Source organism: Nelumbo lutea, chromosome 7, assembly GCF_056320005.1.
Source record: "Nelumbo lutea isolate HS-2025 chromosome 7, American lotus-T2T, whole genome shotgun sequence".
NCBI lineage: Eukaryota > Viridiplantae > Streptophyta > Magnoliopsida > Proteales > Nelumbonaceae > Nelumbo > Nelumbo lutea.
The window spans coordinates 20,232,362-20,293,309 of NC_142690.1; the positions used below are offsets into that span (position 1 = coordinate 20,232,362).

The window sequence follows — 60,948 nt, forward strand, 5'->3', positions numbered from 1 at the left end:
GCCCAATTTTCTTAATTTTTTCTTTTGCCACCAGGGTTGCACTGTTTTAGTGTGATACAGTTCACTTTATTTTGGGATCCGTTTACTTTTGCTCTTGTTTCACCTTGGCATTTCATTGCCTTGGCTAATTTAACCATCGGAATCCTCACCTTTGAGATCACACCTCGAGATTCTGACGTCTTTTTTTCGTTACAAGTGAGACCCTCGGCCTAATCACCTTTGAAGTTCCCAAATCACTCATGCTACAATCCCAGGTAGTATCTTGTGTAACCAATTGGGTTCTGTTTGGGAAGTGCGCAAATACAAATATGTATACTAACTCCTTCCATAAGGCTCAGTAAAAATTTGTATGCAAATTGGGTTCCGTTTGGAAGGAGTAAAACTGTACATGTACAAATAACTATACAATGCACAAACTTGTACTTTGCATGCATTTTTACTATATATATTTATATTTGTGTTCTTTTCAAGCTAATAGGGCCAAATTTGGAAGATCACAAAAAATCACATATATACAATGCAAATGCAGGTTTAGAAATATAAAATACAAGGTTTTGCTAGATATTTGTATATATATATATTTCCAAACTGAGCCTAAAGAACTCAAAATATTGAGTATCGGTGTATATTGATCAACATCAATGCTGCAAATAATGGGAGTTGGGAGATTTTAACTGTTTTGATGGAGTTCCGCTTTAGTCAGTGCAAAGTCCATTCAAACAACCTTTACATTTTTGTATTAAAAATATCTCCATACTTATGTGCTTTATTTTATGGAGAGATATTTCTAATGTAAGATTTCAAAAGGCTGTTTGGACAGTGTGAGCACGGGCTTACACTAACTGAAGCCGATCTCGTTTTGATGTGACAAATAGCTACCTTTGATTGGATTTGAATGTTTAAGGGATGTAGACCCACATTAATATAAATTGTTGAAAGCTTTTGTGTTGATATTTTTAGTTGAGTTTTGAATTTATTGTTTTAAATTTATTTTGATGTAAATAGCTTTAAAAGATAATTTATAACCACTTCAATTAATTTTTTATTTATATCTTCACTTTTTTTTTTATTTGAACGAGTTGAACAGGAAATAATTTCCATATCATTGGGATTGGTTAATTTGGTTTCATCCTTGAAACCATTTCCTATCAATCCTCAAATCGTTTTCGTTTCCTTCACCATGTAGTCCTTTTCTGGCGTTGTCATGGCTGCTTTTGAACAACTAATTTGGCTTTCGCATTTTCTTACCAAACATTGCTTATAAACCTTCTGTATTTTCTTGCCAAACATTGTTTATATGCTTTCTACATGTTCCGATCTCGGCGTGTCGAAGTGACCATTTGAAAGGGTTTATGCACACATCCCGATTTGCCATCCACAATGACACTATCCGTACCTACCCACATAACACTATAGCTGACATTGGGAATATCTCCTCATGAACTACAACATACAAGTATGGGAGAGATGGTCCCAATGTATGGTTCTGTGGTGTCTTGTGGGTAGGCGTAGGCATGGATGGTGTTCTTGGGGGTAGCAGATCTGAGTACAAGGTGGGGTTCTATTAGGATTGGCAAGAGGGCGGGGACCAAACTTCCCATCCTCAATTTGATTGGACTGGGGAGGTCAGGTACCCAATGGGGAGTTGGAGACTGGGAAAATTGTCATCCTTAGGGCATACTCAAAAAGCCTATAAGCAATGATTGGTAAAAAAAAAAAGGAAAGCCAAATCTTGGTCATCAACAAAACAATGCTAAGCATATAACAGTTTGACACCAGCTCTAATTTAACATTTTAACAGCACATCCCCATTACATGAGATATTTTTTATGCCATACTGTGTTCTTAGAGTTTTTGCTTTCAGGAGATCCAGGCTCTTCTAAGAGATTGGCATGGTAAAATTGAGCCTTTGCCATGTTAGTCAAAACTCGAAACTATCCTTACCCGACTGAGCTCACTAGAAACATAGGCCTCTTACCATCTAAGTGAGAGTCAAGGTGGGTTCTTTACCATGTTGGGTATTTTAAGTTTTTATTGCAGTCTGGTAGCATAATGTCTTCGCCATGAAAGGAAGGACCACCTAAACTAGGGGTGCAATTCGGGTTCTCAAGTTGAACATTTTACAGTATTGCACTGGGGACCATTCATAATTTAACAAAACCTCAACTTGGGTCTGTATAAGTTGCACCCTTAAATGAGTCAAATTTGAATGATATTTTATATGTATATATATGTATGTATGTATTTAAATGCCACAATATCAATAATTGGATTGTCACGGATTCATATCAACTTGAAACCCATTTGAAACTGACATGACCCTAACCCAATAGGGACGGTTGGATCAGTGTGGGTTGTTTAGCACTTAACCCAACCCACTGACATCCCTAAAGTCATAAAAAACCATTAACAAAATTTCTTTACACCCAAACACACACATATACACACTACAAGAGTTGACGCTTTGAGAGGGATAGTGGTTTGGTGGTTGAGGAGGTTTGGGTCTCTTCAATTTTCATTCTCTCCACATTAATTAGAAAAAGCAACCATTTGTATACAAAGTAGATAGGTTTGGACAAGAACAGGTCATACTATTGAGCCCATGATAAGGTCAATTCATTAAGGTTCATCAGAAGACATGGGCCTTGAGCTCTTGGCTTGAATGCTTGTCTGATGCAATCACATCTCAAGGTGGGGCCCATAGCAAATGAATGGCTGTGGCCGAACAGTAAATGATGTTGCATCAACATTACACCTAGAAAGCACTTGGAGTAAAAAAGAGAAAAAGAGGGGCTACAAATCCATATGGGCTTTTCAAAAGTGAACATGGGGTCTTCATTTGCTCAGAGCATTTGCTCAATGCCAAGGTCGGCCAAGCAAATAATGGCAAGAAAACTAAAAAGATGGGCATTGCTGTCCATGCCTTGCTAGGTCCTCAAAATATTTAGTCTGAATAATAAATTATTCAGATGTACCTTTTTTTATTTGGCATTCCTTATTTTAAAGATTTTATCTCCTTTTTTTAGTTAAAAATTCAGGCATTTTAAGAGAGAAATCTTTAAAATAAGGAATGCCAAATGCAGCCTTAAAAACTTAGAAGATGTTTAGCATTGATGATTCCTGTGAATTTTGAAAAAATAACAAAAAAATATTGTTTTTTGAATATTGATGTTTTAGTTAGGAGATGACTAAATTAAATTTTATAATGTTTTTTCGAAGGCACGCTGATTCATTCATCATCATTCATACATAGATTAACAATAAAAGGAGGAGGAGCAGACCAGGTACAAGGAAGATTACATGATAGAGCATATTTGGTTAAATAATGAGCTGCTTTGGGGGTGTTCTACAAGATGGTTGGTTTTGCTTTTGAAAATAAAAACAGTTTTGCTGATGTGACAATTATTTTTGTTTTCAAAAACAAAACCAACAATATTGTGGAACACCCCTTTATTTGTTCCATTTTTAACATGAGTAACAGTGTGAGATGAAGGGCTAAGTAAAATACTCTGCAAGTATTATCTATATATGATGTATTTGGATTTTAACTTTTATGACTTATAATCAATTCAAGGCAAATATTCACTATACATGAGTAATGATATGAGATGAAAGGCTACGTAGAGTACTCCCATAATCTGCAATGAGTGTAGAAATACATCGTGGTGGAACAATGTTGTTCAACAAGAGTGAGATCATAGTTAGAGAATCGCCTTCAATGACAATAGGAGAGAGACCAAGGTTTGATACAAACTGCTGACCTTCCCACAAAGAGCTAGCTTCCTCTTAGGGCTGTCAATGGACCGAATATTTGTCCAAACCAATCCGATCCAATATGCGTCCATTATACATGGACTAGGTCCAATCCAATCCATTGAATATTTTGGATTTTCAATTCAATGTCTTATTGGACCATTCAACTTGTTCAAATTGGTTTTAGTTCAGATTGCATCCAACCCAAACTTGGTCCATTGACACCCCTACTCTTAAGAGGTGTGTCAATGAAATGGCTATTGACTCAATCTGATACTAGTAAAATTTCAATATGGATGGACTAGATCCAATCCAATCTAATAGATACTTTCGCTCATTAAGTTTGAGCTAGTTTAATTCAATATGCCTTATTGGTCCACCCAACTGGTTCAAAAAGGGTTCAATCCAAACCCAGTCCATTAACACCCCTACTTCTGCCTCAATGGCCTCCCCTTTATCAAGAGGAGCGGCACAACTAAAAGAGAGAGACCCAACACGATCCATAATCATAAAACCAGCACCATGTCACGACTTGGCTGCTCCCGTTGGCTAAGTCGTGTGGCACTCACTTGACCCTCCAAGCAAGTCAGCCAAACTGCACGTCCAAGACCCTTCTTTCTAGGTTGTTTAAGTGCTAAGGACACTCACCAAGGCACATAAGAGCACACCAAGTAATGTAAGAGGAAGATATTGTATTGTACTAGAATAAAACTTACAACTTTGGTGTCTTCTACAACTTGGAAGCCTTTTGCAAATGAAGGAGGGGATCCCTATTTATACACTAATCCCCTCCAAGAATCTTCTAGAACTATGTACAATTGGCATCATCTAGAAGCACCTCTAGAACATTCTACCTTCTACATTCTTCTAGGGGATGCCTTCTTCATATGATACAAGAACACTCTAGAGGAAGTTTAGATTACTCCTAACCCCTCTAGGTTGTTTCACACAAACCTAGATTGTTCCACAAGGTTCTAGAGAATTTCACCAACATCTAGACCCTTCTAGACACATGAAGAACACTCCATAACACCCCAGAATGCTCCATAACAGCCCACAAACCCATAGAATTGGCTAGAAGCCTCAACAACATCTAGAAAACCTCTAGCCAAGTACCCCATTCAGCCACTTCTTGACATTCTCCCCCACCTGATTGTACAACACCCTCATTGCACTCAGTTGGCTTGTGCCTCCCATTGCCTGATCAAGTCTTCGTGGTCGGCTACAATCAACTTGTCCGTTCGTACCCACGATGCTTCCAATGCTGACAACCCCTTCCACTTGACTTCATACTTCATCCATGGAGTTATCCTAGGAAAAGTAGTCATGGTCTTGATTGTAATCTCCTCAGGTTCCCTACCCTTTAGATACATGGCCTTCATAGCTACTATAGTTGCCCATTTGTTCCAATCTTGATCAGTTGTTAGGCCCTTGCCTTGGCTTGTTCCTGCATACACGACTTTGTCCTCGCCTTGGACCTTCTTGTCGTGTTGTGCCTCCCTTGGTTGTTTGTCCACCCCTAGACTAGATTGGCCCCCATGGCCTTGCCCCACACCTAGTTGTAGGGCTGATAACTTCTTCATTGTTGCGCATGTCCCATCCACAAAAGGGGCAATGCATGAGGCCCCTGCCTCTATGATGCACAACACCCGTGCATAAGGTATGAGCATAGCCCACAGAAGTCCATACCTAATATCATTTGGTAGTCATCCATTGGCACCACAGTCACATCTATGGTACCTTGCCAGCTCCCTGGCTGGATGCTCACCCCTTGAGCAGCGTCCTTGATCTCACGTGCTTGGGAGTTAACTACCTTGATCATGCTCATGCCCTTTGTGACCTTTAAGTCCAAGCGCTTTGCCTCCCCAGTTGAGACAAAGTTGTGAATCACCCCTACGTCGATCATGGCCTGGGTCTTCTCACCATTGATCAACGTTTCAACATACATCAACCTTGACCCGGCCGTGCTCTTGGCTGCCCTCTTAGCTGGCCCCTCCAACTTCTTAACACTACAAAGTGCCATCTTCCTGCTGCCCCATCTGTGCCACTAGTGCACTAAGTGCCCTTCGCTGTGGATAGTCACAAGCATAGTGGTCCCCTTCACAAATGAAGCAACTCAGCTTTGCCTTGCCTTTGTCCCCTGACTTTGGCGGATTGGTCTTGCCGTCCCGAATTTTGGTCCGGGCCCCCTTGCCTTGGTAAATACTCTACATGCCTCGATCGTCCCTGTGGCTGTGGTGATCTCCCCCACCTACGCTGTGGCCACCCCTTGCAGACTTGGGTTCCATTGAGCTACCCATGTTGCACTCCCCCAACTTCTCTACCTCGGCCATGGCAGTGGCTAGATCTTGCATGCCCCTGCATTGCAGCTCCATTTCCGCCCACGGCTGGAGTCTATCCATGAAGTTGAACAACAACTCCTTATCAGCCTTGTCGGGTATCTCAAGTATGAGTGTGGAGAACTCCTGTACATAGTCCTTAATCGACCCAGTAAACTTCAACTTCCTCAAGTTGTGCTGCACCAAGTACTTTATATTCTCCGGATAGAATTGGCGCTTGATGTCCCGCTTAAACTCATCCCAAGTGTCAATGTGGCACTACCCCTTCTCCATGTCTGCATAGTGCCGCCTCCACCATAAGACAACTGTGTTGGTCAAGTACCTAGTGGTAACACGTACCTTGTCCTACTCATCCCTTATGTACATGGATTCAAAGTACTACTCCATGTGCCATAGGAAGTTGTCCATTGCTCGTGCATCCTTGGTACCACTGAATCGAGGTGGCTCAGGTGCCTTTACCTTTGGCACATCCCATAGAGTCCCCACCTCTTCCCTTGTTAACAGCTTCTTGCAGAGCACCATGTTTGCCTTCAGCTCATCCACATTAGCATGGACCTTGGCTAGTCTTCCCATAAGCTTGGCTTCTAGCCCTTCCCGTTCTTTGTCTTCCCCATGCCAGGCAAGATCCACGACCTCTCCCATGGTTTCCTTGAGCTCCACTAGCCTGCCCTCCAGGCCATCAACTCGGCTGCCCATGTCTGTGAACTTGTCTTGCATGTCTTCCATGGCAAACTCCAACCTCACCATCTTGGCCTCGAAGGCAGCAATGACGTCCCTTGACGCTTCCCGTGTTTTCTTGGAGTGGCCCTTCTCCCGTTCATGTGTCTTGCTATTGTCGAGTTCATTCGACATCATGTCCAAGCACAAGCTCCCACACGCTCATAGCAAAGTTGCTCTGATACCATTTGTCATGACCCGACTGATCCCGTTGGCTAAGTCGTGTGGCACTCACTTGGCCATCCAAGCAAGTCCGCCAAACTGCATGCCCAAGACCCTTCTTGCTAGGTTGCTTAAGTGGTAAGGACACTCACCAAGGCACACAAGAGCACACCAAGTAATGTAAGAGGAAGAGATTGTATTGCACTAGAATAAAGCTTACAACTTTGATGTCTTCTACAAATTGGAAGCCTTTTGCAAATGAAGGAGGGGACCCCTATTTATACACTAACCCCTCCAGGAATCCTCTAGAACTATGTACAATTGGCATCATCTAGAAGCACCTCTAGAATATTCTACCTTCTACATTCTTCTAGGGGATGCCTTCTCCATATGATACAAGAACAATCTGGAGGAAGTCTAGATTACTCGTAACCCCTCTAGGTTGTTCCACACAAACCCGGATTGTTCCACAGGTTCTAGAGAGTTTCACCAACATCTAGACCCTTCTAGACACATGGAGAACACTCCATAACACCCTAGAGTGTTCCATAACAGCCTAGAAACCCATAGAATTGGCTAGAAGCCTCAAGTACATCTAGAAAACCTCTAGCCAAGTACCCCATTCTGTCACTTTGTGACAACCAACTTTACATTGCCCATTGCACCATCAACCTTTAGGGCTTGTTCTTTTGCTCTGAAGTCTAACATCTGAAAGTGCAATAATTACATTAAGATGTATATTTGATGTAACCGTTTTCGGCCATGTATCAATGTTTTGTGATGTAAATTTTTTTGGCAAAGTACCTCGTTATTCGAACCGGTGGTGGCATGCCTTAGTGACGAGCTACTTGGTGGCGAACTCCCTGGGGGAGAACTGCTTGGTAACTAACTGCTTGGTGGCGAACTGCCTTGGTGGCGAACTGCCTGGTGGCGAACTGCCTTGGTGGCGAACTCCCTGGTGGCGAACTGCCTGGGTGAACTGCCTTGGTGGTGAACTGCCTGGGGGTGAACTGCCTTGGTGGCGAACTGCCTGGGGGCGAACTGCCTGGTGGCCAACTCCCTGGGGGCGAACTGCCTTGGTGGCGAACTGCCTGGGGGCGAACTACCTTGGTGGCGAACTGCCTGGGGGTGAACTGCCTTGGTGGCGAACTGCCTAGGGGTGAACTGCCTTGGTGGCGAACTGCCTGGGGGTGAACTGCCTTGGTGGCGAACTGCCTGGGGGCGAACTACCTTGGTGGCGAACTGCCTTGGTCGCGAACTTCCTTGGTGGCGAACTGCCTTGGTGGCGAACTGCCTGGTGGCGAACTGCCTTGGTGGCGAACTGCCTTGGTGGCGAACTGCCTAGGGGCGAACTGCCTTGGTGGCGAACTGCCTAGATGGCGAACTGCCTGGGGGCGAACTGCTTAGATGGCGAACTGCCTGGGGGCGAACTGCCTAGGTGGCGAACTGCCTGGGGGCGAACTGCCTTGGTGGCGAACTGCCTGGGGGCGAACTGCCTTGGTGGCGAACTGCCTGGGGAGAACTGCCTTGGTGGCAAACTGCCTGGGGGTGAACTGCCTTGGTGGCGAACTGCCTGGTGGCGAACTCCCGGTGGCGAACTGCCTGGGGGCGAATTGCCTTGGTGGCGAACTGCCTGGGGGCGAATTGCCTGAGGGTGAACCGCCTTAGTGGCGAACTGCCTTGGGGGCGAACTACCTGGGGGCGAATTGCCTGGCGAACTCCCTACTAGGCGGTCGATGACTTAGAGAATGTTGGAGCTCCTTGGTGCGGCGCAATCCGACTGCCCTCAACATGAGGTGCTCTTGTTTCCTTTGTAGGATGCGAGAGATGAGGGACCTGCGAGAACTTCATCTTTTCCTCCTCTTTGTAGGTGGCGGGAGCTGAGAGACCTGCGAGAACTCCATCTTTTCCTCCTCTTTGTAGGTGGCGGGAGCTAAGGGACCTCCGAGAACTCCATCTCTTCCTCCTCCTTGTAGGTGGCGGGAGTTGTGGGACCTCCGAGAACTCCATCTCTTCCTCCTTGTAGGTGGGGGGAGCTGAGGGACATCCGAGAACTGCATCTTTTCCTCCTCTTCGTAGGCAGCGGGAGCTGAAGGACCTATGAGAACTGAATCAGAGGTCCCGGGGGTACTTTCCCGGTGGGGGCTCCCTGATGCTTAAGTTAGCACTCTTATTGTAGAGAGCTTTGAAGATAATATGAGAGAGCTAGAGAGCAGGGTTACTTCCCTTTCTTTTCCATCCCCTTCCCCTTTGGGGGGTGAGGTCTTTATATACCAGAGTCTTCGCGAGTTAGGTGGGTGAAAAGCCTCCAAACGGTAAGACTCGTCGCATCCGGTCAGAACCGGGGTACGGTGGTGAACTCCTCGAGGTCGTCAGGCTGGCGCTTGTGTCAGGCGGCCAGGTTGGCGCCTGGGCCGGGTTGTCAGAGGGGTGTCTGCGTTAGTTGGCGGGTCGGTGTTTTGGCCAGGTCGTCAGGTCGGCGCCTGTGTCAGTCGGCGGGACAGTGCCTAGATCAGGTCGTCAAGCTGGCGCCTGTGTCAGTCGGTGGGACAGTGCCTAGATCAGGTCGTCAAGTTGGCGCCTGTGTCAGTCGGCGGGTCAGTGTCTAGATCAGGTCGTCAAGCTGGCGCCTTGGCCGGATCATGCGCTAGGCTGGTCCAGGTCGTGCAGGCCGTGCACAGTTCACGCTAGGCCGCGCGCGCGCCGTGCAGTTCGTGCGCGCCGCGCAGGCACGCGCCAGGCCGGCCAGACAGGTGCCCGGGTGGGTCACCAACTTTGTAAGTTTGTTGGCTGGGTGTTTTCCTAGTTGTCACGAGGTGCCATGTGTCACAATTTTACTGGAGGGCCAAATCTGCCCTCATCAATAGCCCCCCACTCCCGAGCTGATAGTAACTCAGCGAAGGGAGTAGATTTCTTTTGGCCCGTAAGTCGATGAGCTAGTAAGTGCTGATCCAATTACTAGTATGGCCCATAGGCTTTGGGAGCGACTCGTAGTCTATTCTTTTTTGACTTTGCCCGTGCCGGAGAGGCGACCGGGTCTTGAGCAGTAATGTGGCCTGTAGGCTTTTGGGAGCGACTCGTAGTCTACTCTCTTTTTTTGACTTTTGCCCGTGCCGGTGAGGCGACCGGGTCTTAAGCAGTAATGTGACCCGTAGGCTTTTGGAAGCGACTCGTAGTCTACTCTTTCTTGACTTTTGCCCGTACCGGAGAGGCGACCGGGTCTTAAGCAGTAATGTGGCTCGTAGGCTTTTGGGAGTGACTCGTAGTCTACTCTTTTTTGACTTTTGCCTGTGCCGGAGAGGCGACCGAGTCTTAAGCAGTAATGTGGCCCATAGGCTTTTGGGAGCGACTCGTAGTCTACTCTTTTTTGACTTTTGCCCGTGCCAGAGAGGCAACCGGGTCTTAAGTAGTGAGGTGGCCCGTAGGCTTGGCCTGCATCAGCTTCGTAATGCCGGTCACCTACTCCTACAAGAAGCTACTAGGGGCTCGACCTTCGGGGGCAACACCACTAACTTTAGGTTGCCAGCTCACACGGGAGCCTTGGAAGGCTCGACCAGTAAGGGCGCCTATGTAGTCAGTTGGCCGCCAACTCCCGCGGAAGCCACGAAGAGCTCATCTTTGTAGGGGGGACCTTGCGGAGAGGACTGATGTGACATTATCTGAATTGAAAGTAAGGTTGGTAGAGCTACTTAGTCCGTTAGCTCCCTGCATAGTCTCTAAGTTCATAAAAAATGTAAACTATAAAGCGATAGCTTCAATTTCTAAAAAGTGAGGACTTAGTTTTGGCAAGATGAGAACTTAGCTTTGGTAGGATGAGAACTTAGCTTTTTGTAGCGGGTTCCCACAGACGGCGCCAATTGATGTAACCGTTTTCGGCCACGTACCAATGTTTTGTGATGTAAATTTTTTTGGCAAAGTACCTCGTTATTCGACCCGGTGGTGGCATGCCTTAGTGACGAGCTACTTGGTGGCGAACTCCCTGGGGGAGAACTGCTTGGTGGCGAACTGTCTTGGTGGCGAACTGCCTGGTGGCGAACTACCTGGTGGTGAACTCCCTGGTGGCGAACTGCCTGGTGGTGAACTGCCTTGTTGGCGAACTGCCTGACGGTGAACTGCCTTGGTGGCGAACTGCCTGGTGGCGAACTCCCTGGGGGCGAACTGCCTTGGTGGCGAACTGCCTGGGGGCGAACTGCCTTGGGGTCGAACTGCCTGGGGGCGAACTGCCTGGGGGCGAACTGCCTTGGTGGTGAACTGCCTGGGGGCGAACTGCCTTGGTGGCGAACTGCCTTGGGGAGAACTGCCTTGGTGATGAACTGCCTTGGTGGCGAACTGCCTAGGGGCGAACTGCCTGGGGGCGAACTGCCTTGGGGGCGAATTGCCTTGGTGGCGAACTGCCTGGGGGCGAACTGCCTTGGTGGCGAACTGCCTGGGGGCGAACTGCCTTGGTGGCGAACTGCCTGGTGGCGAACTCCTTGGTGGCAAACTGCCTGGGGGCGAATTGCCTTGGTGGCGAACTGCCTGGGGGCGAACTGCCTTAGTGGCGAACTGCCTGGGGGCGAACTACCTGGGGGCGAACTGCCTGGCGAACTCCCTACTAGGCGGTCGATGCCTTAGAGAATGTTGGAGCTCCCTGGTGCAGCGCAATCCGACTGCCCTCAGCATGAGGTGCTCTTGTTTCCTTTGTAGGCTGCGGGAGATGAGGGACCTGCGAGAACTTCATCTTTTCCTCCTCTTTGTAGGTGGCGGGAGCTGAGAGACCTGCGAGAACTCCATCTTTTCCTCCTCTTTGTAGGTGGCGGGAGCTAAGGGACCTCCGAGAACTCCATCTCTTCCTCCTCCTTGTAGGTGGCGGGAGTTGAGGGACCTCCTAGAACTCCATCTCTTCCTCCTTGTAGGTGGGGGGAGCTGAGGGACTTCCGAGAACTGCATCTTTTCCTCCTCTTCGTAGGCGGCGGGAGCTGAAGGACCTGCGAGAACTGAATCAGAGGTCCCGGGGGTACTTTCCCGGTGGGGGCTCTCCGATGCTTAAGTTAGCACTCTTATTGTAGAGAGCTTTGAAGATAATATGAGAGAGCTAGAGAGCAGGGTTACTTCCCTTTCTTTTCCATCCCCTTCCCCTTTGGGGGGTGAGGTCTTTATATACCGGAGTCTTCGTGAGTTAGGTGGGTGAAAAGCCTCCAAACGGTCAGACTCGTCGCATCCGGTCAGAACCGGGGTACGGTGGTGAATTCCTCGAGGTCGTCAGGATGGCGCTTGTGTCAGGCGGCTAGGTCGGTGCCTGGGCCGGGTTGTTAGAGGGGTGCTTGCGTCAGTCGGCGGGTCGGTGTTTAGACCAGGTCGTCAGGTTGGCGCCTGTGTTAGTCGGCGGGACAGTGCCTAGATCAGGTCGTCAAGCTGGCGCTTGTGTCAGTCGGCGGGACAGTGCCTAGATTAGGTCGTCAAGCTGGCGCCTGTGTCAGTCGGCGGGTCAGTGTCTAGATCAGGTCGTCAAGCTGGCGCCTGTGTCAGTTGGCGGGTCAGTGTCTAGATCAGGTCGTCAAGCTGGCGCCTTGGCCGGATCATGCGCTAGGCTGGTCCAGGTCGGCCAGGTCGCGAGGCCGTGCACAATTTGCGCTAGGCCGGCCAGATAGGTGCCCAGGTAGGTCACCAACTTTGTAAGTTTATTGGCTGGGTGTTTTCCTAGTTGTCACGTGGTGCCACGTGTCACAATTTTACTGGAGGGCCAAATATGCCCTTATCAATATTGGTATTGGTGAACTTTTCTTTCCTTTGAACTTTGAATGTAGAGCATTTTGTTCTGAATTCTGAAAATGATCAAATATCTATTTTGACCTCAAATATGAGAGTTTTGTTTGTCTTTTTGGGGGTATCATTGGAAAACAAAAAGTTGTATAATTGCACAAGAGGAAATGAATAACCAATTTTCTCTTAAATTTATAAGATTCCTCTTAAGAAATAAGAGTTAAGAGGAAATGAACATGCCCTTAGTTTCACCATCCCTGATCACAAACCCAGCATGATCCCTAAAATTTCCCCTTGTTTCACTCATAATATCTGTCTACCCTACCGGCCAAAAAGAGAAAGGGTAAATTGTTGAAACCTCCCATTCTGACAGTTGCAGTTTAGTACTCTACTTTATGGTAATAGCATTGTCATTCCTTGAACTTTCTGACATTGTTGCATTTACACCCTTTCATTATTTGAGCTGACATAGGCGGACAAAATTACTAAAATATCTAACTTTGACCGTTTAAATGGTAAATTGGCTTCTAAATTTGCCCTTTGCTATTACATTGACTATAAAATTTGTGTTTTTTTTTTCCTACAATTTCTATATAGTTTGTTGAATTTTTATCCCTACATTGTTTTTGAGTTTTGAAAAAAATATTCAGTGTGGTGGATATACGGATCAAAGTAGGTGGGTTGAGGTGGGTTCGGGTCAAGGTGGGTTCTAACACTATTCAAGCATGGTATAGATAACTCTTTTTAGGGTATTTTGGTCAGTGTAAAACCACATGTTTTCATATAAGGGCAATCTTGACATTTAAAATGTTGAGATGAAGATAACAGTAATTTTGGTTTAACATTCTTACATTGAGTTAATGGAGGGGATGCAGATGCAACAATGTCAAAAAGTTAAGGGAAGGATAGTGCTATTAGCATAAAATAAGGTACTAAATCACAACTGCTAGAAATTACATGGGAGGTTTCAGCAATTTACCCAACAAGGAAAAAAAAAATAGAAAATCTGGTTACCTCTAATCTCATGATAAAGTAGTGTACTTGGTCTAGAAATGATTTTCAAATGACAAAAATGGCTTTGACCCACTTGACATTGAAATCGGATTCAGTTTTCAGAAAATAGTTCTTACACCATGCTCACAACCACTTGCAGCTATGCATTGGAAATATATCCTCATGAATAAAAGTATACAAATATGGAGATGTTCTTGATACAAGGCTGCAAAAGGCTGTGAGCATGGTGTGAAGATGGTTTTGTGAGGACTGAATCCGGTCTTTTTGACATCATTTCATCTAGTAACAAAAAAAAAAAAAAGAAAATAAAAGAAAAAGAAGAAAACCCTAACCATGCTCACCAATCTTTCTCTCTCCTGAAAAAATGGTTCTGTAAGTAGGATTGTCGACCCTCATTTTGTAGGGTCATGCAATTGGAACCATTGGGTCTAAGTTTTGATGCTTAGTTGATCCAATGCCATAAATAATTGGGAGAATGACGATTCAGCCCAGGGTCAGAATTTGTAGATTCAAAGCACTGTTGGGGTAGGTGTCATCTTGGAATTGATGCCAATTCATGGGCGGGCATTGATGCATAGAGTGTGAGTTGTTGCCATTTTAAATGTTTATATCTCCACAGTGGAAATCAGAAATCTACATTGGGCCTGTCCGCACTTTTCCATAAATAATTATACAATAAAAGAGCAAGGAAGCACATTCATCCAGCTATGCTAAAGTTAGAATCTAAACATTGAATATAGTCAATTATGTGGTTGCAAATATCATGAGGAACGCCCATTTAATGCACCAAGACCTGGCAATGATTTGCCCTCATTCTCATACATTTTGCTAGGTTTAGTAAGTAATTCATTTGGTTGATGGTATTTTGGTCATTTACATTTTTCATTTAACATTTTTCTGAGTCTCTCTAACAGGGATGTTGGGGTTATATTTCATTTTCTTTAGGAGCAGGGTTGCAACTTGAATGGGCATCCAAGCCCATTCCTGTGTCATTACCCAATGTTGGTCTCAATTAACTACCTAAGGTTTTGGGAGGGGTAAATTGGATATGGTCTTAACCTTTTTGGCATTTTTGTTAATATAAAGTGGCCGCTCTCAGGCTCAAACCTGCATTTTCATATTTATCAGCCCGAGATTTTACCAATTCTTCAAATCAGGTGCCCCAATTGCAACCCTATTTATAACCCATGATGTAAAGGTTTTTTATGATCAAGCCAGACAATGGCTTTAGGGAGTCAGCTGACTCAGCTGGTAAAGTTGGTGGATGTACTTTCTAGAACTAATGCTGCTTTCATCCACCCCACCCCACCATTAAGTTTGCCTAAGCAATAAAAGAAAAGAAAATAAAAAGAAAGGAGAAAAAGCAAGAACTTGGTATCCCTAAGTCTATGATATCAGCTAGTTTTTGTTTATTTTATTGGGTTAGCCCTGGCCTTCACAAGGCTTCATGAATCACTTATATATTTGGTCATATTTGGTTCACCAGTTAGGACAATTCATTTGGATCATTATGTCCCCAAAACACTTTTGACCTCGGATTGATTGTGGGCCACAACTACAAATCCCCCATTATATACCTAGAATATATCATTTATTTTCACCTTTTGTTGTTAGATTGAGTTTGGATCTTCTCAATTTTATATGAAGTAATAAATAGGCTGCATTTTGGTCAAGCTTTTCATAAACACAAGGGAAGAATTCTTTTGTTTATTTTGTCTTGTTCTTTTTAAAATGATATGGAGAAAGAATAAGATGTAGTTAAGGAGATACATGGATAGAGGATATTCAGATTCTGCTGCTTTAGAGTTTCTTCTTTTAACCATCCAAATTAACCAAATTGGCATACTCTTGATTTGTCCATGAACCAAAATTCCTAGTGCCACATGATAGTCTCCCTTCTCCCTTTTTACCCATGAAGAAAGTTGATGTGGTGTGTACAGTGTTTTAAAAACTGACCCAGAGGTCAAATAGTTTTTGCTCCCGGGTCATAGGTTACCGGTTTTACTGTTCAGATCAAATAGGTTAGACGATGTCACATCAGCAATACGTACATACATACATTATATATATATATATATATTTGTGTGTGTAGAGGTATGTATCAATGTTTATTTTATCAATAATTATATAATTATGTTCTATATGTAATATATGTATTATTTTATATTTAATTTTCTTTTTAATTCTATTTTAAAATTATAATTTCTTTTATAAAATATTAAAAATTGCAATTTGAGGAAAAATGGGTTTAATTTTTGGAAAAAATAGCGGGGCAAGGTGCCATATACATTGATCTCAAAAAGTTATTCAAACTAAAAAAACACTTCAATTGGACATTAGAGTACAAAGTTATGGCCTCCCGAAATTTGCATACACATGTAATGTATAACCCATAAACCAGTCGCCAGGTTGAATGGGTCAATAGTCCAACCATTCGGTTGGACAGTTTTTGACTATCCACCAGGTTTTACTAAAACCGGACCCAGAGTCTTAACCAGATAATAGTTCGAGTGGTTCAACCAGTCGGGTCAACATCGGGTTGAAAAACTGGGTGCGTAGAGACCTTTCATCCAACAACAACCCACCCACGGAGTCTCCACCTGCTGTACCTCTGCCCGAACCAGTTTAGAATAAACAGAAGTTATTCCTTTTTTCCCTCAAATGAAATAAAGAAAAGGGAACAGGGAAATCATTTTTTGCCACATGGCAGAAAGTTATTGATTTGAAACTTGCCACATCAAGAAACATGTTAAACACATTGACTCTTTTGGCCTTACCACTTGAGCTGCAATCATGGTTGAAAGTATCAATATGAAAAAATTGCACATTGCCCAATTCTGGACTTTGATACTCATTCTTTTCTTTTCTTTTCTTTTTTTTTTTAATTTTTCTAGATCAGTATTTCAGGAATAAACATGTTAAGAGGGGTTCTAACTTTTAAACTGATAGAGTCTCCTAACTCATTGCATTCATCAGTGACCCCAAAAATTGATTCATATCATATTAATACTTTGAGTCATGGTTTTTAAACCTGAACAGGTGATTGAATCAATCAGGGGTCTGGTTATCGGTTTGAATGGTCCGACCATTCGACCTGAACAGTCGGCCTGTTCTGACAATAAAAAATTAAAAAAAATTAAAAAAATTGAAAAATAGTCAAAACCGTTCGAACCGTTTCGAACGGTTCAGACGGTTCGAACGATTAACTGGTCGGTTCAGCGGTTTACTGACCAAAATCAACGATTTTGGGGAAACAAATGAATTTGGGAAAAAACGACCGATTCCTGATTTTCCGGTCTGACCATCTAATCCGGTCCAATTTTGAAAACCATGCTTTGAACATCTGCCATATGCAGATAGCATGCATGTAGGACCTTCTTGGGCAACCATTTAAGCCAGTGTAGTACAAAGCCAAAGGTGATGCATATAAACAAATGTCTGGGCTTCAAGTCTGGTACTATATTGAGTATCAAATTACCAGTGAGACTAAAATATTTCATAACGTATTAATGTGAAGTTTACGGCCTAACTGCAAAAAAGAGAAGGAAACAAAAGAAATCATGGGCTACCCACCAAAGAGAAAAAGTGACTATGCTTCCTGCTTTCTTTTCTTAAAGAAGCACAAATGATTCTGAAATGTGGTTTCCATTTGACCCTTTTCTGCATTCGAAGTAAAAAAATCCAAAAAGCAAAAAGAAAAGAAAAAAAAAAGCAAAAGCAGATTACTACTACTAGATTTCTCTATGGTTTCAAGGTTGCAATCTGCCTAGAAAATGGAAAGAGTCTGTAGTCTCATAGAAATTCGTTTGATAAGCCAAATCCATTGCGCCATTGATGGAATTTCCACACAAAATACAGAAAAGAAAAGCATGACAACAAAATATGAATGCCCGAGTGCCTTTGATGATAGCTAAAATGACTGAACTGAATGGCTTATATCTTTGTCTTTTAATGGATAAAATAATCATATAATAAAATATTTTATAAGTGTTAGTGTAATCAAATAACATTCCTTTATGTTATTGATTAAATGACAGCAGTAAGTCATTCAGTTCAGCCACTTCGCAATTATCAAGTGTCCTTCTAGGGGGCATTTGATTTGCCACAAATAAGATTTCGGGGTTTTTATTGTTCAGTCCACCGGTAAATTTTAGTACAGTTGGAACAGTAACAAGTGGAGGAATAAATCAAAATTCAAGAGAGATAGTGAAATCATAGGTGGAATTGTTGGTAAATAAAATCCAAAAACCTAATAAAAATCTCTGAGGTGGACTGAACTCTAAATTTCCTAAAAGAAAAGGGAAATAGTTATAACTAAAGAAAATAATTTATGCAATAAGTAAGGTTCAAAGTATCGATACACCTTATACATACGAACTTGCATATCGGTTGTTTCTTATTTTAGAGGGATTAAACTTTTTTTTCAAAATTTTACAGGAGATCGATCTTAGACCTGCCTACCTCGTAAAGTCGCCAAATCCCAAAATAATTGTTATTGAGCATATTGATAGGCCAAAGATAGATACAATACCTATCAATATCAATACTTTGAACCATGGTGATAAGTAACTTACCATAGATAGCATTGAACGTATGACCTTTCTATGCAGCATCTTTAAAATTTAGCAAGCCATTAATATATGAAGAGATCTACGTATCAAAATATAGAGAGAATGGTAAACAAGGATGTTATCTGTCTTACTCATCTGATTACAATAATGAGGTGATTCACTTGGGGGCCATTTCATAATAGCTGAAGATGCTGAACTTAAAAATTCATTGCTTTGTCTTTTAATAAATAAGGTCGGTGTGTAGTCCTTGATGATGTTGTCTGTCTTATTCAACTCATTACAATAAATAAGTTTTTAAGGAGGTTTTAGAGGAGTCAAGATTTTTTACCCACAACTCTACCCACACCTATCCACATAACATCACAGCCACACATGGGAAATATCTCGTCCTCTTATATATTATTATGCACATGGAGATGTTCCCCATGTATGGTGGTACTGTTTTGTGGGTAGGCATAGGTAGAGTTCTAGCAGGTAGGAGATCCAGAGTGGTTGTAGGGTCCTAAATTGTTGAAACTCAAGTGGGTCAGATCACTTCATTCTTGAAAATTTTATTATTTAATTAATTTAGCAACTACAAAAATAATAAATATTTCAGTTCAGCAACTTCATCTGTTATCAAACAGCCCCTATACTCCCTCTTAGACTCATGATGATGATTCGGAACAAAAACTCAATTCATGAACATGACACTAAGGCAGATACCAATATTGCATCCACTTCAACTCTGCATCAAGTTGTTTGCAATATCATTTGCACTTTTCTGTTACAAAATTTGTACTTTTTGTCTCATTTACACTTATCGACAATGCAACTTTTGTATCTAAAAGAAATTGATGCAAAATCCAAATCACCTTCCACTTAATTTAATTCTCTCTCAGATAATGCAGCAGGGATCACATTGTTTTGTCTCCTACCTCCCAAACAAATAACCTTTTTCTTTTCTTTTCTTGCCTCCATTCTCTTTCATATAAAGTGGGGATTGCATTATTTTAGCTCTTACAAACAAAGAAGACAAAGTCACTCATTTACACTCCCCTTGCATTTACACTAGTGTAAATGAAGTTCACATTGTAACATATATAGACAAATGCATCGCAATGTCTCTTTTAATTATTCTGTTTTCTTTTTTCATAGCACAAGGAATGGCAACAGGGCGAAATGGGGATGGGGAGCCATTTTGCCATCCCCATCTCAGCGAAAATCTCCGTCCATGCTCCCAACAGGGATAGGGTTTTCCCATCCCCATCCTTGTCTCATGGGGATGGGGAGCCATTTTTCCATCCCTATCTCATCGAAAATCTCCGTCCATGCTCCCACCAACAGGGTTAGGGTTTTCCCATCCCCATCCTTGTCTCATGGGGATCCACACTTCCTGCCATTTTCTTATGATGTCAAATTCATTTTATTTTTGATACCTAATTTCATTCCTAAAAAGCAATAAAATAATTATCTTAGCAAAATACATCCAAATATAATTGCCATCCCTATATAGCATTGGTATTGGTCGTAGCTGCTCGTTAATCAGGCCTTGGACTTGACTCTAGTTCGGAGGCCCACTGCTTTCAGTACGTCTTTTGATGATCGTCACTTGAATATTTGCCTAGTGCCTCTCCCCTTGAATTTTTTATTTTTTATTTTTGAATATTTTAACCTGTTACCCGTCTAACTCTAAAAACATACCTTATTTGCTTACCAATACCAGGGAAATTTTGCAAGCAATCAGAGAAACCCAAATAGAGCAGCTTGGTTCATTGCTGCTTTCATGTCTTACTCTAGATACTGTTTTAAGGGAAACCTGTGATTCAGATTTTCCTTTCTATCACTATCATCATTTCCTCCATCTATGGTTTATAACTGTATGGTACCATTTGTTTTCAACTATAAACAGTTATTTGCCTGTTTGTATTGGTCAACCAAAACGTTTCAGGTAGAAAAAGCAATGGTACCAAACTACCAAATACAACAAAAGTTTCTTCCACCATGACCTCTCTCACCATTGGGCATTCAGAGCTCGGCCTTGCGCCATGCCTTCTTAAGTGGCAAGGGAAGAAGCAAGAATTTTCAAGGGGGAATCGTGCAGGACAGTGTTGAGTATCTAGCAAGGTTACCATTGTCACTCCTGTTGTAAGTCTTTGCAGTCATAGACACAGGCAGTGATTTCTTTTGGACTCAATGCCTGCCTTGTGAGAGGTGCTGTAACCACCTTGCTTCTTCTCTCTATCCTGCCTTGATCCTTCAAGCTGGCACTGTGATGACTATAGCATCTGTAACCATGAATATAACTCCGCCGATTTGGAGGAACATTTCGGTTGGCAACACTGTCGTTGGCAGTGGATACAACAGTACCACCTTTCCTGGCAGAGATACTGGTGTGCATGGACTTCCAGTTTGTAACTTATCTTTGATCTCTCAAATGATGTCCACCATTGAACCTAAGTTCTACTGCTTTGGAAACTGTAGTAATCCAACCTGAAATCATTTGCATGGGGATGATGAGGCTTGGGATTCGAGTTCAGATCTGTGCCCCACAAGGGGATGCCCCACAGCACATCCTCGCCGTGTATTGAGAACATCTCCCGATGATAGTACCAGAGATGATGATGTCATCATCGGGAGATGTTCCCAATACATGGCAGAGATGTTCTGTTGGACGTTGTGGGGAACCCTCTTGTGGGGCGCAGATGTGAACTCCTGGGATTCCATCAGAAATTTTCAAGATGGACCAAATGGACAAAGGAGGGGTAATCATAGATTCGGGTAAAATGAAATCATTTTTAGCAGCAGTTGCAAAACCAATGGAACAGACAAGGTGGACTTCTGAGAGATGTTATGAGGGATCAATATGCAGGATATCCAGGAGTGAAATTCCATTTTGCAGTTGACTTGGATCATTGGATGTGGTGCTATACAGTTGGAATGTGCTTTCAATCAAAAGGAGGTTGTTGCCTTGCATTCTTGCCCATTGCTCATGGTTTACCATTAAACCTTGGTAATTTATTTCAACAGTTCTACAGTATAAACCATGACCTTGTTGGCCTTGTGATTCCTTCAGTCAAATTGACTTGATCTTATTGAATGAGGTTAGAGTAGTGAAGTTTTAGGCAAAGTTGAGAATGATTCAGGAAGGAACAATCCAACTAGGAAGAACCCTGTATCTGAAACCAGCTCCAGATTAATGGATCCAAACCTGGGGTGTGGAAGGGCACACGTATTGCCAAATATTTCTTGTTTATTTTATTATTTTTCAGGTATGTCTAAATGTCACCTCTTGTTTTGGGTCTTGAAATTTCTATATACTATGTGATGAAAATGTTATGCAGAGAAGTTGTAGAATTTTAACTAGGGGCCAGTTTTTCAACCATGTACATGAAATGGTCACAAAGATGTGGAGGCAAGCTTTGGCAACAAAAAGGGTACTTTTAACACCAAATATCCCATTATAGAAGAAATCACCTTCAATCAGAGACAAATTTCACCCCTGGCTTTTGGTTTTGATTTTTGAAACTTTTATGGAATCTGTTTGTGTGTGATGAAATTATGCTGTGGAGAAGCTTTAGAATGTTAACTAAGGACCAATAACAAGCATGGAAATGAAATAGTCATCAATGATCTTGAGACAAGCTTTGGTAATAAAAGAGAATATAGTGGTCAAAATCTTGAATAAAAGTCGCAATTAGCCAAAATTGCAGCAAAGAAACTCGTAAAAATCTTGTTATAGAATGAATCACATAACTCTAAACCTATTTTGAGGCCTGAAACTTGAGTGTTCCTAAAGAATTAGGAGATAACTGAAACATCTTTTCAACACAAGGTAGGATTAAAATGGGACAACAGATAAAACGAAATGAATAGTCAAAGTTAGAGTGCCTGGATTATGAGGAATTTTTATTAAGTGAGATGCCAATATGAAGTTTCTAATCAATGAATTTCATTAAGTTGATCTTATTTTTAAGATGAGAGTACATTTCAAAACATTATAAAGTCACAATATATGACAAATATAGGGCATAAATACAAAACCTAGAACAACATGCTTCCAACTTAAGTAGCTTTTTTAGATATAGTTAAAATACACAATTTGTGCGGGTAAAACTGATCTCATATTCTAGATCACATACCCTACAAATCTAAGATCACTCACATGATGTCTAAATTAATTGGACCTAAGCATGAATGGTTTTGGAGGAATCACCATCGCAGGTTTCATTAGCCTGCTTAAGTGTCTGGCACATCTCAATTTCTCTCATTCAGTGTTCAGTGGATGAATTCCCTTTCATCTTGGCAATCTATTTAGCTTACTTTACCTTGATCTCAACATGGGTCCAAGTTTCAGTTATGAACTGGAGGTGGATAGCCTTCAACGGCTCTCTGGCCTATTTGTAAATATGTTGATTTTCTATGTTTTAATATGAAGCTTAGTACTTTGTTTATGAGGTTTACAGATAATTATCAATGAAAGACGGTTGCTGGTTGCTATGGAACCTAGGGAATTACCCTAGGATTCATGGTTTCTATCCACCACCTAGGCAACAAGGCGCTCTCCTATCACCTTGGCACCTTCTCTTCTGGAGTTACACTTGCCTATTGTCAACTTTACAATTTCCCTTGGAGAAGGTGAAGTAGGTAGGCTAGCTGAGGTATTGGTTTGTTTTGTTTCCTAGTCGCCATCGAAGGAAATCCAAGTGGCAATAATTTCTGGAACCAGTGGTAGACAATTTCTCTAAGAAAATAGTTACTTGGAAGATGTACCTTTCCTTGGGAGGTTGCATAACATCTATGATACTGAAATACCCGCACAAGGGTTCTGTATTGTATTGGATACTTATGTAATTTTAATATCTAATATCATATCCAGCTGTATCCAGGTGACATAGCATAACATCAATCAAATCAATTCTAAGCTATCCTACCAGACTTTAGGATATCAGCTCTAGAAGCTAAGAGACTTGAAAAGATTACAAGGTATCACCACATCAATTGTGTGAAAGATTGAGTAGGTTGGTGGAAAGGAACTCTGCTTTAGTGGGCATGTGGTTGTGAAGATTCATATTGGACTCAGATAAGCTATGGCACAACGTAGTTGTAATCATGCATGACATGACAGGAAATGGGTGGATGATGGCTTGGCTAGAAGAGCCTCCCTAGCCTCTCTTTGGAAGGCCATTTTAGGTTTACTTCCAATTTTTAGAACAAAATTTTGGGAAGACGTCTGGTGGAGTTACAGACCCTTGAAAGACCCTTTCTTCTCATATATTCCATCTCTTCCTGCAAAAATGAATGTCTCTCATTTTGTATCTAGTTCCAAGTTGGGTTTGTCTTAGCATTTAGGTTTACAGAGAGGTTTGTGGGACTATGAAGATCAGAAACCCTAGACCTGGGTAATTTGTTAAAAGGTACATTTTTTGGATCATTTAAAACCTGATACATATGGACTCTAAACACTTCAGTCTTCTTGTCTTATGCTTCTTCTTTGAAGTGGTTTCTTCTAACCCCACATCAATGTGATCTTATCTATTTTTTACTGGCAAGCTTATCTAGTAAAAGGCAATTTCGTATATTCCAATTCCACCTAAGGATAGGGCATTCTTCTTTCTTTCTTGAAGTGTACGCCTCAGAGGCATCCACATCTCCAGCGTACACCTTAGGGCATTTTTTGAGCGCATTGCTTGGAGGTGTGCCTTGAGGTGTACGCCTCTCGCACTTCTGGTGTTTGTTGCTTCTCAAGTGCTTTCTTTGTAATGCAAACTATAAATTTACCTTCCATCCATTGATTTCCTGCTTACTTGTCTCTTGTATTTGGGAGTGATTCTTTTCATTCTTTTATTGCAAGTAGACCCCCTAGAGATGTAGCAAATCTATTTAAATCATCATTCTTCACACTATCAAAGAAGATGGGGAAGATAATGTGGAGGTCCACAAGGAGAACAATATTATGGTCTATGTGGGAGGAGAGAAACATGAAAATATTCAAAGATAAAGACAAAGGACATTGTTATTAAAAAAAAAAAACTCTTGATTAGAGTGATCTATGGAAATTTCTACATGGCTATTGTCTTCAACTAGAGCCATCACCACATGGATTGGCATCCCCTAGATCCCAACCAAGTAAAGTTAAAGTTTAATGGTTGTAGTATGAGAAACCCTGGTTACTCAGGCATCGGAAGAGTATTCAAGAGGAAAGATGGGACCTTTGTAGCATGTCTCATGCAAAAAGGCGTATAAGGCATACGCCTCAGAGGCATCAACACCTCTGGCATATGCCTCAGAGAATTTTAGGGGTACCTTGCCTGGAGGAGCGCCTCCAAGCATATGCCTCTCATGCCTTTTAAAACACTGTTTCAAGGTTGTAGTGGGATGGATAAGGAAGGATTACCTAGGTTTATGGCAATACAGGCATATTTTGAAGGAAATTGAACAGTTATCAAGAGAGAAGGAAGCACCGTCACATGGGATCAAAGATAACAAAGCACACAGGGTTGGTAGCAGGGCTAGCTCAACACTAGGATGTAAACAGAACTGCACATATTGATCTTTCCAATAAATCAATATAGATCAAAAGTTAACAACCACAAAGATGTCATAAAGCAAATATGTATTACAAAAAATTTAACATTTATGAATGAAACAAGAAGAAAATTTATTTCCCACAGAAAAGGGGGGAAAGAGAGATCAATTCTCAGGGCAGCAGCATATGATCTAATCTGTAAAAGGCAAGCAAAGTAAGGTAATGGGACCATAAAATTTACTAGAAAACTGTTTGTCTGATCAGATATAACTTCATACAAAGAAGGAATTCCATTAAATTAAAAGAAGGAACCCAATCTTTCCCTTACTAAATAAAAGATAAAGAATTTCATTAAATTAATAGAAAATTGTTTGTCTGATCAGATAAGGAATTACTAAATAAAAGATCATGCCAAACAATTCCATACTATAACAAATCTCATCCCAATCTTTCTAATCCATCCAATGATCACCCTAAAGGAAAACTACATGCTATTTCAAAACCCCATCACAGTGATTTCATTTTCCGTACTTACACAACTTTTCTTTCTCCACACAACTGTCTAATCAGATATTGACCTGTATCTTTAAGTTGGGAACTCAAGTTAGCATTAATGTTTTAAAATGCGGAGGCGTGACGCGAGGCGTTCCACTACCTAGAGGTGTGAGGCATAGTTCAGAACATAAGAGGCGTAAACCTCCTGAACACAAGGAGGCGTAAGCCTCCTTAAGAGGAGGGGGGTTAAGAGGAAGGGGAGGAGGAAGAAGAGGAAGGGGGATCTCATTTTTTCTTTATTTTTAATAAAAATCTTTTATATTAAGGGGGATCTCATGCCAGACCACTTTCTTTCCCCTTATCTTTTCTTCCCTTCCCTATCCTTTTCTCTTTTTTTTTTTCTTCTCTTTCTTTTTCTTTCCCTTCCCTTTCTTTTCTTTCCTTTTCCTTTCCTTTCCTTTTTTTTTTCTTTTTTCTTCTTTTCTTCAGTCTTTTTATATCAGGTGTGCATCAGGCATATGCCTCTAGCACACCTGACGCCTCATGAAAAAAGCACATGAGGCGTAAGCCTCTTGCACCTGAGGTGTATGCCTCAGAAGTGTCAGCGCCTCTGGCATATGCCTCAGGGCATTTTGGGAGTGCCTCGCCTAGAGGCACGCCTCCAGGCGTATCCCTCCCATGCCTTTTAAAACACTAGTTAGCATCTAATGCTCTAATTCTCCAGGAATAATTAAGATAGGGTCTAATGATAAGCATGAGTAGAATTAGCAGCATAGAAAATGTACATCCACTATGCATCACAGACTTTCAGAAGCAACATAATACCGACCTTTTCAGCAATAATGTCCATACTAGCCCATGAAGGAACAATGAACAGTATTATCCCTTTCAGTTGCCTGAAGCATAAGCCCCTATACAATGTAGGGAGCCATTGTTACTTCCGACCTGTGTTGATGACTGATGCAAATTCAGAGCTTGGAGCAGAATCCATTGATTAATCCTTTTCCCTTTTTTTTTGATGAATAATACATTGACTAATCCTCCATAATAGTCCTGCTGTCCAACCACATGTCCTTCCTGGCCTCTCCCCAGTATGACCCTTTTTATGCCCAATTGTTTCTCATGATGAACTTGAATAAGTGTAAGCTCTGTTACTAGACCATAACGAGGCTGCCTTTGCACTCCGTTCTGAGAGCATTAGGCATCTGCTGGTCATCCTGCCGAGATGAATTGTATGAGTAACTATTTAAGAGAAGAGGAGAGAGAGAGAGGGAAGGAAGGAGGGAGGGAGAGAGTATTTATTTCCACCACACATTACTGGCAAACAAATAAAATCACCAGTAAAATGGGAATACACCAGCATCTTTCTGGAAGCAGCTAAAGGTGCAATGGTTAAAGTAGAATTACCAGCATCCATCATAAACTGGTAGTTTCAACCGCCAATAAACTCCAGGCTACTTGCAGTACCTACAATTTGGGCTACACCTTTCCTGCATCTTAATTTGTCCCAAGTCTTCCTGGAACACTCCAGAAAGCTGGCCAGAGAAATGGTCTTTCTAGTTGTTAAAACAGCTTGTTCTTCTCAGGCAAGTATTTTTAATGCTACAGTGCTACCATCATCTTGCCTCAGATCAGAAGAAGACTAATTTAATAGGGACATGGAAAACCAAAACATATGACATGATAAAAAAGAAACATCAGGTGCAGGAACTACAATGAATGGAGCTACACCCTAAAATAATAATCATATGAAGATAAACTACAAAAAACAACATACCTCATAGCAATAAACAAGCCAAACAAATTAAGTGAATGATAATATGAATATACTTTCAATCAGTGAGTACAACCATGAAGATTAGATAGATATGTGGGCAACCCTGTCTGCTTGAGTGCTTGTTGTATTATTTGATTTCAGCTTAATAAAATTTTACTTTACCTTCTTCTTCTTCGAATAAAAAAAACAGTAACTACAAGAAGATTCAATGGATATAAAATGCAAACCAAAATTTCATATTCAATTCTTTTCATTCTACAGCTTTTGAACTTCACTCCACCATCAATATCAGTTCTTTTTTCGTAAGTAATCACTAATATCAGTTGGAGATGCAATGACACCATGATACACATCCATCAAATATGGAACCTGGTCTAAATTCTTATTCACATAAGTTGCAAGGAAACTTGACTTCTTACGTAAAATTGCTGCAATGAAATTTGTGTCGCTGCGTATCAGCTTCTTTGAATGCAAAACCTTTAAAACCATATACCTTGGCTTAACCCATGTATCTAGCGCATGCATAATAAGCTTAGGGTGTGAAATTATCAGTGAGGGCTCCAACTTCATGGTGTTGACAAAGAAATCCATAGCTCTATTGAGCTTCTTCTCTGAACATGCCAAACAAAATGGATTTTGCTTAAAAGCCAAAAGGATCTGTTCTTCAGACCACCCAAAGCTCTTAAAAGCCTCCATTTTTCTGTTCCATGTTGACTCACTCATTGAAGTCATTACATGAACAGAATGTAAAAACATGGTAGAACTTGGTGGGATGCCCAACTTCTTGACAGTCCTGATGATACTGGGCATCCTGTCTGTGCTCTGCATTACAACCCTGGGTTGGGTCATGATCAGTTTAGAGATATTGGCGATAGCTACCCCTTCCCTAATTAAAAGAGAAACATTAGGTTCAAGAGTTTGCTTCAGAGGGAACGTCAAGATCCATGACGAGCGCCTTATTGCTGCTAGAACCTTCTCTTTGGTCTCGAGATATGTCTTGAGGATTTCATACGAAGGCTTCAAGTGATCATCCAAACTTCTGAAGAGAATGGACGGATTGGAGCTTAGCATGTTAGGTAGAGCTGAACCTGAGAAGCCGATATCAAGGAGGAACTCTATCTTGGGCTTGAGGGTTTCCTCTAAACTAGATTGGAGGACGCTAGGGCGCCTGGTTAAGAATTTCACGATGTGGGTTTTGGAGAAGCCATGGGATTTGAGGAAGGAAAGAATAGAGTCATGCTTGTGTGAGCACGATTCGTCGAGTTGGATCTTTTGGGATGTTGAGAGAGCAGTTTCTAAGGGGAACCCACATGAGTTTATGAGATATTGAACTGTGAATGATGATGTTTTATCTGCTGAAACTCTTGCACTTGTTACTGTTGTGAAGAATTTGGGAGATGGGTGTTGTATGAGATGCAAGTACAGTAACAGTTTATATGAAAACCGAGACATTTGAACCCTGGGAGGGAGAAAAGATAAAATATCAAAGACCAAAGAAACCCAGACCCAGAGCGCTTTCTGGGTGAAACAGAGAGTACCTTCTCCAACTGGTTCTTCTTGTGATTTCAGCTGCAACGAGTTATGACTCACTACAAACCACTTAACCTAAAGGCGTTACTAGCAGACTATTTACTTAACCAGTAAGGGTTATAAAACTTTCCGGTATCATAGTCGAACCCTTGCATCTATTTTCATAGTAGCCAGAATCTGACATGAGTAGATTAGGGTTGGTATTCATTCATTCCACACATGCTGATTATGAATTTATGAGTATCTTCTGTTTTGCCCTTATTCAACCTGTGTTGGACCTGCTGGTTAATACTTAATACAAATCATGTGCCAATGGAATTAATGAATGATTAATGTTGCCATTTCACTTCCTACACAATTTCTCATTTCCATGCTTTTTTCATCTTCATCCTACATACTTATGGAACATTTTCCATTTGCAAAACACCACTTGAATTGAAAAAGAAAAGAAGAAAAATCATTGGAAGGAGAGGAAGAATGCATTTTTCTTTCTTTTCCTTGAAATAAAGAAGAGTGCAATTTTCATTTAAGTAAATTTATATATTTTGGCATTTGAAATGCAATGATATTTTGATTTTTTTTGGGATCTGTGATGCTTTCCCTTGTTATATCCAGGATTTTCCTCAAAACATGAGAAAATTCCAAAAATCTTTAAAAAATAATTTATTTTAAAGGGTTTTGATGGTAGAAGAGAACTATAAGATGAATCTATAAATGATCTATCAAACCCATTGATCTATCAACAATTTATGTAAAAGAATATTTTTTGGTAATTTATGTAAATAAAAATAGAACAATCATCTTAAGAATTAAAATTTAAGAATTGCATATGGTATGATATTTATCTTAGAAATTCAAATGGATATGATATACTTTTAAAATTATTAGTTAATAAGTTAATTTACTATAAATAAAAACATATTTATTAATTACAACTATATATATATATTTTTATATATATATATATATGCAAATTTAAATTAACTTAAATTGATAATTTTTAAGAAGCCATCTAGCCATTAGCTAGCATATTAAGAATTTGAGATTTAATTAACTTATATCTTTGATGATATACAAAAGTAAAAATAATAAAAAATTAGAATAATTGATTTAATAAATAAAATATAATTGTTGCATATGATTTGTGTCTTGGATTCTTGGGCTTATGGATCTTCTAGAATTCCATGTAACTAATATGTATTTTAGATTAATTATATACAATTATTAATTAGCAATCTAACTTAAATAAATAATAAAATATTAATGGTTTTATATATAATTATTAGTAAAGTTATTCATTGTATGACATCTACATTTTTAGTAAATCCATACAGAATGTCTTGGTATATTGATTGTAATGTATCTCTTTGTATAAACTTTTAAAGCATGTGTTTCCTATGTATTTGTACCCCATTCATAGTCATTTTAACCCTAAATTTATTAGTTATTAATTTATATGTGAGATTTATAAGAGTTCATTAATGTTTCAATGTTTTTTGAGCCATTGACGTTTCAATGTGTCTCAAGACCTTTTCACCATATCCAATGCATTCCAACTTTACCAATATAGTTCACAATAGGGGTGTTCATGGACCGTTTTATTATGGTTTGCTGTGGTTTCTAATATGGTTTGGGGACTTTGAACCCTTCTATGAAGAGGAACATTTGGTACAGTGTATTACCAGTTTGGGGTGTTAATAATGGAATATATTAACAAGTATGACCCAAACAAGTATGGATTTAGAAACATTTAAATAAAGAACAATGGGATATAATTTACATATAAATCTATTAATAAAATTGCAATAAAGGATTAATCAGTTTATTGTTGACAATTTAAATATGTACAATGTATAACAAAACCAAAAACCTTAAGAACAATGTAAAATAATCAATTAAATAAATGTAGTAAAAAACAATAAAAACATTCTCATGTAAAACATATAATTGAACATTCTACTATAAAAAAACATGCATACATAAACATATAATTAAAAAAATAAAAAAATCATAAATTTTTTTGTTCAAAACTCTAAAAATGGTTGATATTTTACCTTTCTCTTGAGTCCAAAATCAAGTCCTTGTTCAGTTGTTCCTATACTTCTGGTTCCTCAGTGTTTAATGTTTACAATTGAACACAAGTTAGAATTCAAAGACAGAGATAAAGGGGTTAGGGCTTTTCTTTTTCAAAGAGTAGAAGGAATGAGATGGAAAGATGAGAGAGATATTCTAGTAGTCAACGACAAGTTGGTGACAATTGTGGGAATGGGGCAGATATGGTTTGGTTGAATAGAGGAAGAGAGTTTCTGGTTTCCTAGGTTAGGGCTTTTGTAAGGGTTGGAACTTGGAAGAGAGAGAGAGAGAGAGGAACTACGACGATGGTGGAGTGGCTAGGATGGCTTCAGTGTTCTGTTGAGGAAGAAAGTGAGAAAGAAAGGGGCTACAGTTAGGGTAGACCTGTTCATGGGCCGGCCCGGCCTGGTCCGACCCCAGGACGGGCTTGAACAGGCTTTTTGGCCCGTGGGCTTAACTTCGGGCCAAAAAGCCTGGCCCGCATAAAATTTGAGTCGGGCTCGGGCTTTACCAAAATAGACCGGCCCGAGCCCGGCCCGGCCTGACCTATAGTTAAACCTAAGTAAACCCGGCCCGACCTATAGTTAAACCTAAGTAAAAACCCTATGTGATGTCCATTTGAATAAATTTTTTGATTTGAGAAGGTTGTTGATTCACTTGTAGGCCCAGGGTCGGGCTCGGGCCCAAGTTCTAGGCCCATTGGTCGGTCCGGGCTCGGGCTCGGGCCTATTATTTTTCTGTTAATGGACACTAAAAGCCCGGCCCGGCCCAGCCCATGAACAGGTATAGGTTAGGGTATCAAATTTAGTTTTGTCTTTATTCTTTACTCTTTTTATTTTTTTTATAAAATAAACACTTTGATTATATATTTATAATTTAAATTCTAAAATATTTGATATATATATATATATATGTATGTTTAATATATATATATATAATTATATATATTATATTATATTATGTTATATTAATATGGTTTACGATTTGGTTTGGTTTGGTTTATAAAATTTAATAAACCAAACCGAAACTATAAACTGTATTTTTCAAAATTATGAAACCGAACCAAATTGTTTTTATTATAGACTGAACTAAACCACAAATTCAGTTTGGTTTGGTTCGATTTTACGGTTTGAATGGTACAATGAACACCCCTAGTTCACGATACTAATATTTTGAACCCTTGTTGGATATAAGGTTGAGTATAGGCTAAGTGAATTGGTTCAGGTTGAGGCAAATTCACACTGAACCTAATCCTTTGACCCCCTAAATCATAGTTTGCTTATATTCTATAATGTGTTATCTAGCTTGTCATGCCATGGCACCTTAATTTTATTTCTCTCTCTCTCTCTCTAGCTTGAAACTATGTTTGGTTCCGTTGTATTTGTAGTGCAAATTTCATTTTCACTGGTGTAAATGTATGGGAGTGCAAATAAGTCGAGTGTTAATTCTGGTTTACTTTTGCTCCAAATGAAGTGTCATTTGTTTGTGAAAAATAAAATAAGAAATAAATTGGTGTGGAACCACCTTATATGCAAGAGAATGGAGGTAGGAGAAGAGTTAGTTACTTGGAAGTGAGGTAGGAAGTAAGATGATGTTGTTTCCCGCTTTATATGAGAGAGAATTGAGGTAGGAGGAAAGTGATGCCAATTTTGCAGAAACATAAAATTTACACCGTTAATGAGTGCAAATGAAACAAAAAAAAAAAAAAATACAAATTTTGTATCAAGTAAGAGTGAAAATCATAGTTACTAACAAATAGATGCAAAACTGAATCAGATACAAAATTTGTATCTAGTTCAGATTTGCACAGCAACCAAATGCAGCCTTAACTTATTTGAAGCTGTTTTTGTCCTTAAACTTTGATAAATGCACAAATATGACAAAAAAGTTGTAATGAAATATTCATGAAAGTTTCTATAACATGTGACCAAGTGGTATTGAAGAATTTCCAAATACAACATTTACTATGAGCAAGGGTATTGTTTACAAAGTTGGATATGGCCAAGTTAGAATCAGTTGGATGTTATAGATGGACTTGGCAGACCCAATAGAATAAAATCAAACCAACCCAATTATATAGGTCCCAGGTCTGTGTTACATGTATTAAAAAACAAGGTTTGTATTACATCTATTACTAAAAAAAGTCTGTATTACACGACTCAAATACAATTGACTCGATGTTGACTTTTGTATATGGTTATATGTATGTATTTATGCTAATATATTATGAAAATAGCCCTATGGTTTAATGTCTATCTTATTATATACTTGTAATATTAAGCTTATTATTGAACTAGATGTTAAACTTAGAGCTGAAAACTATACACGTCTTATTGGGTTAGACCCAATAGTTTTGATTAACAATTGGGTTGGTTTCATTTAATTATTTATAGGGTTTGGTTCGGGGTTGATCATTTTGGCCTGGCCAAGCAGCTTACAAAGGCCGGGCCTGAGCCTAATACTTCAAGCCCAGTGCCACCCGTATATATTTAAATATATGTATTTTATACATAATATATGCATATGTATATATGTTAGTTTTGTTATATTATATGTTTTATATATTTAAATATTATAATACTATACTTAATATAATATTATATGTATATACTATGCCATTTAATATAATATTTTACATATATGTAATATTTTATATATAAAAGATATAGGTCAAGCCTGTCTCATGCCTAGGCTATAGGTGGTGTTTGGTATAGTGGCACCGGCTCAGACCTAGTTTAGTTTAGGATTGGTTATGCACATTTAGGTGGTATTTGGTATAGTGGTGTTGTGTTGACATTGTATTTTGATTTGATCCATGCAAATTTGTTTGAGAAAGAATCCCATGTAAATCCTATTTATATTTAACCCCTCATCCATGTTTATAGCTTGACATCATAATCCTTGTTTATTAGCTTTTGGTTCCTTGAGAAAAAACCTTGGCTCTACCCCTGTTATTTGCTTTGAAAACAATAGCTAAATTCAAGAACATTTTTTTTTTCTAATTTGGTGATTCCAAAAACAAATGAAAACATTTGTCCGTGTATGAAAGTATAAAAAGCAAAAGTGTGTTTATATGAGGTAGCTTTTATTTAAAAAAGATATGAAGTAAAAGTACAAAAGTACAAAAATAATCTTTTGATAGTTCATGGTTTTTACCCTTTCGATACTTTATACTTTCTAAAATGTATATACCAACTAGACACGGTATTTATACACTTTACCACATGACAATATATGGATGCCATATGAAAGCATATATACATCAATGTATTCATGACATGTATGTATGGCAACATATATGAAAACGATATGTCAACTATTTGCCACATGGTAGCATTTATGGATACAATGTGGCATTTTGAATGTAATCAAATGACAAATGTGTATCGCATGCTATTATATATAAATGTTACATGATATTTGAATGCAATTACATCCTCATATATAGGGAGAGAGGGGAATAGAAGTATAGAACGAGAGGGCAGCACATGGAGGGAAAAATGAAAAGAAACATTGAATTTTATTTGCTAAATCTTAGTAGTGATGCTTTATCAATATATAAGGAAAATATTGATATCTGAAAAATATAATCTGATCGGATACCAGCTTTATGATACTGATTGATTGTTTTTATAAGTGAAAATACTATTAACAGAAATAAGAAATAAATTGTTCAGTACAACTGGGGGATACTGATTGATTGGTTCCAAGTTTTTTCGATATCATATCTTTTCGGTTCATAGTTGAACCCCATTATCCCAGGATAAGTAATCCTGTGCTTGACTGGGGCTTAAAATTTTACGTATACAAATTCTACATTAACGAAATTCAACAAGTGACTAATATTATTATCCAACATAATATAAAGATAGTTTTTTATGACCCTTAACCCCTTGTAAGTTGTCTTAAACACACAAGCAACCCCTTTGCAATATTCTTCCACGTGCGAGCACCTATTTTCTATTAATAATTACTGATTATTATAATAATTATTAATTATTACAGTAATTAATTACTGTAATTTAATAGTTACTGATTATTATAATAATTTAATAAATATATAATTAGTGATTATAATTAATAATTATTGTTATATTAAAAATAATTAAAAATGTTATTAAAAGTATTTTTATTGATTATTTAATAAAATATTATAATTACTGATTATTACTGATAAATACTGTTAATTTAATTTAATTTTGCTAATTATTAATTTAATGAATATTGTTAATAAATCCTATTCATAAATTTAATAACTACTGTTATATTAAAAATAACTAAATGATATTATTAAAACTATCATTAATGATTATTTAATTAAATAGTATAATTACTTACTATTATTGATAAATGTTGTTAATAACATTTTGACAACCGACAGTTTGACCGTTCAATTCGAACAAATGGCCCGTTTTGACAACACAACTTACAAGCAAAAAATTATGGAACCATTTTGGCCACTGGTTTTTGGGTCGACGATTCGATCATCCGGTTTGAACGGACAGTCTGTTCTGACAACAAAATTTGTAGGCAAAAAATTGAGTTTGTAAGGTCCATTAAGTAGTATCATACATGTTATGTCATTTGAGCGTGTCACACATATGGCCTGAAAATGGAACCGTTTTGGCCACTAGTTTTTGGATCGGTGGTTTGACCGTTCAGTTCGAACGGACGGCCCGTTCTGACAACAAAAAATTACAGAACCGTTATGGCCACCGATTTTTAGGTTGGCGGTTCAATCGTCAGATTCGAACGGACGACCCATTCTAACAACAAAGATTACATGCAAAAAATTGAGTGTGTGAGGTTCATTGAGCAGTATCATACATGTTATGTCATTCGAGCATGTGACTAATACGACCCAAAAATGGAACCATTCTGGCCACCAATTTTCGGGTTGACAATTCAATCGTTCGGTTTGAACGAGCGGCCCGTTTTGACAACAAAAATTAAAAAAACAAAAAAATAGCCAAAAACCATTGAATGGGTCAACGAGTTGACAGTTTGATCATCGGGTCAATGGGTCGTTGACCGTTTCAACAGTTTTGGGTTAGGGACGAGGTAAAACGAAATTGGTTGCCTGGACGGTTCCCGATTAAAAAAAAAAAAAAAAAACAGATGACCCATTCTAACAACAAAAATTACAGGCAAAAAATTGAGTGTGTGAGGTCCATTAAGCAGTACCATATATGTTATGTCATTCGAGCATGTGATTCATACATCCTGAAAATGGAACCGTTTTGGCCACTAGTTTTCGGGTCAACGGTTTGACTGTTCAGTTCAAATGGATGGCCTGTTCTGACAATAAAAATTTAAAAATAAAAAAATGACCAAAAATCATTAAATGGGTCAATGATTTGACCGCTTGGGTCAATGGGTCATTGACCGATTCAACGATTTGTGGCTAAGGACCGAGATTAAAATAAACGGAACCAATTGCCTGGATGGTTCTCGATTAAAAAAATAAAAAATCAGTCAAAAACCATTAAACAGGTCAATAAATCAATGATTTAACTACTCAAATCAACATTTCCATTCCAACCCCTCCGCTAGTTGTCAATTTAATTTGAATCTATCCATATGGAGACAGGTATGAATAAGCTATGGAAAAGAAAGTTTGTTGTTTTACTCTCTTACTCTTGTAGGACATAAATGATTTAAGCTCAATGGGCTTATCTATGTTAGTGAATTGGGAAAATCATAAAATGCGCTCTCTCTCTCACATAGACACAAATTTAGAAGGGTGAGCAATTCAATTATTTTATTGGTATGAACAACTTAATTTTACTCTTTGTAATAATTCAACCACATTAGAAATATACCAGCCTTGTTTATTATTAAATCTATATTGTACTTAAAAAAAAGGATTGGATCCTCATTAACAATCTCTCCCTCCCACACACACACTATTGTGCTTCATGACCCTCTCAAAATTTTGAAAAGAAAAGATTTTATAAACATAAAAAATCATGACAAAAATACAATGATATTGGTATCAAGTGTTTCATTTACATTACAAAGTGAAATGTGTTGTATTCATTAATTGCATTTCAAAATATTGTCAAATTCTGAACTCTTAAGCCCTACTACCTCTTTAAATCTATCCTCAATATTCTCTTGATCAATTACTACATTAATTACCCCATATAGGGCATGTTTATTGGTTCATTGAATGGAGCAAATAGACCCAAATTCCAACCCACATGGTCTGGGTTGATTAATGACCAAATCCAAAAATGGATTTGATATAGGTTTATGCCCATGGATTTTATTCGGATCTAAGATAGATATGGATTTGTGTAACACATTTAAGATCTTAACACCTCTATAAAATAAAGTAATTTTTTATATATTATAGTTACCTATTTACTTGCATACCCGGTAAGACTTTAGTTATATTTAAAATCAATTGACTTGTTGATTGGGTCGAACAGTTTGATGGCTTGACTAGTTCTAAGCCACTGATTCATCAATATTTTTCTAAATAAGTAAACAATTTAGGGGCTAAAATGGACCTAGAAACTTAACCAAATGACTGGGTCAGACCAGTTTAACTAATTGGATCAATGATAGGTTGAAAACATTATATTGACAGTTGCTTTTATTTAACATGCTCTTGAAGGTGTAGTAATCCTTATTAATTGTTATTTCTTTGTACTTGTAGGAAACATAGTGGATTTTCTAGAGGGGCCCCTGTCACAAGGGAATGAGGGATGATGCATTTTTAAGAAGCTAACAAGATTTAGAGACCATTTTATAACAGCTGAAGTTGTGTTCTGAATGATTTATTGCTTTGTCTTAGTGGATAAAAATAATTAAGTAATAAATTAAATATTCTAGATTATAGTAAGTTATACAATTTCAGCTTCGGCCCTTAAGGAAACCTACTTAAAATCTTATTCACTAAAAGATAAAGCAATAAGTTTTTCAGTTTAACCACTTTAGTTGTTATCAAACGGTCCCTTAATTTGATATCTTATTTATCGGGCACCGATTCATTGAGAATTTTTTGCAATGTATGGGATGATGCATTTTTAAGAATCTGGTACCCTAGCAAAGATATAAAAAACAAACCAATATGTGCATTGCATGGATCCCTTCTAGTTATTCTTAATTAATAATAATTCGCAACCTGGTACATTTATTTCATAACAACAATTTAGACCAACCCCACTATATAACTAAGATAGGTTTAAATATTTCAATCTTTGTATTCTCTTTTTTTTTTTTTCTGTTCAGATAATATTTTTTTCTTCAAAAGAACATAGCATTGATAATTCTTTTAATATGCTAGGAAGTGTCCTAGTGCTGTTTTGACTAATTATCATTAAATGAAGTTATTTAACAAGAAAAATCTAGAATTGCATAAAGCATCCAGCCACACATAGGGAATATCTACTGTACATGTTTGTTAAATTCATGTGGAGAACGGAGACATTTCCAATGTGCGCGACTGAATTTCGATGCATGCTTTAAGAGTATGTACAGAGTTTTTGCTTGCAGAAAATCCTGTCGCCAAATATACTCCCATTAAATTAAAATCCTTAAAACCTTATCTAACAAAGCACAATTCAAATTTCAAAATGTAACTTTTAAATCAAATTAGTTAAACTAATAACCAAACTAAATAAAATCTTTACCACCAAAATAACAACATTTCTGCTACTCATAAAATTTGAAGACCAACCATCAATAAAAATAGCAGGAAATTAAGTAAATAGAGGACACAACAATAATAATTAGAGCTTGAGGGACAAATCAACATCTTGTATGTCATTTTGATGAGTTTCTGCACTGCCAACTCCCAAAAGATATCCACCAATATCAGACACCCTATTAGCTGCAATGTTGGAAGTTGAAACAAATGGGGAGCCTCTCAACAAGTTAACAAAAGCATTACCATCAAATCCATTCATTCTCATCCCACCTTCATTGCTCTGATGATCATCTATCCTCAGTCTAGGGACTAATATAGGTTGTGTGTTTACAATATTAGGTCTTGACAACCCACCATGGCCATACCTAAGATCCAAAAGAGACAATGGGTAATGCTGCTTGTGAAACACTGATTTCTGACCTGCAGATGAGTATCCAAGACCCAGTAAAGATCTCTCACGTCTGTGAGCATTCTGATGCCCTCCAAATGCTTGTGGACTATGGAATGTCCTGTTACAGAAGAGACAAGTGAAAGATTTCCGCCCAGATGGTTTCTCAAGCTGTGGTTGTGATGTCAATGTTGATGGCTGAGAAGAACCCACGTTTGAAGAGTCTATTGAGTTGCTTTCTTCTTTGGAACTTTCACCCATCCCCTCATTATGGAGCTTCTGTTCAAGTAAGCCCTTTGGTTTCAGAATGGCTTCCAGTTCTGGCTGATCTGCTACTTCTTGAATCTCTTCTGGTTCTGCTACTACTTGAACCTTTGCTTTCTTCTTTTTCTCTTGCGTAACTTCATCATATGAAGAAGACTTGGCTGATGATGCTGTCTCAGAAAAAGAGGTCTCTACCAAAGCTTCCAATTCAGCAGCCATTTTGAAAATTCAATCTATGTTGTTGTGAAAGTGAAGTTGTTGGTTCCCTTTTAAAGACTGAAGATTTCTTTAGGTTTACTTTAGAAGGAATGAATGCTTCATCTCTTTTCTATGAGTTGTAGATTACCCTTGTATTTATTGCATGGTCTAATCTTGGCTTTAGGGCTTTTCTGTATATCCATTCTTCAATAGAACGTTAATAAAGTGGGCACTTTAAGCTACTCATAATTTCCATAAAAAGAACCAGCTTTTCTCTATCTTATTTATATTATGAATGTATGGGATTGCTATTGGAGATTATTTCCTTTTTGGGTTCTCTGTATGGTCTTCGGATCACCTGCCCACGAGAATTCTGCCCATGTCTTCCCACAACATACTACCCCGTGAATTGGGAACATCTCCCCCTGCATAAAACATAGGAGGATGAGATGTTTTCCATGTGTGGCTGTGATGTTATGTGGGTAGACATGGGCAGAGTTTGTATGGGTAGGAGATCCGGACTCTGGTGTATAGTATAATTTTCTGTGGTTTTTTAAGTGGGTTCCTTGGCCCATGCTAACATACCTTGATGGTCTAGGAGGAAATACCGAGCCTGGATCTGCTGCTCCCACCGCTGTGTAAGCAGCTATGCATCTCAAGTGGGAATTACCAAACACTAGAGTATGTGTCAGGATCTACTACCACATCTCACCTCCAGACTGGGATTCACCATAAAGTGGGATCTGCCATGTATGAGATGTGTGGTGTTAGATGATGTTGGGATGGTGTAGAAACACATTTTGTTTGCAGGTGATTCGGACTCTATTTCCTTGTGGACAGTGGTGGTTGTGCTTGTATTGTGTACACATATGGCTAGAACTGCTCTCTCTCTCTCTCTCAAACATGTGGCTAACCTTTCCATGAGAAAATGCCTAAATAAATATTTAATTTAAAATAGAAAACGCATAAATAGATATTTAATTTAAAATAAAAACACATGTAAAGCAGTAAGTCTCACCGTAAAATGATGGTATTTTATTGGGGATCGGATTTAGTAGGTACAATATAGTAAGTAGGATCAATGAGCACTTGACAAATATTCTGACAATTGTCAAAAGTTGTTCTTAGGAGTATTTTAAGGGACATGTGTCAAAAATTTTTCTAAGTGCTCATTGGACGTGCTTACCAAGTTGCATCTACCTGATCCGAACTGATTTTATTGACTCAAGTTGGAAAATTATCTCATGTTCTTTAATAACAAATCAAATCTAATCTATTTTCAATTTCTCAACTAAAATAAAAAAAAAAAATCCCAGCACAGAAGGCTTTTTAAGACGTTATATTGCCGTGGGTCAAACTCTTCTTGATCAAATGAGTTGTCAAATTACAAATCAGACCTAATTTAATCTCCTAAATAAAAACAAAAAAAAAAACAAAAAAGCTTTTGTCCATTTTGAACTAGATCTCCTTTGTCTCCACTTGGCTTCAATCTGCAAAGTGAAAAATACACATTCTGCAATTTGAGGTTGTAGCGTTATCAAGCAGTATTTCTTTCAAACTTTGCCTCACATTTTGCTTTTGTTTTTTACACAAGGCAGAATCAAGTGTGATAGAGACGCTGTAGGATCATGACAATTGTATAATATTTTTAAATCCTCGATTAATGATGTTTGGATAACATGTTTCGATCTTGGATTGTGAGCAGTGCTTATCCTGAGTTGCATCATTTTCTGCTTGTACAAAGCACAACCTATCGTCATGTCTAGGGGCTATGACTTATGATCTATATCAACAATAATCAAGCATTTACCGAGGTAGCCATGGAACCAAGGGTAATATATAACTCCAGTCAGACTGGACTAAACCCATTGCCAGTTCTACACCTCTGACACCTTTCCTTCAATGGTTTCATGAGGAAGCTTGAGGCTTTACCTTCCCAATGGCCAATGAGAGCTGTTTATGACTTGCCACAGGGCCTTGGGCCAGAATTGCAAGCAGGAATGCTGAGTTGCAATTTAAAATGCACCGGTGGATGGTGGCCACTGAGAATTCTATATACAATTTATCATAAAGGATTGAAAGTTACAGCTACTGAGAATCAAACTGAAGTTACAATTATGAATGGTTATTTCTATTATCTTTCCTTGAATGACAATGAAGCTGTGTTTGGTTTGACAGAATATGAAACAGAAAGTTGGGGGGGGGGGGGGGGGGAAGTTCTCAAGGAATTTCACAAAATTTCTTAAGAAACTTTTCCTTGTTCAACTTTCTGTCTCAGCTATTTCTGTTAAACCAAACATAAGGCCAATGAAAACAGATATTTTGATCTCTTCCTTCTTCCCTTTTGTTTCTGGATCAACAACTGTGACCCTCAATATTAGCCATATATGTATTCAGTTAGCCTACCTTTGCTTTGTCTTTTTCTTCTTTGGAGAGGTTAAATATCATGTACTCATCAGCATACATGCTAGCCCATGTGCTAGAGTCCATACAGAGGGCATTTAAGAGTAGCGCAAAGAAGTAGCTTATACAAGGTGTAGAAATTAGGAAATACAGAGCAGGGGACTTCCCTGCCCTGAATTCTTAGAGTCATCCAACCACAATCAAGCTCTGCCTGCAGCTTTCCTTGGACCTTTTGGGCCAGTGTTCTATTATCTCAAAAATCTATTCATTTCTTTTCTTCCATGTCAACGACATCATCACATCACCACAAAATGGAAATATGCCTTGCAGAGTCTTCTCTTTCTTAGTAAGATACTTTGTGAGAAACAATTCTATGGTAGATAAGGGGAAATATCAGATAACACGAAAATGTTCATAATTGTTCCCACAAAACAAAGAAACATTTACAATGATGGAAAAGATAATAAGCTGTCTCTTTTACTCTTCTGCATAGGCAACAAAAAAAGTACAGGAATAGCAAAACCTTTTCTGTGAACCGATGCAGCATTAAATGTTTAGCACTCAGAGTAGCATTCTGCACCACACGCCACTTAATGGATCCCTCAGCCTAGGAATATTCTAGAGTATTTTTGTTAACATTTTATGTTTTAAGAGTACTTTCTTGTAATTTTACTTAATGTCAGTGCAGTCAACTCTAATGGTTATTGTAGAGATGTATAACAATAATGTGGTCCCCACTGTTGCATGTCTATTTATATTGCTGTTAGTATGTCAGCTGGATTAGTTGGTAGTTATTTTCTGTTATTTATTGCTTATGTAAGCAGTAGGGGTAATACTGAATTATTACCATGTTTTAACTCATTAACATAAATAGTTGAATGGGTGACAATCTCAGTCATGACCCACACTCTTCTCTGAATCTTTTTTCCTCTTCTTGTTTCCCTCTTCTTCTTCTCTCTCTTTTTTTTTTTTTTTTGATCAATAACACCAGCTTCATTAAATTAAAAGAAAAGAGGGAATATGGATACAAAAGGGGAGATAAAATATCTTAACTCCCCAAAACAGAAAACAAAGGGAATGCAAAGAGAAAATATTAAAAACTAGCCCAAAAATAGACTCCCTATTCACTCCTTGCTTGGCCAACCCATCCGCAAATGAGTTGGCACTCCTCTTCACCCAGCTGTACTAAATCTCAATGTCCCTACCTAGCCATAAGAACTGTTTTTTTTTTTTCATTGTTAAAGTTCCACAAACCACTGTCCTCTGTCTTCAACCAACTAACCACCACCTTCAAATCACCTTCCAGGATCAAACGGCTGATATTTAATTCCTTTGCTCTTTGAATTCCTTCAAGCGCTACAAGAATCTCAACCCTAAGAGAGTCACCTTCTCCAATAGGGCCAGGGAATAAAGCAATAACAATCCCTTCCTCATTCCTGAAGATTCCTCCAATCCCAGAGGGCCCTGGATTCCTTACACTGTTGCCATCAAAATTTAGTTTTATAAAGCCCGAGGGGGGAGGGGACCAAAACGGACAAAGAGTCCTCTTGCATCTAGCAATGGAAGCAATCTCTTCCAAGTTTCTTAGCAAGTCATCCACAGGAAAATCTGAAAACAACTCCAAAGATTTTAGCCAGTGGACAGCCCTTAAAAGGATTCGATCTAACAATTCTTCCAATGTTCTTTCCTTGTTGGAAAAAATGTGTGAGTTTCTTTCTTCCCACAATGACCAGCATACCGTTTCCCTAATACACCTCCACATAGTCTTCCCTCTTCCTAGGCCAACTAAAAAAAGGAGAAAACAAACCTTGGACAATCTCCGGAGGATACCAAGAACACCCAAAACGGGAGAAAACCCACTCCTAAACAGTTTTAGCAACCTTACAAGAGACCATGAGGTGGTAGCCAGATTCCCCATCAGCTTTACAAAGAGCACATCTATTAGGAAGTAGACAATAGTTGGGTCTCTTTCTCTGAAGTAAGTTTAAAGTGTTGATTCTTCCCAAGAAAATTTCCCAACAAAAAAAACCAACCCGAGGAGGAATAGGCCTTTTCCAAATTTCCTTAACTGGAAAGGACAACCCAAAGGGGATAGGAGGCTGAATTAAAGTTTTAAAGAATGAAGCACAAGAAAATGTACCAGAGCTAGAAGGGGTCCAAAATCTGGTCTCTTCCTTAGCAGGGTTTAGGAAGACAATCTCAAGGGAGGCTAGCAAAGTTACCAAGCTATCCATGTCTGTATCCCTAATTGCCCTACGCAGGCCAAGGTTCCATCCAAAGCCAGAAGTGGAGGCTGAAGGGACCAAGAAAGAAGATATGGGTTCATTTTTCAAGTCTGATAGAGCATACAAGGAAGGAAACTGGTCCTTCAGAGAAGAATCCCCGACCCAAAGTTGTTCCTAGAATTTTATTCGATTATCAAAGTTTAGAGCATACCTGATCAAAGGGGAGAAAACTGGAAGTAGATTGTGAATGGATTTCCAAGGAGAAACAGTTGAAGCCCTTGCCAAGATTCCAAGATCCCAGCCATTGTCTTCCAGTCCATGAATGCTAGCCACAATCTTAGTCCACAATTTATCCATTTCCAATGAAAACCTTCACAACCACTTCCCCAGTAGAGCCAAATTCCTTTTCTTGAAATTACCAATCCCAAGACCTCCTAGTTCTTCTTCTTCTCTTCTTCTTCTTTTATTCTCTGCATTACTTCTTGTTTAATTCAGATCCAAACTAAGACTCATTGCAGTCTTACTAGACAAATGTTATGTTATTTAGGTTTGTCTTTTTGTTTTCAATTTCATAGTCATAGTCACAGGATAAGCAGAATAGGAACTATGATGTTTTCTTTGGGCTGAATCTTGCTATTGACAATTCTAGAATTTAAGGTGAACAGTATCCTGAACTCAAACCCCACTTATCTTTCTATAAATACTAGTGTAAGAACATGTTAACTAAACATGATACATGGTATTTGGAGTTGGGGGATGTTTGGTATGGCTTTGTTTATTAAATAAACGTTTGTACTTTATTTGTCTTCAAAACTGAGAAAAAGTGGTTGATAAACGTTTTTCTAGTGTTTGTTGACAGCTAGGCACCTAAGCGGAACAGTAAATAAACACCTTTGTATTGGGGGAAACGTTAAAATGAAGCTTCCCCCAATGGTTGACTTGCACGTAAACTAATACAAACATTTATCAGATAAACAGGCCTACCAAATAACAATTTGGGACAAACGTTTACATGGTGATGAGCTGGCACCATTTATCTAATAAACAGAAGCCATACCAAACACCATCTTAACTGTTATGGACTTCACAGAAACCAAGGCAAGTATCTGCTTTAAGAGAGAAAAGGCTGAAAGAGTTTCTTTCCCTGAAGCAGTAAAAAGTTTTCCTTGTCTTCTCTTCTCAATATAAACCTGGGTTCTCTCTTTTTTCCAAAAGGCCATTACTCAATGTTGGTCCTAGCTACCTAGGATCTTGGCTTGGGAGGGGTGGACTGGACAAACTTGTTCTCTCTTTTCTCTTTTTCTCTCTTTCTTCCTATTTTATATATTCTTTTTCTTGTCTTCTAACTCTCTATTACACAATCAAGATCTTCTAGTTAGCATCTTTTTTAGTTATCAACAAGGCTTCGTATCACTTATTAAGACCTTCCACACGATTTAAGTTTATTTTTTAGTCAATAAAAGAAGATTTTAGTAAATTCAAGATCAAGAAAAGAAGTTTTTTTAATCAATTTGAGTAAGTTTCTCCCATCTCTCTTCTCAATTTCCTTTAGTTTTACTTTCCTGGTCCTTTTCTCCTTTGAGCATTTTCTTCTTTAGTCCTCCGTCATCATTCTGTGTTATAATTCACCCTATCAAGTTTTAATGAAAATTCTAAATACAACCCTAATTTTCAGAATTTTGGGTTTTCTCTCACAAAGGAGAATTTTCATCCTTTCGTGCCCAAATTACCCAAAACCTAGTCAAATTAAATTGCCCCATACATCTCAATATTCTTACACACAATTCCATAAAGCTTCATTCCTAAACCTACTTTCTTAGTTCTTGCACCTAAATCGCGATTCACCTTCATTCGTTTAATTGTTTAGACCACCGAGGACCTGTAGGACTACCTGTCCTACATTAGACCCATGAACCCCATATCTATGCAGAAGGGAACTCTAAGATCACTTTCCTCAGGCCTTGTGTGGTTTAGATGTATCTTTTGTGGCATCAAAGCAAAAGACCCAATTTTCCAGTCATTTAGGTTTCATCCATGAGTTGGAGTTCAGGTTATACCAGTGTTTTCAAACCATCATTGACCCAAGCAGTTGATCCAGTGAACCAGTGGCAAGACAAATGACTGGATCCCTGATTTTTGACAGCTTTCCATGTCCAAACCTGGTTTGATTTTTAAAAAGCAGGGCTATATCATGAGATTCTAATTCATAACATGCAATGATTGATAGATTTCTATTTCATTTGGTATAAGTACCATGTCTAATACTTGCCTCCCTTGGATAAAAAAACCCTTCAAATTGCAAGATATCTAAATGTAAAATCTTCATCATTCAATTTTCCAATACTCCTACTATGATCTTTTAAACATCACCAATTAGGGCAATCAACCTGAATTCGTTGAACTGAACATCTCTGCCCTTCCTAGGGATTAATTGTACTGTCAGGTCCCTTTTTTCATGGACAGTCTGTACCTTAATTTACTTTTTTATTAGTTAGTTTGCCTTTTCTCATGGTAGGGACTACGGACTTCAGTTCTTGTCTCTTCACTTACTGAGGAACTTAACAACTGTGCATTTTCTTCTTACATGTTCAATAAAACCTTCTTCTTCTCTTCAGGAAAAAGAATTCCCCAGAACCTTAACATTCTGACATCCAATTGTATAATTCAAAAATTTAAGCACATCAATATTTGCTTCAAATAAAACAGGTTAGAATCATAGCCAGCACACTGGATACAGTATTTAATCTTCCTAGTACAAAATAACATATATTTGTATGGACTATGGAAATGGCCAAGTCCCTGGTCTTACAAGATGTTATTCACTTTCATTATTCTTGAGTTAGTATTTCCAATGTCAAAATCTCCATGTATCAAGACAAATTTCAACTACTCAGTAGCATGCAAAGAATTAAAGGAATTGCATAATGGCAAGCAAATACCAGATTTAGGAACTAACATGATTCTGGAAATCACCTATAAGAAATCATCAATGAACCCATTCTCCAAAAACCATGAAAAATAGGTAACACAATAAATGGATTACATTAACATGAATATGTCTTCAACTCAATACTTATAAACCAAACTCCATCTTTAGTTTTTGAATCTTCTGTAAAGCTGTTCTTACTTTGGGACCATTAGTATCAACGTTATTGGCTGCAACAGAAGCACAATACAGATCCATTAAATTTGGGACCTTGCCCAAATACTTAAGCACATAATCCACAAGGAAGGTCTCTTCTGCCAGTCCAAAAACCCGACTGAACTTTTTGTTTCCATCAATCCCTTCAATCAGCTTCTCTAACTCCAGAACCTTTAAAACCATATACCTTGGTCGAATCCTTGTTTCCAAGCCATGCTTAAGAACTTTGGGATTTGAGATCATCACTGATGGATGCAACTTCATGGTGCCCATCAAGAACTCCATAACTTTCTTGACCTTCCCCTCTGAACATGCCAAACAATAGGGATCTCGCCTAAAAACCAACATAACCTCTTCTTCAGACCACCCAAAACCCTTAAACAGATCAATCTTCCTATTCCATGTCAATTCACTCATAGAAGACAACACATGAATAGCATACACAAATGTGGTAATGGTTGGTCGGATATCCAACTTCTTGACAGTCTCAATGATGCTGACCAGGCGGTCGGTCTTCTGTAAGAGAACCCTCGGTTGATGCACGATCAGTTTGGAGATACCGGAGATGGGGACCCCTTCTTTGATTAGAAGTTCAACATTTGGTTGCAGAGTTTGGCTCAGATTGAACGTTATAAGCCATGAAGAGCGCTTAATTGCCTTCAAAACTTCCTCTTTACTCTGGACATGTTTCATGATGATATCCAAAGATGGTTTTAGTCGACTTTTCAAGCTTCTGTCGAAGATGGATGGATTTGAGATTACCAGATCAGAGACAGCTGAATCTGAGAACCCGAAACCGAGGAGGAACTCCATCTTCGGCTTGAGGATTTTGTCTGCATTGATTAGGAGAACCGAAGGGTGCTTCTTTATGAGTTCTGCAATGTGGGTTTTGGAGAAGCCATGGGTTTTGAGGAGGGTAAGAACAGAATCGTATCTATCCGGTTTTGATTCATCTAATTGGAACTGTTTAGAAGTTGAGAGAGCAGTTTCTAAGGATAACCCACATGAGTTTATAAGGTATTGAACTGTGAATGACAATGGCTGACCTCTGCAGACCGTCGCTACTGTCGTTGAGAAGGATTTGAGAGATGGGTTTTGTACAAGATGCACATAAAGCAATCTTTTATAGAAAATCTGAGACATTTTGAGTAACAGGAATGGAGTGAAGACACAAAAAGAAAGCGCGCTTTCAGATTAAAACGGAAAGACAAGTTCGTACCTGTTCAGAGTTGAACAAAATCGCATGAACACTTGCTAAAAGAACACGATGAGCATTCTAGATTTCAGTCCGACCCAATACCCACCATTATATTCAGGTCCACAGTTATGAGGACTCGTACCATTTCCTAACAGCTAATGACGAGCTTGGACCTGTGGTTATAGGACCCTTGTATGAACTAGGCTCGTTTGGGAGGATGAGCTGCCGATTCAGCTAAGCTGGTTCAGCATCAATATCGAAATCGCAATCCCTTGCGATCGGAATTGGTCTATTGATCCCTTTTGGTTAAGACAGGAATCGGTCGGAATAGGATTTCGAATCTGCCCAACTAAACAGTTGGCCCATTCTGATTCTGATTTCATTGCCCTATTCGTTAGGATGGAAATTTCTACCCTCCCCAGCAAGGTGGGGTTTTTTTGCTTGACAAATCGGTTTTTGGGATTTTACAATTCGTACAATAAGGTATGGTATTTGGCTAAACCAAACCCTCCATGACCTATAAATTATTTGGAAAGTATATAAACTTTGTATATGATATCTTGAACTAATAATATTTTGAATTTTAAGTGAAGGGTAATTGATATTTATTTTACTTATTTATTGTTTATATATGATAAGAAATAATAGGAATTTAGATGCAGGTTCTAAACCCAACCCACCCCTAACTTTGAATGCGGGGCAGGTTTGGATTCTCAAAATCCAGCCCGCTATAATTTTAGGGCCGAGTATAGATTGAGAGGTTTAGGGAGGTGCATAGGGTCTAGAATGTATAACCTTCTCTGAACCCACCCTATTGCTATCCCTACCATTCCTGCATACCAAGAGTCATAAGGGTGTTTGGTAATGGAATTGTTTTTTGAGTCATGTTTGTCATGGTATTAAAAATGTAGGCACTTTGTTACTATTCCTCACTTTTTCTTGTTTAGACTAATGAGAGCCACTTTTGAAGAAAACATTATTTTGATGTTTCTTGCAATTGAAACAACATTTATCACCTTTTTGCCTATGTGGAGCCTAATAGTGCCTAGTTGGCATCAAATAATAAGGCATGGCTGTTTTACGAGAAAACAACAATAATACCAAATATCATCTATATTTAAACTTTAAGAAAATGAGAAAATGGAATGATACTAAACATAGCCATTGTTGGAGAAAACGACAATGATACCAAACATCACCTATACCAAACCTATTTTGTCAAATTCGGATCTTCCCAATTTGGATCTTCATATTGGATTAGGATCACCCCTATCCAATCCAAGAAGATCTGATTTGATATATATTATATCTATTTATTTATATAAATATGTGTAACACATATATGCTATTTATTTATTTATAAATATATTATTTATATTACATTTATGTAAATTTATTATATTATTTGTTTTTTATAAAAAGCATGTATATATATGATCAAAATAATTGAAAAGATAATTGTATTTTTTGTGTTTCTTTATTTAAATTGTTATACTTTAATTTTCTTTAATAATTTATTTATTTATTTTAAATCAAATCGGATTGGATCAGATTTGAAGGTCCGACGATCTCATTGGATTTGAATTCAAATCCACATTTATGAGATCTGATCGGATCTTCGGGTCAGATTGGATATCCCCTTAACAGTGTCAGATCGGATTTGACTATACCCTGGTTCAAACCTGATCTGATCCATTTGCATCCCTAACTAAAATATCCCTCCCAACAACTACAAAATGACTAGTTTTAAGGGTATTTTGGTCAATTAAATTATGTCCAACTCCTATAAATGTCTTTAACCTTCCTCATTCTCATAACACCAATTATCATTCTCTCATATATTCACATGTTCACACATGCTCTTCATACTTTTCTCATACTCTCTTTCTCCCTAGTCCCTAATTCTCAATTTTATTCAAGTTTCAACAAAAAACCTCGATCAATTGTTTCAATTAGCAATTTGAGAAGCTTAGATGTTTTATAAGTTGAAATCAAGTTGGGGTTCTAGACCAGTGGACTAGGTAAGTGATAATTAATTTTCATTTTTTAGGGTTTTAATATTTCAATTCTTTTTAAATGGTCGATTCTTTTCAAAATTTCTTTCCCTATAACTTTGGCTTTGTCGATGTCAATTATAGTATGATAGCACCAATATGGATGTCAGTGGTATTGTTGTTGATTAAGCCACCCTTGCTACTATTAGTACTAGTTAGGGGTGGTAAGAAAAATACTAAAGGTTTAGAATAAGTTTAATATAAAAACTAGTGAGTGAAATGAAAAAATAGTTATTTGCATAGAATGTGATGTAACCGTTTCTGGTCACGTACCAATTTTTTTTGTTATATATCAATTTTTGCTAAGTACTTCATCATTTGACCTGCTCCTAGGTGGTCTGTGACTCAGAGGATGATGGATCTCCCTGGTGGCGAATTGCCTAGTGGTGAGCTACTTGGGGGTGAACTCCCTGGTGGTGAGCTACTTGGTGACGAGCTCCTTGGTGGTGAGCTACCTGGTGACGATCTCCCTGGTGGTGAGCTACTTGGTGATGAGCTCCCAGGTGGTGAGCTACTTGGTGGCGAGCTCCCTGGTAGTGAGCCACCTTGATGAGTTGTTGGGTGTGCTGACTTGGTGGCGAGCCTCCTGGTGTAGTGCAACCCGACTACCCTCTACATGAGATGATTTGCTCATCTTTGTAGATGGCGGGAGCCGAGGAACTTGCGAGAACTGAATCAGAGGACCCGGGGGTGTTTACCCGGTGGGGCCACTCTGATGGCTAAGTTAGCACTCTGATAGTAGAGAGCTTGAAGATGATATTAGAGAAATGAAAGAGCTAGAGTGCAGGGGTTACCTCCATTTTTCCTCCCCCTTCCCCTCTGGGGGGTTGGAGCTCTTATATAGCGGTGTCCTGACAAATCTGGCGTAATCGCCTCCGACTCTTTGCCGCAACCGTTACTTGCCAGGGCTGAGCTGGTGGGTGCAGGTAACCATTGCAGGGTATGATCCTGTCATACATGAGGCATTGCCAGAGTTGGCAGGCACGACGCCGCCTGGCCAGAGACGTGGGTGTAGTCTCCAGATCTGGTAGGTACGGTTGTCAGGTAGGAAATCTTCTTGCGATACACCGAGCTACCTATGGTGAGCTATGTCGAGTTGCCTGTGGAGAGCTATGCCGAACCATGCCGAGCTGTCTATAAGTGGCAAGCTGCCTATGGCAAGCTCTACCGAGCTGCCTGTGGCGAGCTATGTCGAGCTGTCTGTAAGTGGCAAGCTGCCTATGGCAAGCTCTGCCGAGCTGCTTGTGGCGAGCTATGCCGAACTGTCTGTAAGTGGCAAGTTGCAAGTGGCAAGCTTTGTCGAGCTATGTTGAGCTGTCTATAAGTGGCAAGTTGCCTGTTGCAAGCTCTGTCGAGCTGCCTGTGGCGAGCTATGCCGAGCTGCCTGTAGCTAGCTCAAATTGTCTAGTTGTCAAGAGGCTGCACTTAGTTGGCATGAGGTGCCAGGTGTCACAATTTCACTAGAGGGCCAAATCCGCCCTCATCATAATGTAAGAGTGATTTTAGTTACAGTAGCAAGTGTGGTATTGGTTATTTGGCTAAACACATGGCTAGTTTGAGAAAAAAATAATAATGAAAATCAAAAACAAATTGGGCATGAGATTTTTTGGTAATTTTGAATATCCACAAGAAGAAATGAACTAAGAACAAGCAAAATATATTGTATATGTTGAACAACTATTTTTATTAGTTGAAGACCCTAAGCTTGAAGAATTTTTACAATAATATAAATATTTAATTTAAAAATTTTTAGAAATACTATTAAAGAAGATGCTTTAAAAATTTCTTATTCATATAAAATAAAATTAAATCTTTACTTTTGTTAAGTCTTAATTTAAACTCTACTTTGTACCTTATATATGGTACAAATATAAGGTTTAGAAAATATCATATAAAAGGTTTTGCATCATGCACTCGTAGACATTTGTATTTGCACTCTTCCCAAACGAAGCCCTAAGCTTAGTTTGGGAAAACTACAAATACAAATATGTACACGCAAATACAGGCTTAAAAATGCAAAATACTTATATTTGCATGTTCCGTATTTGTATTTGCACTTGTTCCAAATTGAGATTTAAATACAAGGTGGAAAGAGAAGCTCAATGGCTCCTTTTCTAAAATAAAACTTCAAACAAAATAGAGAAATAGAAATCGAGGGAAATTCCTTAACAAAATTTGTGAAATTCTTTAAAAAATTTCCATCATCATCATCTCTCTCTTTCTCTCTCTTGTGTTCTTTCTAACCAACTACAGTCTAATGATTTAGGCAAGCTCACTAAATGATGGATACACTCCCATGTATGAAATTTCACCAATGGGATCAGGTAGGTTCCATCACATGGATACATTGTGGTCAAATATTGACTGTCAATCAGATAGAAGACCCATGGATGCAATGGTGGAGCCAAGTATATGTGGGTGTCCTTGGCCCCAAACTTTTTGTTAAAACCATTATTTATATTATTACAAGATAAAGGTTGGGTTCAAAACGTAATAAAGTGGGTTGTTATATATGTTAGACCTAAACCTTTTTAGGCCATTTTCTCCAAACCCTATTTCTTCTACTCCCCATCTCTTTTTCTTGTCAAATCCATTGGGTGGATCCGCATGCATGCTCAGTCCCATAGTCTATGTCAGCTATATACCCTAACTTTTATTGGTAATTTTTACATTAATATTAGCATGCACATAGTTGAATTAATTGGTCGAATTCCAATCAAATTCGATTGACCTTTCTAACTATCCATTTGATATTGAATCAAATTTGAATGGACTTTTTGCAAAAAAAAGTTGACCAAGTTTGGTCAATTGACAATTTCAGTTATGTTTTAAAAATAATAGCAAATTAAGTGAGTCGGAGGAAACATGAAGTTTTTAGGACAAAATTACCCTTTTGTAAAAAAACAAAATTCACTGAATCCAAAGAGCATTCATATTTCATTCGTTCGACTCCATCCATTCAAACTGTGACTGGCTAGAAGCATCTCCAAGTTCGAGTTTGACTCCATCCATTCAAAATGCGGTTGGCTAGAAGCATCGACTTCATCCATTCAAACGACTCTGGATTGGGAAGCATTGATTCCATCTTGATGGGAAGCATCAACTCGATCGATTCAAACTACGGTTGGCTGGGAAGATTCCATCTTCAAAGCAATATCCCTCCTAGTCTGATTTCAAGTGATTTGGGGTCCCATTCTTCACCCAAGTTCGAGTTCAAGCAATTTGGGATCCCATTCTTCATCCGAGTTCGAGTTAGAGTTATTTGGGGTCCCATTCTCCAATTCGAGTTCAAAATTATTGTTTGATTGTTTGTCTTCTCACAAACTTTAGAGTTAGCAGGAAGGGGTTTCTTCTTCTAACCTTGATTTGGGGTCCCATTCCCTTTATTTTTTTTCTTGTTTCTTGTTTCTCCAACTATTTATAACTGGCTTAGGGAGATTTTATTTTTTGTTTGTTGTTTCTTTGTATTTGTATTTCATTGTTTAAGTAATTGATGTGATTCATTGGTCAAATTCTGATTGTGTATTCTTTTGTTTAAAGAATGAAAGAAATCCCTTCCTCTCAAAATGTAAGTAAATGGTGATTTAGTTGAGCATTTGCAAAAGGTAAGTAAAAGAAATAATACCTAGAAGTCAATAGAAAGTTGGAAATGAATGGTTTCCAGAATTATATAAATGACAACCATATGCTGATTTGAATGTTGAAGAAGCTACAATTTCTTTTGATCAAAATATTAGTATATAATAGCTCATAAAATGAATTAATATACATAAGACTCTAGAAGATGAATTATATAAATGGCAACCATATGATGATTTGAATGCTGAAGAAGTCCCAGTAGAGGCACTAGAGGCAGATATTTATAGTCGTGCACAAACATGGCTTGTGTGTTTTAACATTGTGGAATGACACCTTCCCAATAGATGCATGATGTAATTTGGGTTTCTAAATCTATAAATATGAGAATCATACAGAACCAAGAGGACCATTGAGTTCTAAATGGTTTTGATGGTGTAACTACCTGCATGGGGATAGATGTTCAAAACTATAATTTATGTATCAAAATTGCAAACAATTATCTGGTCTGTTTAGTGTCAAATGGTTTCTAAGTATGTAAACATATAAGAATCATACAAAACAAAGAGGTTTAGTGGGTTCTAAATGATTTTGATGGTGTAACTATGATGTTGAAGGATAGATGTTTGCAACTATAGTTTATGTTTCAAAAAGCATTCAAAAAAATTTTGTTTCAAAATTGCAAACAATAATTTGGTTTGTGTAATGCTAGATGGTATCCAACTCTGTAAAAAACTATCTAATCTATGTAATTCTAGATGGTTTCCAACTCTGTAATAAACCATCCTGTCTTCCCCATGCTAGATGGTTTATACTTTATACACTTGTGAAAATCATATACTACTTTATGAAATGTTGGGATTTACATGATTTTGAGGGTGCAAATACTATTTTATTGCCTAAGGGGCTGAAATTTACAACTACAATTGAAGATTCAAAACTGCAATAAACCATCCGGTTTGTGTAATGTCGGATGGTTTCCAACTCTGCAAAACATTATCCAGTCTATGTAATGTCGGATGGTTTCCAACTTTGTAAAACACTATCTGGTCCACGTGATGCTAGATGGTTTCCAACTCTATAATAAACAATCGGTCTTCCCCATGTCGGATGGTGCCTATCTGTTAAGCACCACCCAGGTTTCTCCATACCAGATCATCTAGGCACAAAATCTATTCTTGTTGTTGATCACATAAGTAGATATGTAGTTTGGGTATTAATCACAGAGATAAGCATTATGAGCTTTATTCAACTGCCCTATTGTTTTAGCCAATCTGGCATTATCATTCACCACATTCCTCTAATACATTTGCTTTGGAGATGGAGTTGATGCTTCCCAGCCAGCCATAGTTTGAATCGATGGAGTTGATGCTTTCCATCCAAATGGAGTTGACACTTCTCAATCTGAAGTTGCTTAAATGGATGGAATTGATGCTTCCTAGCCAACCGTAGTTTGAAATCGATTGAGTTGATGCTTCCCAGCCAAATGGAGTCGATACTTCCCAATTTGAGGTCATTTGAATGGTTGGAGTCGATGCCTCCAGCCATCTGCAGTTTGAATGGATGGAGTCGAATTCAAACTTGGAGATGCTTCCAGCTGAATGGATGGAGTCGAATTCAAACTTGGAGAAGATGAACGAAACATGAATGCTTTTTGGATTTGGTTGATTTTGTTTTTAACAAAAGGGTAATTTTGTCCTGAAAACTTCATGTTTTCACCCACTCACTCAATTTGCTATTATTTCTAAAACATAACTGAAATTATCAATTGACCAAACTTGGTCACTTTTTTTTTTTTAAAAGTCCTATTTGAATTCAGATATGACATGATTCACTTATAATTCACTCCATTTAGGCATTTAGTATATACCTCAATCCATTAATGATCTATTTAAATAAAATTTAATATTAAATGGCTTGGATTTTGATGATGTGCGATCTACTGCTCCCTTGTGTCCTGTGATTAGGCTCAAACAAGATTATGATCTGGCAGTGTCGAGCTGCATGACCGAGCTGGTATCTATGTGTCTAAGCTATAAAGAGAAGGAGGTAAGAGTGCCTGGGTAGGTTTTACCCAGGAGAACACTTTGATGCTTAAGTCAGTATGGGGGTTTCGTGGAAGTATGTGAGAGAGCTCAAGTATTTCAGTGTGCATACCTTCTTTTGGTGGATTTGAGGTCCTTTTATAGCTATCTGAGGTTCAGGTGCCATTAGGCAATGTCTCTAAGTCTCTAGCAGAGCTATTTCTATAGTTTAAGGTGTGTTGGCATGTTAGTTGCTAAATTCGCGCGGTGGTTATAGGTTGCCCACAGGTCTTGTGGCGCATGGTTCGGCGAGCTGTTCATATGGTCCCGATAACAATGCTTGCGAGGGCGTGGCGCACGGAACGGTTTAGGCGAGCTTGTGTTGGCGGCGCCCTTAGCTCGCATCAACTCGACCGCCCACCTGGCATTGGGTGTCTCGTGTTGACTTGTTGAGCTGTCTTGCTGACTTGGATGCTGTGTTGTCGACAATGTCCACATGTCGTTCGTTGAGCGGGGTGACCAAAATGCCCCTCATCAGATTCAATCCAAACTAGCCTTGACCCAATCCAACCTACCCAACCCATTAACCTTGTAGCAACTTAGTTTATGACACTTAATTTTCTTTTGAGAAATAAGTTACTCATGGTTTAGTGGTAATAGTGATTATGCTTTATGCAAGTGTTCAAGATTCAAATCACATTACATGCACATTATTTTTACAAAGAGAATTCAAAAACAATTAATCACTTTAAACCATTTCACTAGGCCCAAATTTTTGGTATGGATGAACCACTTTGGTCCAAATTGGACCAAACCGTTCAAGCTTTGATTGGACCAGTTGACCCAAATTGCATCTAATTGAGTCAACCATGCCTAGGTTGCTTTGCACCGGCTGTAGTTGGCCCATTCAAATCCTAGTTGAGTCAATTCAAGCCAGATTGGTCCAAATCGGGCTGTGTCGGGATGCTTAAACCATTTCATCCCGAACTAGATCTGGTTGACCCAAATCAGGTTGGTTTGGTTGTTTGGATTGATTCAGATTGGGTACAATTGGGCCATTTGGGCCAGAATCAAATTGGACCAGATGGGGCCATTAAACCAAATAATTAGGTTTGGGTTAATTCTAGCTAGGTATGGGTGAATCAACAAATCCAAACGAAATGAAGTCATTGAATCATTTGACTTAGTTCGGATTCATGACAATTTGGGTGAATTTTATTGACCTGATCACCTAAACCAAAACTAATTTTAGTAAATAATTAATTAAAAATTAATGCATTAATTAAAATTGTTTGACTTGAAGAAAATTAAAGAGAAAAAGGCTAAGAAATTCACACTTGTATCTAGAGTAGGGTGGGCATTAGCTGAGCTCTTCACGAGCTACTCGAGCTCGGCTAGGCTCGGTTTCAACCGAGCTTTGAAACCGAGTCAAGCTCGAATATATATATGTGTGTGTGTGTGTGTGTGTTATAATTCTTAGTTTTTTAAATATCAAATAAAAATATTTTTTATTTTTATAAAACATTTTTTCTCAAATCGAGTTTGAGTCGAGCCGAGCTTATGGATTTTTGACTCAAGCTCGAGCCTTGTATTACCTTGGCGAGTCAAGCTCGAGCCTCATAATATTTGGCTCAACTCGACTCGAATCCACCCCTAATCTAGAGGTGTCAATTGGACTGGATTTGGTCCAACCTTATCCAATTCAATGTGAGTCCACTTACAAATGGACTGGACCCAATTCAGTCCAAATCCAATCCAATCCATTAAAATGTAAATGGACTCGATTGGATCCAATCCAAACAAAATGAAATATCAAAATTATTTAAAAAAGAGAATATTAAAAAATTACAAAAATATATTAAAATGAAAAAAATCTGAAAATTACAAAAATATATTATTTTGGCATAAAAAAAGCACTTTTGTAAAAGTGCTTTCGTAAAGTACTTCTATAGAAGTGATATTATAAAAGTACTTTCATATAAATGCTTTTGTAAAAATTTTTTTGCAAAAGTACTATTGTAGAAGTGATTTTATAAAAGTACTTTTATAAAAGTATTTTTGTAGAAGTGCTCTTGTGCTTTTATAAAAGTACTTCCATAAAAGTTCTTCTCTCAAAGTGCTTTTGTGTAAAATTACTTTTATAAAAGTGATTTCGTAAAAGTATTTTTGTAAAAGTGGTTTTATAAAACTGCTTCTATAAAAATGCTTTCATAAAAGTACTTTGTAGAAGTGCTTTTGTAAAAGTACTTTTGTAAAGGTGCTTTCATAAAAATACTTTTCATAAAAGTGATTTTATGACTGCTTCAGTTTTGATCAGTTTCAAATTGGAAAAAGGTTTGGCCTCATTATCGGATTATTGGAAATTTGATTTAGGTCCAATTCAAACCAATAAAAATACGGACCAATTTATCTTGGATTGGCACAATCCAATAATTGTAACGGACCATCCGAATCTGATTTGATAAGGTTTAGATCGGATTAGATCCAATCCAAAACCAGTCGATTGACACCCCTACTTGTATGATAGTGATTTACCCAATGGATACCCGTAACCCAACCCAACTCAACCCATATTTAGATTGATCGAATGGATGACTCAACCTATTTCCAACCCGGCAGCAAAGTGAATGGGCGGTAGCATGTAGAACCTTACCCCTATAGGGGCCAAAGCTGCATCATTCCAATTAAAAACTTGAAGCCTTAGGCCGATAAGTTTGATTCAATTCCCATTTTTCTGTTTTTGCATCTTTTTCATTAGAACATTAATTAGGAGCTTAATTCAGTTTGACCCTTCTGATCCATAATCATTTGCAAGCTTTCTTTGCTGAATGAACCAACAACATGTCACTAACATCTTTTTTGCAGATTTGAAACCAATAAATCTCAATATTTCGTCTCTAAATTAACAACTGCCCAAGGGAGCGAATGAATTAATTATTTAATTAGAGGTAGAACTATCAGAAACACTAGTAGAGCTGCTAGCTAGTTCCATGCATGAAGAATAACGACAAAATCCTTGATCAGTTTTCAGGCCTTCCCTTCTATTCTTGCCTGTGTAAACCCAATGCACGCATCGACGAAACCCTCCTCCACGAAGTCCGTGGAGAAGATCTGCAACCGATCTGCGAACCCCCGAGAGAAGCACTGCGCTATGAAAAGCCTTGCATACCTGTGCATCGTCCGAGCCAGAGGCTCCACGATCACACTCATGTTAGCGGCCTGCGGCGTGAGCGTATTCTCCACCCTGTAGAAGAACTTCCTGCTCGACGCCGGTGGCTGCTCGCTCAGACGCTGCAGGTTGCTCTCAAACTTCGTCAATGGCAAGTCAGTATCAACCCAGTCGTCCCTCAAGGAGTGAGCACTCCAGAGCCGCTGGCCGGCCGCCTTGGGCGGAGCTGATTGCTGCCTTGGCTTCCATACGCAGATGACATGCCTCGGCCGCAGCTCAGCAACCGTCTTCCCAAAGACACGCTCATCCTGGTGAATCAACAACTCACCTAGCTGGTCTACTAAGTACTCGTCGAACTCGGGTGGGTCTTGGCATCCATACTCTGTGCGTATCTCCAGGATTATGATCTCAGACTGGGTCTCAGATAGGAAGCTCTTGACGTCCCTGATGACAACATCAATGGAGTAGCTCGCAATGGGTCCATGGCAGACCTTGCGTTCATGTTGAACTCGGATGTCCAGGGCCCGAACACCCCTAACGAGCTGGTCGTAGATTGACAAGGACTGGCATTCGGCAAAGGGGCGAGTGATAACCGGGATGCCTATTTGGTTGGTTGCAGAGTCATGGGTGCCCGGCCAAACAATCTTGTTTATGTGAATTCTCTGTGGGTTGAGGCCTGACATCCAATTCATCCTGTCAGGGGGGTGATAGTCGGAGCTGGGGAACCGGTCGCCGGCGTTTTGCTTAAGATCATCCAGGATTTTAACTTGTTTACATGTTTCAACTAACCAAGGCATCCTTAGTAGTCCAACAGTTGATACCCGATTGCCCATTTATAATTAAACTAAGGCCAGAAACCTTCTATAGCTTAAATCTCCTTGCTGTTTTTCTTCTTTTCCTGCTGGTTTTAGAGGTATCTGAATTTGAAACCTTTGGGAGGACATGGACAATTAAGTTATGAATAAGAACATGAGATCTTTGGATCTGGTTGGCTTCTGAAAATTGTGTTTTGCAGAACTGAAAACGCAATACAAACCAAAGACCCAAAGGGTCTGCTAACCAAAACTTGTAAGAAAGAAAAAAACTAATAAGAAGGCTTCCATATCTTACGCAAACACATTAATTGCCTGAAACTTCCTCCTCATGTGGGGGTCCATTATTGATGGAGACATGAAAAGACTGAGCAGAATCAATTATATCAAGTTCGGGCTGCAGACACTGTAGCACAAGTTCCTTTGATTTATACCCTTGTTCATGGTTACTGGATGGTCTTAAATTTGACTGATCAAAGCTGAGTAGTCTTGATTCTTGAAGAGATAAAGACAAAGGAATTCCATCCACTGAATGTAAAACAGTTTTGATAACTTGGGTCAAACGGGGTTAAAATGTCTGTTCAACTGCCTTCCTCATTCAAATAAAAAGTGCAAAGAAATGAAAATGACAAAGCAAAATAGAAAATAATTCTCTAGTTTACAACAAAAAAAATTATATAGTACCTATAAGATATGTACTTGGGGTACATTTGCCCAAGTCACATTTTTTGTTTTGTAAAGGTATTATTGGGGATAGTTTGTGTCCTTTTGTGTTACACCGAGTCTGAACTCCCTTGCATTTATATATTGTCTTTATCTTCTTTATCCAGGGCTGTTTGTATTTGCATTGATGCAAAAGTATGGGAGTGCAAATGATTTGAATGCAAATTTTGATGTATTTTTGTTTAATTCAGTTCTTATCTTTTTTTTTTTTATTATTATTATGTTCTTGCCTTATTCTTTGCATGCAAATGAAGTAAAATAAAACCTGAAGCAAAGTAAAACACAAATCAAAAGGAAAACAAAAGTTTTCTTCTGTTTTGGACTTTGTGTTACACACGTCGAATGCTTCAGAAGATTCTACGAAAAAGAAAAAGTTTTTCTTGACTTGGGTTGCTTTCGCTTGTAATGGGGTTGTTTTTCTGAACGAGAAGAAG

At 38.7% G+C, this 60,948-nt stretch overlaps 4 protein-coding genes and 1 long non-coding RNA gene across 6 annotated transcripts in view; all 5 read right to left on the reverse strand.

Moving 5' to 3' along the window:
• LOC148845517 (uncharacterized) overlaps nt 1-40 on the reverse strand; it is a 1,037-nt gene extending 997 nt beyond the window's left edge. Inside the window, exon 1 of the long non-coding RNA XR_016102083.1 lies at nt 1-40. This exon is cut by the window's left edge and continues 485 nt beyond it. This is a non-coding gene — a long non-coding RNA (uncharacterized LOC148845517).
• Nucleotides 41-27,292: 27,252 nt separating this feature from the next.
• Nucleotides 27,293-28,802, reverse strand: LOC148845518 (uncharacterized). The gene has a single exon (XM_088953268.1). It carries the CDS (start codon nt 28,528-28,530, stop codon nt 27,367-27,369), a length of 1,164 nt encoding a protein of 387 aa, XP_088809394.1. The 5' UTR covers nt 28,531-28,802; the 3' UTR covers nt 27,293-27,366.
• A 9,618-nt stretch (nt 28,803-38,420) lies between these two features.
• On the reverse strand, nt 38,421-39,209 carry LOC148845519 (zinc finger protein 1-like). The gene has a single exon (XM_088955877.1). The coding sequence runs from the start codon at nt 39,207-39,209 to the stop codon at nt 38,421-38,423; it is 789 nt and encodes a 262-aa protein (XP_088812003.1).
• A 7,550-nt stretch (nt 39,210-46,759) lies between these two features.
• LOC148845520 (transcription termination factor MTERF15, mitochondrial-like) lies at nt 46,760-48,665 on the reverse strand. Of its 2 annotated transcripts, XM_088952887.1 has the most exons (2): nt 48,178-48,649; nt 46,760-48,092 (listed from the first exon to the last, which is right to left on the reverse strand). In XM_088952887.1, exon 2 carries the CDS (start codon nt 47,769-47,771, stop codon nt 46,890-46,892), a length of 882 nt encoding a protein of 293 aa, XP_088809013.1. In that variant the 5' UTR covers nt 47,772-48,092; nt 48,178-48,649; the 3' UTR covers nt 46,760-46,889. The 2 variants fall into 2 exon arrangements, with proteins under 2 accessions (XP_088809013.1, XP_088809012.1); XM_088952886.1 differs by having other exon boundaries at nt 46,760-48,665.
• Nucleotides 48,666-58,708: 10,043 nt separating this feature from the next.
• LOC148845521 (uncharacterized) lies at nt 58,709-59,967 on the reverse strand. The gene has a single exon (XM_088955507.1). The coding sequence runs from the start codon at nt 59,810-59,812 to the stop codon at nt 58,838-58,840; it is 975 nt and encodes a 324-aa protein (XP_088811633.1). The 5' UTR covers nt 59,813-59,967; the 3' UTR covers nt 58,709-58,837.
• Between the last annotated feature and the right edge of the window lie 981 nt (nt 59,968-60,948).

Bases quoted from the DNA above. Each gene is read 5' to 3' on its own strand.
- LOC148845521 (XM_088955507.1), bottom strand. From the start codon at position 59,812: ATGGGCAATCGGGTATCAACTGTTGGACTACTAAGGATGCCTTGGTTA.
- LOC148845519 (XM_088955877.1), bottom strand. From the start codon at position 39,209: ATGGCTGCTGAATTGGAAGCTTTGGTAGAGACCTCTTTTTCTGAGACA.
- LOC148845518 (XM_088953268.1), bottom strand. From the start codon at position 28,530: ATGTCTCGGTTTTCATATAAACTGTTACTGTACTTGCATCTCATACAA.
- LOC148845520 (XM_088952886.1), bottom strand. From the start codon at position 48,101: ATGTCTCAGATTTTCTATAAAAGATTGCTTTATGTGCATCTTGTACAA.